The sequence below is a fragment of the Chenopodium album genome, chromosome 5 (genome assembly GCF_948465745.1).
Source record: "Chenopodium album chromosome 5, dcCheAlbu1.1, whole genome shotgun sequence".
NCBI classification, from domain to species: Eukaryota; Viridiplantae; Streptophyta; class Magnoliopsida; order Caryophyllales; family Amaranthaceae; genus Chenopodium; species Chenopodium album.
Window position 1 is genome coordinate 15684441 of NC_137838.1, and position 72089 is coordinate 15756529.

General features: G+C 35.5%; 2 protein-coding genes and 1 pseudogene across 3 annotated transcripts; 1 reads left to right on the forward strand and 2 right to left on the reverse strand.

Moving 5' to 3' along the window:
• Positions 1-30001: 30001 nt before the first annotated feature.
• Positions 30002-30382, reverse strand: LOC145632655 (uncharacterized). Its single transcript, XM_081685001.1, has one exon. The coding sequence runs from the start codon at positions 30380-30382 to the stop codon at positions 30002-30004; it is 381 nt and encodes a 126-aa protein (XP_081541127.1).
• A 4572-nt stretch (positions 30383-34954) lies between these two features.
• On the forward strand, positions 34955-43134 carry LOC145631974 (uncharacterized; annotated as a pseudogene). The gene is made up of 6 exons (XR_014112432.1): positions 34955-35383; positions 36044-37221; positions 39738-39867; positions 40574-40639; positions 41313-41562; positions 41675-43134. The product of XR_014112432.1 is annotated as an uncharacterized LOC145631974 (transcript).
• A 10208-nt stretch (positions 43135-53342) lies between these two features.
• Positions 53343-54998, reverse strand: LOC145630513 (albumin-2-like). Its single transcript, XM_081682773.1, has 2 exons — positions 54876-54998; positions 53343-54602 (listed from the first exon to the last, which is right to left on the reverse strand). The coding sequence occupies exon 2, from the start codon at positions 54599-54601 to the stop codon at positions 53588-53590; it is 1014 nt and encodes a 337-aa protein (XP_081538899.1). The 5' UTR covers position 54602; positions 54876-54998; the 3' UTR covers positions 53343-53587.
• Positions 54999-72089: the final 17091 nt, after the last annotated feature.

Sequence of the window (72089 nt, forward strand, 5' to 3'; positions counted from 1 at the left end):
CCATCTAAGAATCAGATAAAAACAGTGAGGAACGAAAATAATTTCTGACTATCTTTGAACGTGTTTCAATTCGAATCGAATTAGGACTTTCAAAAAGAAAAGTTTTATTCTATTTCAAACTCTTTAATCTTATCTTTTCAAAAAGGATAATTAAGATCTTTTAGAATCTTATAGAAGCTTCCAACTAATCATAATTGGTTTAGGAATGGGATTAAATCCTTTGGACCCTCCACATGATCATTGGGTCGTAGGTAAGGTGAGCTTAGGTTCGGTTTAGACTCAGTTTAGTATTTTAGCCATAACTTATTCGTTATAACTCGGATTTGGGCTTATAATATATCGTTGGAAAGCTCTTTTAAAGCCCCATCCAAATATTTAATCATTGGACCTAGATTATGGACCAAAATAAACTGTTCTAAACGTTTTATATAAAGGACACGAAATGAATGATTTTAATGGACACAAAATGAATTATTTTGGGTTTAAAGGCACGAAAAGAGAAAATTAAGTTATGGTTTGGAGAAATGGGCTAGGAATTGGATTTTTTTATGAAATGTATTGAATGGAACATGGATTTAAGCACTCTAAAGATTACATACTCAACCCGACCAATAATGGCGGTGAAAGGTTGTTCATCATTGGGTTTGGTTTTGGGGAGACATTTTTAGGTGTCTACAGAAGCCCCCACTTTGACTGAGTTTGTAGAAACGTCAGTTTCGAAAACGATAGTCAAAGTAGTCAATTGGGACGGAGAATGATTTAAGATGTTCTGCGATCCTAAATCACTCTGTATATGCCGATACCTGCAGAAGAATGTTAATTCCACAGATAAAAGAGTAAAGGGATAGAATGCATATCTGACACCAGTGTATCGGTCACAAATGAGTTTGGTAGCTTCCTATGCTTGAAGGAATCCACCGGATGATACTTTCCATGCTTGAGGAAAGTCGACAGATGATGTTGGCAGTTTTCTATGCTTGAAGAACCCACCGGTTGAGATACTTTCCATGCTTAAGGAAAGTCGATAGGTGACAATTTTCCATGCTTGAGGAAAAACTTGTCTGATGATTAAATTGCAAGTCTCTGTGTATCGAGAACCTTGCGCCGTGAATCGTCTTCGCTTGGGAGATGATCACTAAAATGATGATGGTTCAATTGTCCCCGAACGTGGGTTGTAGTTGGTTCGCTTGTCCCCGAACGTGGGCTGTAAAAGGTTCGCTTGTCCCTGAACGTGGGATGTAATTGGTTCGCTTGTCCCCGAACGTGGGATGTAATTGGTTCGCTTGTCCCCGAACGTGGGTTGTAGATGATCCGCTTGTCCCCGGACGTGGGCTGTAGATGGTCCGCTTGTCCCCGGACGTGGGCTGTAGATGGTCTGCTTGTCCCCGGACGTGGGCTGTAGATGGTCCGCTTGTCCCCGGACGTGGGCTGTAATTTAGACCTGCAAAATAAAATTTGCCAAGGGACTCGTGTAGACTATGATTGACTTGACCAACTGACTTGACCAAGTTTGACTTGACTTGACATGACATGTGTATGACTTGTGATTGTGCGTGCGTGTATATATGTATGTTTTAAATGTATGAGAAAACACAAGAAATCAACAATGCAAAAAGCAAAAATTTTCCGTCATTTTTGTCATGAGATGAGTGGAGGGTACCAACTTTCTCCCGAAAAAGAAAGACATGAAAAAGATTTTATTTTCGAACTTCCCTCGATGAGAAAATTTTGAATAAGTTTTTGAACTTCCCCAAAAGAAAATAATGAAAAAGGAAAAGAAGTTTAAAACTTCCTCGTTGAGTAAAGAGAAATGAATCGCATGAATTTTCTTCTTGTCAGATTGAACTGCTCGTCTTGAAGATAATGTATGCATGATACATGTTCTTAGGCCAGGAGGCTAAGGACAATTACATCATGTGACACGATAGATGAATTAACTTAGATCATGGAGCTAAGCATCATATATGGTGTACAGAAATGATCTCGAATGTCGCTTAGGTTTGGAAGCTAAGCACGTATATAGATGAAGTGATCGATGTGAATTGCATAATGAATGTTGCTTAGGTCAAGGAGCTAAGCACGATATTCTTTGCATGATTACAGATCTTTGATGTATAAATGTTGCTCAGCACATTATGTGATGCGTGAAACAATAAATATTGCTCAGGTCAGGAAGCTAGGCAAGTATACAATGTTTCTTCTAATGAATGTTGTCTTGAAAGATGATGACATGCACAGTGTTGAAACAAGATTTCATGATAAAGGGTTCTTAAAGGGAAGGATGATATGGCTATGTATGTGTGAGTGAAGTGTGTGAAAGTGATACTAAGGTTGGCTGCAAAAGTTGTGGTGATGGAAATAGATGTGAGAAGAGTCAAAGATGATGACTCTTGTTGGGCTGGGTAAGCTAAGAGATGTGGGTTCAAGCCCCCAAGTCTAGCTCTAAATGGGTAAGGGTAAGAATCGGATATTCTTTCACTCGATCATGCATGGATATGAATGTGAATGTGGCCGCACCTCAATGTGAGGTTGCCTACGTATCCGTTAGGAATCAGGCCGAACGTAGCTCTAACCGAGCTTTGCACAAGTATATGTACACCTCAAAGAGGTCTTTCAAGGGTTGTAATGCGGTTAGGCTCATGGTTTAAGGAAGAAAGGAGTAAAAGGTTCAAGACCCGAGAGAAGCCCCCAAGATATGCAATTGTGTATTTGAAAATTTTAAATTCGCAAGTTTTATTTTTCACATTTTTTTTTTTTGCTTTGATTTTTTTTTTTTTTGTTCTTTTGAATCAATGTAGGCAATCCCGGATCATGCGGTCCATCACTCACTTAGCATTCATGTTTCTCAGGCACGGTACCAAGCACTCGATGAGAGACGCAATTCGAGACGTGTTCATATCAAAGACATTGGAACACTTGCCTTTAGACATTGTTTTTTTTTTTTTTTATTTGAACTTGCTTTTTGAATGTTACACAAGTTGCACACCTTCCCATCCCAGGGTTATGTGAATGTGGGTTGAAGAAATAAAGGTCAAACGTTAGACGAGGCTCAAAGTGGTTGATGAAGAAATGGATATGTGATTGAAATGGTTTAAAGGCAATGACAGGGTTGCAAAGGTGCCTCAAATCATTGATGTACCTTGTGTTTAGTTCGGTAATTTTTTTTTTTTTTTTTTTTTTTTTGGTTGAATGACATGATCAAGCAAAGGAAAGAAATGCTCATTGATGGAAAAGGTAAGAAACATGACACATAGACAGTACACATGGATAAGAGGAACCTATGCAAGACTCATTAGGGGAAAGGGTTGAAACAAAAGAAGAAAAAAAAGTATGAAATCTTGTATGGGAAACTTGTCTTGTGCTTCGTCTTCATGGATGCTTATGAATTACTTGTTACCGCTAAGAGGGACAAGAAATTTGTTATTGCTGATGCTTTAATTAGAAGAAAAGAAGGAAGGAATGACGTTCCCCTTATTCTTCCAACTCTTGCCTAGTGATTCTTGAACTCGAGTACTATATATGGAACAAAATGAGCTCACTAAATGCATTGACTCAATACTCGGATTGGAAAGGAAGAGCGTATGAAAGAATTTTCAAAACCAATGTGAAATACTCCACTCATTCCTATTACGACGGAAAACAACGTATGCATGGTCCTAGTATACGATCATAAACAATATAGTGCATTACTCGAAGACAAAGTGTGTGCAACGAATTAACATGTATGATTAGGTGAGTTTATTAAGACTCATGGTATGATCGCATGGCTAGACATGAGGACGTTGTGAAAAACAAAGGACCTAGGGACCAAATAGCATGGAAGACTAAAAGACCAACTAACTTGATTAATTTTGTCCAATTTTAATGTTTATGCTATTTACTAGGTGAAAATGGTCCATTGGAAATCGTTAGTCATAAATAAAGATCAACCACAATCAAAGACAAAGAACACATGTTAAGATTAGCACAAAAAATCACAAGAAACTAGGAATTCGAGTGGAATTCTAGAAGAGTAAGGACTCATGGGTATAAATAAATAAAAATCTATAATCCTATGTTATACGAGTTGACATGGATTAAAGGACTTGGCTAAGACTAGCTTGACACGAAAAGAGAAAAAAAACAAATTAAAAAAAGAAAGTTGGATGCTAAAAAGACACCTAAACTGGACAGGCTATAGTATATCGGTTATAACTTTGTATCTGTGATTCTGATTGGAACGAAACCAACGCGAAATGAAAGAAAAAACTCGGGGCTACAGATCCACAGATGGCTCGACACGTAACTCTTTCTAGAACTCCGGCTATGACCAAAACAAGTTGACTCTTATGCAGGATAAGGGAATAAAAATCTAGGTTGACTCAAAATTAAAAAAAAAATACTATGACTCGACTCTAATAATAAAAAAAAGGTTTGATAAGAGAAGAAAAAAAAAAAGGAGAAAAAATAATAAAATAAAAATATGCACACATAAGCACATTGTCACGAATGATGCAATGAAGTTCGCAACCTAAAGTCAAGATCTATGTTCCACTATGGTCAAGCTTATTTGGGTGTCAAAGGGTACCATGGTTAAGAGTTTGGACGCGTTAGCAAGGCAGCCTCCCTTGAGGGTGTATGCCAACGGGCGACTCCGCGAGTTCGTGATGAAATCAAACTCGACTCCATGGTTTGGGTGGATTTAAAAACTCGGATGAACCCTTATTGCAATGAGCGTTTTTGGGTTGATAGAGCTTAAATCCCCCGGGCTAGCCACGTACGTAGAACACGTACTATTGTGGAAAAATAGGTAACCTAATATGCATATGCATATGTGACAATCCCAATTAAATCGCAAGAATACAATTCAAGAATCTTTCAAGTCTCATCCACTCATCTTAATTAAATATCGATCACTCAAATCGATAAATAACCAAGAATCCTCCCCAGTGGAGTCGCCAAATTGTAGGCGTCGTTCGAAGTGCGCCTACGTAAAAGCATAGTGGTGAATATGCTTGGCACTCATGGGAAGTGGAAATTGACACATACGATTAGGGACACGATTAGGGACAAGGAAAGTAGGGAGCCGCCAACAAGTTTTTAAGAAACTTGTAAACCGTTCACGGATCATAAAAGGCAACCACGATTAAGGGACAACGAACGGCAACAACGATTGACCCGTGAAGGTTACACCCCATTCATAATCCATGAGATTACTAACTCCATATGGTTCGGAACCACGAAAGGAGGATCGGGGATGATGGTACGAAGTGAGTCATGGAGTCACATTCGCCCGTATTGGCCTCTACTCGATTCTTATTATGAAAAGTATACCTGTGATCTCAAAGGCATACAAACAAAGATATTCAATTCGCTCCAAACTATTATTATGCTAAATTGGTTAAATATTAATGCATACATAATTCTAAAATATTGGTGATCACTTTGATTTAAATAACAAGATTAAAGGAACCTAAACCGATTGTCCAAATTATCTCATTAGTCGTGATTTTCAATTACATATTCCCTGTAAACATGCAATATGGTGATCATAATAACAATAGAATAAACATTAATATTGGAAGCAATTAACAATAATAGCGTTAGTCAAATCAAATAATAATAATAATAATCATGATACTAGCAATAAGAAAATAAAATAAGTAATTAAATTAATTAATTACTTACATTCCGCGCGTTCCTTTAAATTGCTACATCATCAATAAATTGTTAGTAACTTCAATAAAAAAATAAATCAAATTGAAATTAAATTAAATTAAAGTAGAGTTGATTTGGTCCAAACCCTCAGTTAATTCTACCTTTCACGCCCTGGTTTAAGTATAGAACTTCGGGTATTGTATGGACTCCTTAGAGTGCTTAAGGGATATAAAATGAGAGAATAGGGTGGCTAGAATTTAGGCTAGAGCAAAGCAAGAGAGAGAGGAGAGAATATTTTTTGGTGTAGGGAGAGAGGATGATTTTTGGTGTAGAAGAGAGGAAGAGAGAATGATTTGATGATCAAGATTGTTGATGATTGAAAAAGGGGAGATATGATCTCTATTTATAGGGAAACAAAAGGGGGTCGAATAAAGAAAAGATAAGAATTCGAATCGGATAAAACTCTTGCGATAGACAGCAGTTTTTGCGGTTTTTGTTTTTATCATATCTTTTGATCCAGAAATCGGAATAAGATGAATAAGATATCGTTGGAAAGCTCTTGAAGTCTACTTTCTAACCCAGTTATAATCAGATTAAAATATTTTGTAGAATAAAAGATATGGCCGAAATAGTGGCACGGTGTCAGTTTTGGATAGAGTTTCGTATTTCTTTTATATCTTTTTCGTTATAGCTCGGAATTAATATTATAATATATCATTGGAAAGATAATTTCAAGAGCTATCCAACCATCTAAGAATCAGATAAAAACAGTGAGGAACGAAAATAATTTCTGACTATCTTTGAACGTGTTTCAATTCGAATCGAATTAGGACTTTCAAAAAGAAAATTTTATTCTATTTCAAACTCTTTAATCTTATCTTTTCAAAAAGGATAATTAAGATCTTTTAGAATCTTATAGAAGCTTCCAATTAATCATAATTGGTTTAGGAATGGGATTAAATCCTTTGGACCCTCCACATGATCATTGGGTCGTAGGTAAGGTGGGCTTAGGTTCGGTTTAGACTCAGTTTAGTATTTTAGCCATAACTTATTCGTTATAACTCGGATTTGGGCTTATAATATATCGTTGGAAAGCTCTTTTAAAGCCCCATCCAAATATTTAATCATTGGACCCTGATTATGGACCAAAATAAACTGGTCTAAACGTTTTATATAAAGAACACGAAATGAATGATTTTAATGGACACAAAATGATTTATTTTGGGTTTAAAGGCACGAAAAGAGAAAATTAAGTTATGGTTTGGAGAAATGGACTAGGAATTGGATTGTTTTATGAAATGTATTGAATGGAACATGGATTTAAGCACTCTAAAGATTACATACTCAACCCGACCAATAATGGCGGTGAAAGGTTGTTCATCATTGGGTTTGGTTTTAGGGAGACATTTTTAGGTGTCTACAGCTATTGATGTCTGGTATCGGCCTTGGGCTGGGATGACTGACCTTCCTGAGGCCTTGCAGCTTTCGACGCGCCGTACCGTTTTTATCGGTACTGGTCGCTTTGTTTGGTATCTTGGAGAGCGTGTCGTTCGCCAGCACAGTGATGATTGCTTTGTGGTGCCTTTGCCTCCACCAGAGTCGATGTTGGACTCACGCTTGCTTAGGGAGTTGATAAACAGAGGAGAATGCTTCACTTTTCCTTGGCAGGGGCTCGTGCACATGGAGGGTGATTATTCATGGGACGTGCTTCCCCTTTTGATTCCTCCACCCCGTCTTCCCGAGGTATGGTTTCTTTTGAGAATTTTGTCACTAGTCTCTGTTTAAACCGTCGAATAACCTGATTATTCGATCGTATTTTCAGACGACTGTTCAACCTGTGGGGAGGATTGAGGTGCCACCTCAATCTGTCCGTTACCCGGGGCCTATCGGTATTACCGAGGACCACATTGCTGACGCGCTAGAGGGTTTCAGACAGGCGTAGCAGTCTTTGCCTGACGTGTTTGAGCCGGTAAGCTTTTGACATATTGTTCACCCTTTTTAATACCGCTTGTTACTGATTTTCCTTTGCTTTGTTCTCAGCCTACTCACTCGGAGATGATGGGATTCATGAAGCTGGTTGACGCTTTTAAGTATTGCATCATCAAGCTTCGGCGTGGCGCGAGTTTTCGAGGCGGTTCTAGCGATGTTCTTGAGGTATGTTCACCTTTTCATTTTTACCATTTGTTCTATCTTGCATCATTGACATCTTTGATTTTGTGTTTTTCAGGAGCGACGGAGGTCCCGATCGCGCTCGAGGCATAGAGACTCGGACGAGGGGGAGCCTAGTCGTGGCAGACGATCTCCAGAGGTTCGTCGGCATTCTCAGTCTCAGTGGGAGCCTCCGCTTTCTCGGCCGTCTTGTGAGGCTTAGTGGCAGCAGCCTCAGCCTTCCCAACCATTCCAGCACTTTCAGGGTCAATGGCAGCAGCATTCATTTTCACAGCCTTCACAGTCTGAGTTTAGTCCAATCATCACTCCTGTGGATCGGGAGTTCCATTGTCTGGGGCGATGCCTCCACCGATGCTTGGCTTGTTTTCAGTTCCAGTGTCTAGGACGATGCCTTCACCGACGCTTCCTACTACTTGGAGTCAGTCTATGCCGTTTACCAGCTGGATGGACCCTGCCTTGAGCATGTCTTCTACTGGAGCTACTGGGACTAGTAGGGACACTACTCCTCGTACCCGGATGATGGAGGGACTCTTTGGTTCTTAGCCCCTGTATACTCAGGATACTTAGGCTGGAGATGATACTGATCCTCAGTCTTCTAGTTCTAGAGATTTTTGACCGAGAGTTTTTATTATGTATCTTGACTGATGACACTTGACACTATCTATGTACTATGACTCACTTTGTATATTTTATTCACACTCTATGCTTTTGATTTTATTTATTTAATCAATGTGTATGTTAATGTGTGCTTGAGACTGATTGTGTGTGACTGTGTGTTTCTTAACAACGCGAAAAAAATACCGTTAGTGGAGGGTACCGACCTTCTCCCAAAAGAAAAAAACAAAAGAAAAAAGAGATAAAAAGAGGCTAATTTTACAACTTTCCCAGAATAAAAATGGAGCGAGTTTAATAATTTCCCCAAAAATAAAATAAAATAAAATGGAGCAAGTTTAACAACTTCCCCAAAAATAAAATAAAATGGAGCGAATAAAAACAAAAATAAAATAAAATAAAATGGAGCAAATAAAATAAAATGGAGCAAGTTTAAAAAAAAAACTTCCCCGAAAATAAAAATAATATATAAATAAAAATAAAGGGGAGAAATTTATTGGGAATAAAACTCGGGAAACAAAAAAAAAATCCGGAAGAAATAGGTCAAGGATAAAAAATAGAAAGCGTGTGAACACCGTGACACGTATTTTTGTGCCGCGTCACGGTAGGATTTCCCATGACACGGTATGTTTTCCCGTGTCACGGTGGAAGTTCCCGTGTCACGGTGATAAAATACTGTAGCCGCGTTTTGTACGCGTGTAACTAGATAAATTTTTCCACGTTCTGACCCTTTTCGCCTATAAAATACGACCCATAATTCATGATATGCATAATTACGAAACACAAAATAACTAGAATTTTATATTTCAATAATAATGTCACAGAATTTTGATAACATATTGCGTAATTGGTCATATTCTCTGACTAATGCTGACAAAAGAGAATTGGAGTTGTTTTATTTGAGAGGTTTATTAGCCCTGAGGCATGTCGCGATTGAACATGATTTTCTGAGAGCAGCCTTAGATTACTGGAGTCCAGAAACTCATTACTTTAACTTTGATTATGATGAACTCTGCCCTCTGCCGGAGGAATTCGATGCCATCTTTAGCTTTCCTTCTAGGAATCTTGTTGCCATGCCTACTCTGCGCGAATACTATTACCAGGATTTTGAACGTCATCTGAATCTGACAGATCTTGATTTGAATAGGATTGTGTGCGGTAATGAAGTAGATCTAGAAAAGCTTGTAAATTTTTAATTTAATCGCCCTATCTCTAAGTCATATCATTTATACCGTAGAAGGGCTTATATTTTTTGCATGTTTAGCAAGCTTTTATTTGCAAACGGTAGGGTAGGACATGCTTGTTTAGCGTCTGTGCTTGAACATGTTTAATCTGGAAGATCTCCTATGCCTACTTGCCTTGGAGAAACTTTGCGCGGCCTCGACGAAGCAAAATCTGACCGGAAAGCCATCAGGAAGGGCTCTCTAGTACTGCTGCAGGTAAAGACGGCCTCTGGTTAGCCCCCGTGACATCTGGCAGGCCCCGTGTCACGGTAAAGCTCTCCCGTGACACAGTGCAGTTTACCGTGTCACGGTGGAAATCTGTTTTTTTTTTTTTTTTTTTTTCAGATTTGGTTGATGGAGCGTTTAGAACTCTTTGAAGCCCCCGACGATATTGAAAAATATGGTCCCAATGATCTAGTCCGAAGGAAGAAAAATTACTCTGCAAACATGTCGTATGATGATTGGAAGGTGTTCTTCGCAAAGAGAGAATTTTCAATTCGATGGGTGATGCCTTGGTGGAGACTTACTAGGATGGTTGGGACGCATGATACACCGTATTGCCGTGTTCCTAGTATATCAAAGTTGACTTTTTATTGCCCTTTCCGAGTGATGCGACAATATGGACTTGAACAAGTAATTCCACGCTATATTGATAGTCCTCATGAAGTATCATTGCATGCATACAAGACATGGTTGAATCCTCGGGGTAGGAGGGAGAGGTTTGGATCACGTAAGTTTGATATGAAGGAACGACTTGGAAGTAAGAAGGCGCCCCCTAAAGATCGTCTTGGTCCGAGAACACAAGGAATTGAGTTTAAAACTCCTATAATGCCTAAGAAGAAGACTTATGTGAAGGGAAAGGGTAAAGAAAAGATGGTTTACAGGGAAAAGCAACCTAAGAACTATAAGAGGGATGAAAGGGGTGAGAGTTCGACAAGAGGTGTGACGGTTCAGGCTACAAGAGACACACTAATGGTGAAGGCTGACTTAGTGGAAAAGAAAGATGAGGCTTCGAAAGTTAAGAAGGATTAGACCAATATTGCTTTGCATTTATGATTTTAAGTTTAATTTTTAAATAAGGCATATGATGCCAATAATTGTAGTCACATTTATTTCAATAATAATAGCATATTTAATTTTGCCTTAATTAAAAATTACAATGACTTTTTTTTTTTTGTTTTTTTTTATCCGAGTCAAGAAGTCGGACGCAATGGAAGAATAATAATAATTGTCGAATAAAGCATTCTAAAAAGCAACAAAAATAACAAAATTTACAAAATGTGCATTGTCGTGTCACGGAAAAATCTGCCGTGTCACAGTGGACCATAGTGTGTCACGATAAAATTTGGTGTGTCGCGGTTGCAGTTTGAGTGTCGCAGTATCAAAAATCGAAGAACAAGGCTGTCGTGGCGCGGTAGCCTCTGCCGTGTCACAGTGGGTTCTGTCGTGTCATGGTGTATTTTCCCGCGGCACGGTAGCTTCTACCGTGTCACGGTGGGTTCTATCGTGGCGCGGTGAATGTTCCTTTGTAATTTTATTGCGTTTTTCTGCCTTGTGTGCCATATTTAGTCGACGAAGAAGGGATTTTTGTTTTTAAAGTGGTCGGGCCCCCTTGAGGGGTTGCCTACGTATCCTTGAAAAGGAATCAGGCCAACGTAGCTCTATTGGGTCATGAACCCACGCAACTAGGCATAAAAATTCTTGAGTTGATCCAAATTGGTTAAGTTGTGGAACCCGTTACCATCCATGTCTACTAATTGTGCTCCGCCAGACAAAATGGATTTGACAATATATGGACCTAACCAGTTTGGTCTAAATTTTCCTCTTGGGTCAAGCACGTTTTTGCGAAGTGCTTTAAGCACCAAATCTCCTTCCTTGATATTCCTAGTCTTGACTTTTTTATTGAAATGTCGTGCCATACGCTTTTGGTAGGTTTGGACATGATGCAAAGCTGCCAAGCGTTTTTCGTCAAGTAAGACTAGTTCATCATATCTTGCTCTAATCTAGTCGACTTCATCTAATTGGCTTTCCAATGCCATTCGTAGAGAGGGGATTTCGAGCTCTATTGGTTGTACGGCTTCAACTCCAAAGACCAAAGAGAAGGGGGTAGCGCCTGTTGATGTACGAACAGAGGTTCGATACCCCCAAAGGGCGAAATGTAGCTTGCTCGACCAATCCTTATAATTTTCCGTCATCTTTTCGATGATAGTTTTCACATTTTTGTTAGCCGATTCGATTGCACCGTTTGTTTGTGGTCTATAGGGTGATGATCTGTGATGCTTGATATGATATTTTTTTAATAATTCTGCGCACTCGGCTTAGAAGTGTGTCCCATTGTCACTGATCATTTCATGAGGTACCCCATAGCGGCATATGGTATTTTTCTCAATGAATTGAGCTACATGCTTCGCTGTTAATTTAGCATATGAGGCAGCTTCGACCCACTTAGTGAAATAGTCGATTGCTACGAGGATGAATTCATGTCCTCCTTGTCCTGGTGGCGTTATTTTGTCGATGATGTCAATACCCCAAGTAGAGAAAGGCCATGGGGAAGTGTATGTGTAGAGAAGCGGAGGTGGAACGTGCTGCAAATTTGCGTAGACTTGACACTTCATACATTTCTTGACGTATTCGTGACAATCTCTCTCCATAGTAGTCCAATAATATCCTTGTCGTTGAATCTTTTGGACTAACATCTTAGCATTCATATGCGTTCCACATATTCCGGCATGAAGGTTCTCCATGGTCTTATGTGCTTCTTTCCCAGCTATGCACAAGAGATTTCTCCCTAGCGCAGTCCTTTTGTGGAGTTCTCCCTAGATGAGCTTATACTGTGAGGCCAGGAGCCTCAAAGCACGGCGTGCCCTTATATTAGTGTTAGGAGGGTATTCACCCTTGGTAACGTAGTTAAGGATATCCATATACCATGGTTCTTCATCTTCTTCTTGTGATTCTTATTCATCATCAAGTGCATGAACATAGGCTGGCTCATATCTTCGCTCTATAGTTAGTGGCATCCTGATCGTGTCTGTCGGAATGTGCACCATTGATGCTAGCTTTGCTAGTGCGTCAGCAAATTGATTTTCTTCTCTAGGCAAGTATATGTATTCCACTTCATCTAGTTGCTCCGTGAGAGTTTCCACATGAGCTTGATACGTAGCGAGACTTTCACTTCTCACCTTCCATCTCTTGGAGATCTGATCAATGATTAGTGATGAGTCACCATAAATTCTAAGATTCTTAATTCCCAAGGCCACCGCTGTTTCTAATCCCAAAATGCATGCTTCATACTCTGCGGCATTGTTGGTGACATCAAAGTCGAGTTTCATGGAAATTGGGATGTGCTCTTCACTAGGTGATACGAGCAAGACCCCTACACCACACCCCCTTTGGTTTGAAGCTCCATCGAAATAGAGCGTCAATCTATCGTCTTCAGTCATAAGTAGATCTTTGTCAGGGAAATCATACTCATCTTCTTCTTTCTCAACTTCTTCAAGTGGAAAGTCCGCTAAGGAGTCAGAAACCACAGAACCTTTGATAGCCTTTTGTGGTACGAATTTCAAATCAAACTGAGCAAGGTTGACTTTCCATCTTGACAACCTACCATTGAGTGTTGCTTTTTCGAACAAGTATTTGAGAGGATACATCTTGGACACGACATGTATTGTATGAGTAAGCATGTAATGCCTTAATTTCTGTGCGGCCCACACAAGTGCGAGACACAACTTCTCAAGTACTGTGTATCGTGTCTCATATCCTTGAAGCTTCTTGCTCAAATAGTAGATTGCATTCTCCTTGTTTTCGATCTCTTGTGTTAGCATTGCCCCCATCGTTTCTCTTGTGACCGTAAGGTAGAGTCGAAGAGGAAAGTCAGGCATTGCTGGTGCTAGCACAAGCGGGTTTGACAGGTACTCTTTGATCTTGTCGAAAGCTTTTTGGCAATCGTCATCCCATGTTGTACTTGCGGAGTCTTTCAAAGAACTTGCGAAGTGCAATGATGTGGCCTGGGCGATCTTTTGATTTGACGATCATATCATCAGCATAGACTTCCACCTCTTTGTGCATCATATCATGTAACAATGCTGTGGATGCTCTTTGGTAGGTGGCACCCGCATTTTTCAACCCGAATGGCATTACCGTATAGCAATATGTTCCCTACTGTGTAATGAATGTGGTTTTCTCCATGTCTTCCTCGGCCATAAGTACTTGGTTATATCCAGCGTAACCGTCCATGAAGGAGAGAAGTGCATGGTTTGTTGTGTTGTCGACCAGAATGTCAATGTGAGGTAGAGGGAACCCATCTTTTGGACTTGCCTTGTTGAGATCCCTGTAATCAACACACATTCTGACCCTTCCATCTTTCTTTGGGACTGGAACCACATTAGCTATCCATTCTTGATACTTGGACACTTTGATGAAACCTACATCTAGTTGCTTTCTGATTTCTTCTTTGATCTTGAGAGCCACATCCGACTTCATACGTCGCAACTTCTACTTGACGGGCTTCGTACCTGGAATGAGTGGTATCGTATGTTGTGCAATATCCCTATCAATACCTGGCATGTCTTGGTAAGACCAAGAGAATATATACATAAACAAATTCACTAAGTAAGTTAATTAACTCTTTGCGTTCATCTTGACTTAGTGTTAATCCAATTTTTACTTCTTTGGTAATCGTATCATTGGAAATATTGATTGTTTCTGTATCTTCAATAATTGTCGTTTTATTATCATGTTCTTCCATTGCTTTTATTATTTCTTTGTCATTTTTATCATTAGCAAAGCAATATTGATCAGGGTTGGGGGAATGACACACATCGTAAGCAAATGTACTCATTTCATTAAAATCGTTGGTCATTACATCAAGGAGGGCAAGGTCAGCTGCGACCTTGCCAGAATTATTTGGAATAGAAAGGGAAGACTCAACAAGAGGCTCAACACTAGGGGGAACTACAGAAAAAGACTCGATAGCAGAAAGGGGGTCGGCCTTAGATCCTAAGGGTTCATTAACGGACTCAAACTCGAACTCGGACCCAGACGATTCAGGTTCATCAAACATGGGGCCTTCGCCAGTGGTTACTTCAAGTTTTTCTCCATTCGGCATGTTAACCTTCACCGTCTTGCTCCATCCTTTCGGAACACCATCAGCTGGGGAAATTAACTCCGAGGGATCAAAATCTTTTCTTGACACAACCGCTTGAATGAGCGCAGAGTCGTCATTATTGGTGTGCCTAGGTTCATTCTTTTCCAACCCGAAAAGAAGATTAATACTCATATCATCGGAACCTGGGCTAGTTGGTTCTTCGGCTGTTGAGGAGACATCAACTTCGTCAATGAAGTCACAATCCATGAACACCTCAAAACCTAGTTCGCGTTTCCCTTTGTAGATGAGAGGTTCATGAAATTCGTAGCACGGGAAGTCCTCTCCTTCCTTGACGAATTGACCATTGAGCGTGAGGGGATAAGGATTTATATCCATCTCCTTGTTCTCTTTTCGAGCTGCGTTCCGAGCAACCATCTTGATCACAACTTGTTTCATATCTTCTTTTGTTGGTATGAATCCTAGGCCAAAGGTGTCCTTCTTTAACGAACCTGGATGGCCCCAAAGTTCAGCTATCTTCTTTTTTATGCCAAGGGTCATCCCAAGGAAATGCCCTTACTTCTTCATGATCGCATTAATGTTGTCTTTTGAATAAGGGTCAAACTCGAGGTGACACTTCTCATCTTCCTCGATCATAAGAACATCTTCTAGAGAAAACCCCCAGAGATCCTCATCTTCCTCATTATGCTCGACATGAACAATGGGGGTACCAATGACTTGAATACGCATGGGAGAGGCATCAATGGTGATCAGAACTCCTCCAACTATAGCTTTAACTTTCTGGTGCAGTGATGATGGGATCGCCTTCAACTCATGAAGCCAAGGGCGACCTAACAATAGATTGAAAGAAGCCTTGATGTCCACCACCTGAAACTTGGTGCGACGTTCAATGGCTCCAGTAGTGATATTCAACATGATAGTACCCACGGCTTGACGGCGAGTATTATCATAAGCTCGGATCCCCTGAGTAGAGGGATTTAATTCTTCATCTTTTATGCCCAACTTCTTTGCAGTGCGCAACAGGCATACATTGATTGTTGAGCCATTATCAACTAGGCTCATGGGAACATTAATCTGCCTACACACCACAGTAAGGTGTAGGGCTTTGTTATGTTGATCCCCTTCCGGGGGTAAATCCTTATCAGAGAAGGAAATCAAGTTACTAGGACTTGGCAATTCAGTAGTGAGAAAGCTGACTAGTCCTTGAGGAGTCATATCACTATCAACTCCTATCTTCACAAGAGCAATCATCACAGCCTTCCGATGCTCATGAGACGTAGCCAACAGCTTCCAAACATTCATTTCCACCTTGGTCATTTGCAATTGTTTGATCACATCGTTGTTCATAGGGTCGATGGGATCAACTATTGGTTGTGCTTGTAGTGGAGGTGTAGGTGGAGTGGGTTGCTGTAACCTTCCACTTCTAGTGAGAACCTTGACTTCAAGGTCCCCCCAAACTTCTTCGCTATCTTTCAGGTTGATAGCGCCAAGAGATGAACAAACAATATCTTTACGATAGACGTCTTCATCGTCGCTATCCCAAATTTTGTTAACTTCTTCACAGCTTGAAATAAAAATAACCTCTGGTAAAGGTTCATCTACAGGTTGAATGAGTATTGACGGATTAAAGGAGACTTCATCTCCCGTGATAGCCAAAGCATCAGAAAGAGGACCTGTTTGAATATTAGGCTTCTTGCCCCCTGGAGGGACTGGAAGTTGATTAGCATCAATCAAGTCTTGGATCGCATCCTTCAACTTCCAACACTTCTTAGTAGTATGACCTTTGCCTTGATGAAACTTGCAATGAGCATTGGGGTCATAACTAGCGTTCTGTTCTCTGGTCGAGGTTCTGGAAAAGGTCCAACTGGCATATTCAGTCCTTAACTATGCAAGCGATCAAAAGCAGCATCATAAGTCATTCCCAAAGGCGTGTAAACCCTCCTTGGCCTTTAGAATCTCTAAGGGGTAGCATTAAGAGCCAGCACATCATTGATATTGACATTGTTGGTAACATTATTGGGCTTGGAAGACGAAGAAGAAGGATTGTCGTTCTTCTTGTTTTTCCAAGTGTTGTTGTTATTATTGTTGTTGCTACCAGCAGTCTTCATCAGTTCATCTTCGATATTGATCCCAATATCGTACACAGCTTCAAAAGTGTTCAGTGGCAGGAATTTCAAGTGTTGCTTATACTTATGAGTCAGATTTGCAATAAATAGGCGAACCATCTCTTTCTCGTTGGGAGGATCCACCAAGAGTGCAGCTGTTTCCCTCCACATGCCTAAATAAGTAGTGAAGCTTTCATTCTCTTTCTGTTTGAGAATGGAGAGTTCACGTTCAGAAGTTTTGGTTTGGATGTTACACTTGTAACGGTTCATGAAACTTTCAGTAACGTCCTCCCAAGTTGCGACGTGCTTGGATTCCAGAAAGTAGAACCATTGTTGACAGGCATGCTCCAGGGAAAGAGGGAAGATAGTAGGGAAGAGTTTCACATCTAACCCCTTAAGATCCATGGTTGCAGAAAAGGCTTTCAAATGAAACATAGGGTTATCAGTAGGCTTGAACTTGGGAATGTCAGCAGTGAAAAACTTCTCCCTGTCCCTTATGTTCAGAGAAGTGGCAGGTTGCTCTACATAGGTAAACTCTTCAGAGATCTTACTCATTTGTTCTCTGATTTTGTCTATTGCAGCTACAGTGGCATTACTTTGATTGTTTTGCTCTACCGTGTGAACCCTGGTAGTGAGTGCTTCCATCATAGTAGACAGCCTATCAATGGCATGGTTAATGTTTTCCATATCCTCCTTAGTGGCCATTGGCTGAAAGTAAATGGGAGATGGATTCTGTGGGGATGCTTGTGGTGGTTTTTTTGTAAGCCTCTTAGGTTGTTGAGGTAGTGACTCAAACCGTAACAGTCTACCCCTGCTTCTTGACCAAGTGATGTGACATTGAAATAAACGCACATTTAATGACTAGACTTATCCTTGACCCATCCGGAAAATAAGAAGGGGAAGAAGAAAAGAGAAAAAAAAAATTGAAAACAAAAAAGCATGTATGGGAGGATACCATCTAACTTACTCCTAAAAAAAACGGAAAAAACGCAAGACTTTCCTAATGTATTGTCACAAACAAAATAGTGCATGACTCGAGGAAAAGTGTGTGAACTCGACACAACTTGTGAGTGATTAAGTGAGGTTATGGACATGTGTTATGACCGTACAGCTATACATGACACCAAGCTGGACACACAAACCACATACGTACGCACAAAGAACTAAAAAATGGACTGACGGGACATTCTCCTGGGCACCGTGTCACGGTGCTGACTGTCGTGACACGATGCAGTCTACCGTCAGACGGTAGATTAATTAGTGGATTTTCTATTGTTTTGATTTTCATAGGTGAAGCATCGATCGTAATCGGTATTCCTCCAACTATGGCTTTTACTTGTTGATGAAGAGATGAAGGGACGGCCTTTCGGTCATGAAGCCAAGGGCGTCCAAATAGTAGATTAAAAGATGCTTTGATGTCTACTACTTGGAATGTAGTAGCATGCTCGATTGCTTCCGCCGTTATATTCATGGTAATTGTACCTAATGCTTGGCGACGCGAGTTATCGTAAGCTCTTATTCCTTGTGTTGATGGGGATAAATCCTCATCTCTTATTCCTAGCATCCTCTCAGTTCTGAGTGGGCAAACATTAATTGTCGATCCATTATCTACGAGAGTCATAGGGACGTTCATCCTCTTGCAGATTACTGTGAGGTTAAGAGCTTTGTTATGCTTATCACCATCCGGCAGTAGATCCTTGTCGGAAAAAGTGATCAAATTGGTGGGACTTGGGAGATCACTCGTGAGGAAGTTAGCCAACCCCTAAGGAGTGGTGTCCGAATCTATGCCTACTTTAGCTAAAGCATCCATAACCGCAACTCTATGCTATGTAGCTAAAAGTTTTCATACGTTCATTTTGACCTTAGTCTTCTTTAATTGTTTGACAACATTGTTGTCCTCTATAATAGGTATGGGAACTTGTTGAATAGTAGGCATAGGTTGTGTTGTGATGGGAGGTTGCATTCTCCGAGACCTTGTGAGGACATCTATAGGTGAATCCTCCTCGTCCCCAAATGTCACCTACTGGATATATCGTTGAAAGTGGAGTTTCTTCGTAATCCTTAAGGTAGACATCCTCATCATCACTGTCCCAAACTCCATTAATTGTAGCGTCTTGTGGGAGTTGGACTAGCTTCTTGTCATCAATTAGTCACTGGACCAATTCTTTGAACTTGAAACAATTTTCTATTGTATGTCCCCTTGATTGATGATATGAACAGTAATACCTATCTGTCCTTTTAAGTGACTCAAATGGTCTCAATTCAAGAGGTTGAATTTACCATTCTCGGAGAGCATTTTGAACATATCTGCATAAGATGTCCCAATTGGGGTGTATGGCTTATTGTTCCTTTTGGGAGTGTCAATCACTTGGAGGGAGAAGGGTTTCTTCTCTGTTGGTGGAGGCCTATTTTTAAGTAGTTCGTTGCGTTCTTTTAGAACCTCCATGGCTTGGTATATTAACCTGTTTGCTTCTGACATAACCTGTATAAGCATGTATACTTCCTGTTTAGTTGCAGGTTCCTGCCCATAAGGGAAAAAGTCATTAGCATCCTCGAAGATTTCCTCGTCTTCAATAGTCTCAACAGGTTTAATAAGACTTGATGGGTCCACTTAACTTTCTTTATCGAAAATGACCAAAGAATCCGATAGTGGAGCGGTGTTGATATTCGGCTTCTTGCTTGCAGGGGGCAATGGAAGTTTGTTACTATCAATTAGATCTTGGATGGCTTCCTTTAGCCTCCAACAATTTTCCGTGGGATGGCCCCTACCTTGATGATACTTACAGTGTGCATTTGGGTTCCAGCTTGCCGTTCTCCTTTCGACAGGTAGGTCCCCAAACGGTCCAATAGGAGTTATAAGACCTTTTGCGTGTAGGCGATCGAACGCGGTGTCATAACTCATACCGATAGGAGTATAGTTCTTCCTAAACGGTTTCTTTTGTCCTTGATTATTCATAGCTATGACTTCATTCAAATTAAAGGTGCCAAGTGCCAACGTTGTTTGAGTGGGTGGTTTTGGAAGAAGAAGGATTGTCGTTCTTCTTGCCTTTCCAGCCACTGTTGGAGTTATTGTTGTTAGCAGCTTTTTGTTTAGCTAGGTCGTCTTCAATATTGATACCAATGTCATAGACGGCCTTGAAAGTGTGTAGATTATTTTGGTACTTAAGGTGCTTTGAGTACTTTTCTTGGAGGTTCTTAATGAACATCCTTACAGATTCCTTTTCACTAGACACCTCAACCATTTTTGCGGAAGTTTCCCTCCATTTTTTAAAGAAGGAAGTAAAGCCTTCATTTTCTTTTTGTTTTAATATTTCAAGTTCCCTATGATCGGTTTCAACTTGAACATTGCATTTATATCTATCAATGAAAGCACTTACAATAGACTCCCAACTAGAGGTTTTCTCTTCGTCAAGAGAAAAGTACCATTGTTGACACATAGTTTCTAAAGATAAAGAAAACACAGAATGAAAAGCTTTCTTATCTATTCCCTTAATATTCATTACAGTTTCAAAAGCTCTTAAATGAAAATAAGGGTTGTCAATTGGCTTGAATTTCGGGATGTCGTTGGCATTGAACTTTTGCGGAAGAAGGTCCTTGTCCACCAAGACCCCTTGCGAGCTAATCCTCTTGAATCTATAGTCGTTAGACAGCTTGCTCAAACTTTCCTGAATGAGCTTTATTTGTTGTTGTCTTGCAGGGTCATTGACTTGAAGAGTTAGACCCTTCAACATTTCAGCCAGGTTAGCCACCTCTACTTGCCATTATCTTCTTAGCTTTTCTTTTCCTACCAATTGTCTTATCAAAAAGTGATACTTGAACGAATGTGTTGTCCTTGATTAGACGCTCTTCCTTTCTTGTCCACGCGCTGTAGATTAAACCATATTCGTTTTAATGACTCGACTCAAATTGACTTTGATTTTATGGTTTAAAAAAAACAAAAAAGAAAAAGAAAAAATAGGGTGCATATTTTTGGGAATGGGTTCAAACAAGTGGTTAATTGGAGGATTAATATCCGACTTACCCCCCAAAAAAAAATGACGGAAAACACGCATTCAAGACTCCCTATACATGGTCATGGTGTGACAAACATGTTAAGTGTGTGCTTTATAAGTGTGTGCAAGTGACATGCTTTGACTCTTGTGTGTGACCATGGGACTAAGTGCCTAGACTCAATTAAAGGCTTAAACATGGTTTAAATCATTAATAAACTGGTGAAAACTGATTAGTAGACTGTTTAATTAGACTCGTCGTGATAACCTGAGTAAGAAACTGGATTGTCGCTATAACAACAGAACTGTCGCCACTGTTTAAAACTTGTCGCCAAACGACAGAGCTGTCGCCAAGCGACAGACAGTAAACAGAGGCGCTACAGCCCAGATTTTTGCGGCATTGCTGGAACATTAATCTGGACTGTTTCCAGTAATTTTACTCTAAAGGGACATGCTTAAAGTCGTACTAAGTCAAGTTGATTAATTTATTAGCCTTTAATTAGTCAAATTAATTAATTAATTAATTTAGACAAAGTTCTTTTTAGTCATTAATTGGTTTATTTAGACTTACACACAAGTCAAACAAACGGTTAGCACATATATAGTATGCACAAGCAAAAATGCACAAGTAGTTCACATAGTCACAATATGATGCAATGAGTTTGCAACCTAACCATGGCTCTAGTTCTTTAAAGTTCAAGGATAAGGGTAAGTCAAAGAGGGTCCATGGTTATGAGTCCGGATGCATCGCGCAGAAGCCTTGCCTTTGGAAGGGTTGGCGCGTATGGATGGGACCCCGCAAGTTAAAAACTTGCTTCCACTGTTTGGTGGATTCACAAACTCGGATGTACCCGTCGTTGCCAGGAGCGTTCGATTGGGTAGATGGAGCGTGAACCCCCAGAGGGTTATGGCCATATGTAGACACATATGGGTTGCAGAAAAGTGAGAAAAACTCAATCAGGAAGTAGAATCGAGCTAACAGTACTAGAAATGGTCAAAACAAGAAGGCAGAGTTCTGGCTCGGTATTGGAAGAACTTGGCGCCAAACTATAGGGACTGTCGCCGCAAAAGAACCTCTTTCGCCAGGCGACAGAAGCTCTTTACGGGCGACAAGCCCAATTTTCTAGACGCTAGTTCCTACATGCCTTGGCAGGTATCTGTGTTCTTAGAATTTTCCAGATTTCGCAGTATTATTTCGATTCTAGTTGTGAAAGATATTTCTCAAATTTCCTACGTGTAAAAATCCTATGTGTTTGACTCATTTCGGATGGTCTATCCAATGAGGATCTTTTATATGCATATGACAATAATGCTAATCAAAATTACGCACATGAAAACTTAGAACATTTCGAGTCTGATCCGCTCATTCTAAGTAATTGCCAAAATAAATTTTAGGAATTAAAATAGAAATCTTCCCCAGTGGAGTCGCCAAAAAACTGTAGGGAATATTTCAAACATCACAACCCCAAGCTTGAACCCCACTGTGATCAAACACTAAATTATGGTGGCGTCCAAAGGGAAAGAAAAGAGAGCAAAAGGGTCGCCAACAAGTTTTAGGAACTTATAAACCAATCACGAGGTGAAGGTTACACCCCTTAACGATCCATGAGATCGTCAACTCCATAAGGTCTTGAACCAAATAGGGTTCGGGGATGAGGGTACGAATCCAATCAACAAAAGAAGGGACTCGCCCTATAAAATAGGTCTCTACTTTATTCTACTCATATTCATGTGCGCATTCTGACTAACATGCAAACATAGGTTGATCCTAAACCTGTTTAATCTATGTTGGTTGAATATTAATGCACAAATAAAACTATTATTGGTGATCACTTGTATTCAAATCATATTAGCCTAAACCAAATTATTAATTATCTTATTAAGCGTGATTTCAAGTACAAATTCCCTTTAACATGCATAAAAGGCGTGATCAAGCAATAACAATAATATAATCAAGCAACATAATAACTATCAATAATAATAAAGACCAAAATCATGTTAATAATAAAGCTTAAATATAATAGCAAGATCCTAGGCATGATACTAACAAGATTAATAACAAATCCTAGCATGTCACTAAGCAATAAAGATCAAAGCTTTAAACCTTACATGTACTAACATGATATTAGAAATAATAAAAGGCACCCTAAACATGATTCTAGAAAGCATTAGAAACATCCTAACATGATACTAGGAATTGATAAACATGCTTTCTACAAGAATAGAGCAATAAGATTACATACTTTGATGCCTCGTACCTCTTTCTAATGACAAAATACACGCGTTAGTAAACTTCAATGAAAATAATAAAGAATAATTAAATTAAAGAATTAAAGAATTACAGAATTAAAATCAAAGTTTAAACTAGATTTGGGACCAAACCCTCAAAAAATTATAAACCTTGCACGTCTAGGGCGAAGGCAACTTTGAACTTGGCTAGGTGTTTCTAAGTCTTGTGTATGCGTATCGTGTTTAGAAGGGTTGGTTTAGAAAGAGAGAGAGAATATCAAGTAAGCCTTGATGAGAGTTGATGATTAAAAAACGGAGGTCGAGGACCCTATTTATAAGAAAAATAGTCCGAAAAATCATAGAATTTAATAAGGAATAAAACTACACGTTGTCGCCAGAAATACACTCTGTCGCTAGGCGACGACAGACCTGTCGTTTGGCGACAGCCTGGCTTTCACGCGCTTTCCACGCGGAATCCGATCTTTAACCAAATTTGATCTACGGAGTCCGTACGGAAGCTAAAAGCGTATAATTAAAATAATAATATAATAATAAAATAATAATATTTTATTTATAAATAAAAATCCATCTTGAAATAATTATTAATCCTAACTCTATTAGAATTTAAAAGAACTTTCTAGAAACTTCTAGAAAATTATAATTTATCCTAATAATTTTATGAATAATAATTAACATTGGGCCCTCCTCTAGATCATTGGGCCGTATGTAAATAACAAACCGGGCCCATTTTAGTATTTTGGCCATAACTTCCTCATTATTCATCGGAATTGGGCTTATAATATATCGTTGGAAAGGTCTTTGCGAGCCTCATCCGACTACACTATTATTGGACCCTCATCATGGACCAAACTAAACTGGATTGACTATTTTTACTAAAATAAGGTTGTTTTTAAAAACAGAGAGAAGAGAATTTAATAAAACTAAACCGCAACACTTGACTTTTCACACTTTCACCTCATTCGATTATGGTTCGACGTGAAAGGTTATTCATCACTGGGTTTGGTTTTGGGGAGACACAAATGGGTGTCTATACCTACAAATTTGCTTGCATGCAAAAAAAACAATTAAACACTTAGTTTCCAAAATCTTTTTACTCGAAAATATGCTTATATAAAATAAAACCATCTGAAAACATCAAATCAAACAAACAAACAATATATGTAAGTTGAATCACTCACTAAAATTCAACAAAACTAAAAATGATGAAATAAAACTACAGCATGTCCAAATAAACCCAAAAACTGAAATTGTAAAAATAACTACAAAATAAAACCATCTTAAAACATCAAAATCAAACAAATAATCAATACATGCAAGTAGACTCACACTCTAAAATTAAACAAATAACATAATTAGAAAAAATTAAACCCATAAATATGCTTGCATGTAAAAAACAGTTAAATTAAACCATCTTAAAATAGCAAAATCAAACAAGCAAACAATATATGCAAGTAAACTCACACACTAAAATCAAACAACATAATTAGTAAATTACATAATTGATATCTCAAATGAAACAAAACCATAACATGTCCAAGTAAACCCACAAACTAAAATTGTAAAAATAACTATAAATTAAAACAAACTAAAAACATCAAAATCAAACAAACAAACAATATATGCAAGTAGACTCACACACTAAAATTAAACAAACAACATAACTAACAAAAAATACACCCATAAATATGATTGCATGCAAAAACAAACTTAGTATCACAAGAACTAAATTAAAACCATATCAAAATTTCAAATTCAAATAAACAAATAACATGTCCAAGTAAACCCACAAACTAAATTCGAAAAAACAACATAGTTACAAAAATTTTCACCCAAAAATTTTGCACACACGCTAAACAAAAACAAATAACATAATATATAAAAATTTCACCCATAAATATGGTTGCATGCAAAATCAAATTTAGTATATCAAGAACTAAAATAAAACCATATCAAAATTTCAAAATCAAACAAACAAATAACATGTACAAGTAATCCCACAAACTAAATTCGAAAAAAAGCATAATTAGAAGAAATTACACCCATTAATTTTGTATTAATCAACTTCATAAATTACTAAATGCTTGAAAATTACCTAAAAATTTTCCAACAGAAATCGTGGATTGGAAGTGCTACAATCACTTAAAATTTTGCATGCAACAAATAATTAGAAAATGGAGTTCTTTTATAGCCTTTTTCTTTTTAATTTTTTTTTTTAAAGAATACCTAACCCACCCAAAAAACACATGCTTTAAAACAACCTAAAAGCTATTTCTTTCATAATGTATTACACAATGCAATACATGTCCACTTCACCACTTTATTAATCACAACTTTATTAATGACATAAACCACAATTATATGAATGAAAATGAAGGAAGTCAACAAAAGTAAACAACTCTTGATGACATTTATTAACATTTAGATTAGTAAAAGTTACACCCATAAATTTTACACACACACTAAATATGAACAAATAACATAATATATAAAGGTTTCACTCATAATTATGCTTGCATGCAAAATCAAACTTAGTATATCAAGAATTGAATTAAAACAAACAAAATTAGATAAATTTCAAAATCAAACAAACAAATAACATGTCTAAGTAAGCCCACAAACTAAATTCGAAAAAATAACATAATTAGATAAATATACTTGCATGCAAAATCAAACGTAGTATATCAAGAATTAAATTAAAACCATAACAAAATTTCAAAATCAGAAAAACAAATAACATGTCCAAGTAAGACCACAAACTAAATTCGAAAAAATAACATAATTAGGAAAAAAAATAAACCCATTAATTTTGCATTGAATTAAAACCATATCAAAATTTCAATTCCAAACAAACAAATAACATGTCCAAGTAAGCCCACAAACTAAATTCGAAAAAATAACATAATAATAATTAAATAAATATGCTTGCATGCAAATTCAAACTTAGTATATCAAGATCAAGAACTGAATTAAACCATACCAAATTTTCAAAATTAAACAAACAAATAACATGTCCAAGTAAGACCACATACTAAATTCGAAAAAATAACATAATTAAAAAAAAAATACAACCATTAATCTTGCATTAATCAACTTCAAAAAATATTGGATACTTGAAAATTACCTGAATATTTTCCAAAAAAAATTTGTGGATCGGAAATGCTTCAATCACTTGAAATTTTGCATGCAACAAAAATTTAGAAAATGAAGTTCTTTTATAGCCTTTTTTTTCTCTTTTTTTAAAAAAAAAAATACCTAACCCACCCAAAAACACATGCCTTAAAACAAGCTTAAAGCTAATTCTTTCATAATCACATAAACCGTAATTATATGAATGAAAGTGAAGGAAGTCAAGAAAAGTCAACAATTCTTGATGGCATTTCCGAAATTACCAACAAAAAAGAAGAAAATTTGGTCAATGCACTATTCCTTTTGAAGTTACTATTCACTTTCACTAATTTTGTCAAAAACCCTTAATTTTTGTTAAAACCCTTAATCTCCCTCAACTTCCCACTTTTAAGGGGTTGGAGATAAATAGAGGTCATATCACTCCTTTTTCAATCATCAACAAGCTTGATAATCAACAATCATTGTCTCTCACCTTACACCAAAAATCATTCTCTTCTCCCTCTTTAACCTAATTTCTAGCCTCCTTATTGTTCCATAATAATTCCCCAAGCACTCCAAGGAGTCCATACTTAACCCGAGGTTCCGTCCTTATACCAAGGCGTGAAGGTACAAATAACTGAGGGTTTGGACCAAATCAACTCTACTTTTTATTTAATTTAATTTCCATTTGATTTATGTTTTTTGAAGTTACTAACAATTTATTCATGATGTAGCAATTTAAAGGAACGCGCGGAATGTGAGTAATTAATTAATTTAATTACTTATTTTATTTTTATATTGCTAGTATCATGATTAGGGTTATGATTTGATTTGACTAATGCTATTATTGTTGATTTGCTTCCAATATTAATGTTGATTTCTATTATTATTTATTGATCACCATATTGCATGTTTAAAGGGAATATGTGATTGAAAATCACGACTAATAAGATAATTTGGACAACCTGTTTAGGTTCCTTTAATATTGTTATTTAATCAAGTGGTCACAAATATTTTAGAATTATGTGTTGCATTAATATTCAAACAATTTAGCTTAATTAATAGTTTGGAGCAAATTGAATCTTTGTTTGTATCCCTTTGAGATCGCAGGAAATACTTTTTACTATAAGAATCGAGTAGAGGCCAATACTGGCGAATGTGACTCCATGACTCACTTCGTACCATCATCCCCGATCCTCCTTTCGTGGTTTCGAACCATATGGAGTTAGTAATCTAATGGATTATGAATGAGGTGTAACCTTCACGGGTCAATCGTTGTTGCCTATCGTGGTCCCTTTATTCGTGGTTGCCTTTTATGATCCGTAAACGGTTTACAAGTTCCTTAAAAACTTGTTGGCAACTCCCTACTTTCCTTGTCCCTAATCGTAATGTCAATTCCCACTTCCTATGAGTGCCAAACATATTCACCACATGCTTTAACGTAGGCGCACTTCGAGCGACGCCTACAATACCCAACCAATAGCCAGATTTAACCTTGTATTCGCCATCTTTAGTGTGCCACCAGAACATAGAGTCACTTGGGGAGGAAGTTGAGAGAGGGATTTTCAAAACTAATTTACCTTCTTCGGAGAAAATAAATTCTTAATCAGATCAACATTCCACTCCCGATTTTCTACATTAATCAGATCAGCCACTCGCAAGTCAGGGTCGAAATTAGGCCCATGAGAAGGAGCTGCATTATTCACAGCCCCCTGAAGCCACGGGTCCAGCCAGACTCTAATTGTATTTCCATTCCCAAACCTCCAACGCAGACCCTCCAACAGTAGTGACTTAGCTCCCCCTAAACTCCTCCAAGAATAACTTGGATTGTAGCCCAGATACGCTCCCAAGACTGTGGTATTCTTAAAATACCGAGCCTTGAGAATAGAGTGCAGAAATGAGTTTTGGTTACTATGAAGGCGTCATATTTGTTTTGTAAGTAGAGCTTGATTGAACACTTTTAGATCACGGAAACCAAGCCCACCCCTTGACTTTGGCAAACATAAGCTCTCCCATTTTTTCCAATGCATCTTTCTAGCCATACCCTTCGACCCCCACCTAAATCTTGTAAGAAGGGAATAATTTCATCCACAAGACCATCTGGAATTTTAAATATACTCATCATGTAGGTCGGAATGGCTTGAGCAACGGCTTTAATCAATACTTTCTTCCCCGCTCTCGATAGAAGTTTCTCTTCCCAACCTTGAATACGCATCCAAATTCTCTCCTTAATACAATCAAAAATGGCTTTTTTCGATTTCCCAATAACTATCGGCAGCCCTAAGTATTTCTCATGCTTCTCCACTTCTCTCACACCCAATAAATCCACAATTTCTTACTTACGATCTTGTTCCACACCTTTGCTAAACATAACATCTGTTTTATCAAGATTGACACTTTGCCCAGATGCTCTCTCATATTTGCTAATAATATAAGCTATCACATAACATTCTCTAACAGTGGATTTAGCAAAAAGTATGCTATCATCGGTAAAAAAACAAATGGGACACCCTTGGAGCCCCATTACAAATTTTAACACCATGTATCAAATTTTCTCTAGCAGCTTTAGACGACAAAGTAGAAAAAGCATCCGCCACAATGAGAAATAAATAGGGGGAAATAGGGTCACCTTGTTGGAGGCCCCTAGACGGGATGACCGAACCCAAAATTTTTCCATTTAACTTGAAAGCAAAAGAGACACTCGATAAGCAGTCCATGATTCGAGGAACCCAATTATCACGGAAAATCGAGCTTGTACATCATCCTTTCCAAAAACACTCATTCGACTCTATCATAGGCTTTGCTCATGTCCAATTTCAGCGCAATCGAACCATCTGTACCACCACTCTTATTCTTTATCGTATGGAAAATCTCAAAAACAACTAAGGCATTATCTGTTTTTAATCTCTTCGGAATAAAAGCACTCTGATTAATAGATATAATATCACCCAAGAAAGGTTTCAACTTATTAGCCATAGTCTTCAAGATTATTTTATATAACACATTACAACAACTAATTGGCCTTAATTCAGTCAAACGTTTTGGATTATCGCATTTCGGAATTAAAACCACACACGTTTTATTAATCTCAGAGAGAGTAGCAGTACCATTCCACCAACTATGGACAAAAGAAACAACATCTTTCCTAACAATATGCCAAAATTATTGAAAAAACAAAGCTTGCATACCATTAGGGCCCGGAGCTTTATTCGGGTGCATTTAAAAGAGATCGAGCCTCCTTGATTTCATCATCTGTCGGAGAAGAATTCAGAGCTATATTCATATCATCAGAGACCACTCTCTCAACACCCTCCATTGCCTCTACAAAACCACCCGAAGACTCAGACGAGAAAAGCTTGCTGAAATAGTTTGATACAACCCCCTCCACCTCCTCCTTTTGCTCACGCCAAACATCATCATCATCAAACAACCCTTTAATCCTATTAATGCAACTCCTAAAACTAGCTCTTTGATGGAAGTACGTCGTATTTTTGTCACCATCCTTCAATTTGTTTGCCCTTGCTCGAGCATGCCAATACGACTCTTCTAGTCTATGTAGATCATCAAGTTCTGACGACAGAGAAGCACACTCACTCAACATATTTGCATCAGGTACACGATTTTAGGCTTGCTTCAATTTTTCGCTTCTGTTTTTTTAATTCGCTTTTTCACATCCCCAAAACACTTTGCTGCCCACTTAGTAAGTATTCCAGCACAACTAGTAAGTTTAGCAACCACATTATTACTCGGCATCTCCACCCAAGCCTCTTTCACAACCTTTTCACACTCCTCGTTCGATAGCCAAAGAGCTTAAAATTTAAACAACTTTTCACTCCTCCCACGCTCATAATAGTTACTGGAAGAAAGCATAATTGGGGCATGGTCGGAGCGGTAAATAGGGAAATGCCAAACTTCAGAATACCGGAAGCAAGAGTGCCATTGAACATCACCAAGGAACCTATCCAATCGTTCACGGAGAAAAGTTGCAGGGTTATTGCCTTTCTTCCATGTAAATATACTCCCTTTATACCCTAAATCCCTTAAGCCGCAGTCGTCAATTGCACATCGAAATGCATCCATGTCATTTTCACTTCGTAAGGCACCACCTTCCTTATCCCCCGCACAAGTGATCTCATTGAAATCGCCAAACATAAGGCATGGCAACGAACTACCCCCTTTAAGACGTGACATTAGAGACCAAGTGAGGTGTTTATTTTAATGTTTCGGCCATCCATATACCCCAATTGCTCTCCACACCGGCTCATTATTATGATCACAAATGTGCGCCTCTATATGATGAACCGAGTATGATTGAACCGCCACATTAATATCCTTCCACCATAGCCCCATTCCACCCAAATTCCCAGCACTACTAAGACATATGCCATTCACAAAACCACAAATATTACAAAATCTCTCCAAACTAGCCGCATCAATCATCGTCTCCATTAAAAAGACGAGATTTGGCCTTTCTCTCCAGCACCAATCCCGGAGAGCTTTAACTGTCAATAGGTTGCCAATCCCATGATAGTTCCAACTTATAATTTTCATTGCTTTTTGAGGGCTTGGGCATCCCCAAGACCCTCTACTTGATTTAACCCGTCTCCAGAAATGATGCTATCACCAAGCTTCACTTGTTTCCGCGAATTTTCCACACCTTCCATTTCCTCATCACTGCTCCTTTCCATCATTGATCTTTTTTATGTATCCCTGCCCTCTCTACCCATTAAGCCCTCCCCATCAATTAAAGATTGACACCCTCATCCATTCTCATCACCCTCTTCCATTTTTTCCCATTTTTAATTACATTCTTCTCACCCAACTCACTACTACGCACTTCCTTCAACCCCTTTGCCACACTCATAATTTTATTTTCTGAATAGCCCACCCCCTCCCCACTCCTTCCACTACTAATTGTTTCATACGACCCCACTGACTTTCCAATATGTATATTTTTTGGTAAACTCACATTCTCCCCCTCCCTCAATTTAGTAGCCCGATCATCCACCAACTTCCCAGATTCTCCACTCCTTACCCCCTCCTCCACCCTTCTTGGTCTAAGAACCAGTTTATTAGTCTGCTCATCAGCAACTAAAGCAAGCCGAACGTCCCTGGACTTTGGTGACACGTCTCTTTCACTCGAGGGTGGAGATAGAAAGCTAAGTTTACGTGCAACACTCACCGGTTCAAGTTTAATAGCACTTGGGTTATTATACGAGATAGTACCGCCACCTTTCTTCGAGCCAAATTTCTCAACCAGCTTCCTTTCCTTCTCTCTATCAGATTGCATAGACCGTGAGATTTTTAGCGAAGATGCTCTAAGCCATGGCCCATATTGGTATACCACTTCTAAACTGCTATCATCCTCCTCCTCCTTCTTAGTACACTCCTTATCAGTATGGTCAAGAACACCACAATAGAAGCAAAAATCCGACAGTCGTCTCTCGTATTTGATATCCACCCACTTGGTCTTTCCATTCCGAGTAGCGAGGAATATGCCTCTGCGAAGTGGTTTATGCACCTCAACCAGCACCTTTATTCTTATGAACTCCCCCCACCCAAGCGGATCAGCATCATCAATCTCCACAAAACCTCCCAAAGAGTCCCCTATCTCCCGCATAACAGATAAACTTCTTTTATTGAATGGAACATCCATAATTCGAACCCACATTGGAGCGCGATCGAACACTATCTCAGTAGGTTGTTCATCATCGAACACTCAGCTTTTGTACTTTGTTGTTTGTGTTTGGTTTTTCTTTGGATTGACTTTACTATGACCCATTTTATATGGCGATTAGTGAGGTTGAACTAAAGTGAAGTACAGGTAGAAGGAGCATGTTGGGATTGAGCGAAGAGGGTTATATGCTATTTGTTTATTACTTATTGTATTGAATTGTTTATTTTTATCATTGACACTAACTTCAATTATTGTTTTAAAATTTTAGTTAGGTTTAAAAGGGCCTTTAATGGTTCCAACTTACTTGTTTAATGTAAGTTTATTTTAAAGTTAAGTTTGGTTTTATCAAGCTTTATTTTATTTGAGTTTTTGAAAGTCGGTCTTCCACAGTGTGACTTTGAAAATAGCCTTAGTCGTTATCACGGTGGCGGTAATATTGTGGATATTTCCAAAAAATGAGTTTTATTTTGAGTAAAAGAGTTTTTTAAAAGAAGCGAATTTCCAAGGTATTACAGTTGTCTCGTGACAATTCCTACACTTTGCAGCATCTTTTTTGTGTTCTCAAAATTTTCTGATTTTTAGTTGTCTTTTTTTTCGATTCTAGTTGTGAAAGATATTTCTCAATTTTCATAAGTGTAAAATTCCTATGCTTTTGACACATTATGGATGGTCTTTCCAATGCGGACTTTTTTATGCTTATGCCACAATGTTAATCAAATAATTACGCACATGAATATCTAGAACGTTTCAAGTCTCCTCCACTCATTCTAAATCAATTAGCAAAATAAATTTTAGGAACTAAAATTGAAATCCTCCCAAGTGGAGTCGCCAAAAACTTTAATGAATATTTCAAATATCAACTTTGAGCTCCAATGTGATCATGCATTTAAGCAAAGTGGCGTCCAAAAGAAAAGAAGATAAAGCAAAAGAGTCACCAACAAGTTTTAGGAACTTGTAAACCGCCCAAGGGTGTGAAGGTTACACCACATTCACAATCACAAAGATCGCTAACTCATTAGTGGTCTGGAACCACCGACAGGAAATTCGGGAATGATAGTACGAATACAACCTAAAAGAGATAAAACCCGCCCTAAATATGCCTCTACTTAATTCTTATGATATCCATGTGCGTTATCCGATCAAAATACATTCAATAGATTAATCCTAAACATATTTAATGTATATTGGTTGATTATTAATGCACAAATAAATCTATTATTGGATGATCACTTGAATAAAAATCATATTAGCTTAAATCAAATTTAATCAATTATCTTATTAGGCATGATTTCAAATACAAATTTCCTTAAAACCTGTAGAAAATGGCTTGATCAAGCAATAACAATAAATCATGAATAATCAAGCAATGTATAATTATTGACACAACAATCATCATCATCATCATCATCATCATCATAATAATAATAATAATAATAATAATAATAATAATAATAATAATAATAATAATAATAATAATAATAATATCATCAGTATATAATTAACAAGATCATAGACATGATATTAAACAGATAAATAACAAACCTTAGCATGTCACTAATAATAAAGACCAAAACGTTAACCAAAACATGATACTAGGAATCACAATCAACATTCTAACATGACACTATCCTAATTAACATGATACTAGAAATTAAAATAACAATCTAAGCATGATATCTACATCAAAAGAATAATTAAGTAATTGAATTACTCACTTTGAAGCCTCATACATCTTTCTATTAAAACAATACATACGTTAGTAAACTTCAAGAAAGATTAAATCAAACAATAAATCAATAATTGAAATATATATTTGGGACCAAACCCTCAAAACTATCAACCTTTCACGTCGAGCTCTAAGGCAACTTTGAAATTGGCTAGGAGTATGAGGAATCGTGACTAATCAAAGAAATATTAAGGATATGTGTATTTGATGTATTTATGCTAGACTTAGAAAGTCAAGAAAGAGAGAAAGATAATGCCACAAATGTTCACATCAGATAACATTTACTTCAACAAATTCCAATTATGTAAGGGAGCAAGACACTAAGCATTGAGAGTTCAAACATTTCATGGAGCCGAAATCTAGAATCCAAAATCAAGAGGGGGGGGGGGGAGAATTATATACTTCATCCGTTTTTTAATATTTGCAGCAATTCCCGAAAATGAAAATGTCATAATACTTGCAACACAATATAAATGGAAAGTTATTTTAGGGAATAACTACACTATTTCGCTTATTTAAAGCACATGACCCACTAAATTACACTACTAACAAGGGGCGAACATGGTTTGGTTTGGTGCGGTTTGAGTCCAAACCAAACCAAACCGCAAAATACGGTTTGGTAATTTTTTCAAACCAAACCAAACCATATTAGTATTGAAACCAAACCGTAATAATACGGTTTGGTGCGGTTTGGTTTGCGGTTTATGATGAGATGATATTTTTTTCTCAAAAATTGTCTTCACTAATTTATAATAAAGTTTAAATAAGTAGCCCAAACGGATTAAATTGTACTACAAAGTTACAATAAAAATAACAATCAACTAATCAAGTGCTATAAAAATAATACATAACACATTATAATAGTTTCCGTGTTTTTTTAAGTGATACACTTTCCATTTCCGACCGTGTTTTCTTTAAGTGATACAATTTCTTTTTTGGCAAAAAAATACATTAAAATATTATATCTTTCTCCTTTCATGGTCCCCACCCAAACCCACTACTACTTCTTTATTATATCTTTCCTCTCACATTCATTACTTTTCAATAAACTATTAACCCCACTATCTTTCTTTAACAATTTTTTAATACTCCACTACCCCACTTACCTCTTATTTTGCTTAAGTCAATTAAATTGCCTAAAACTATGTGCCGGTCAAAGTGTATCCTTATCCTATAAAAGCACCAACACACAAAAATTTAGGGTTCCTAATGAACATTGTACTGACCAAATTACCCCTGTATTTGTGCTTGCAATTCCTTATCTACAGTGTTGTGACTGATTTGCCCTCAAAAAATTCCATGTGCATCATTAACATATCACTGACTGAGCACATGGGCGGTCTCTCTCCTTCCTCAACTATCCTCTGCTTGCCGTAACTGGGGTGCTTTCCATTTCCTCAATCATGGCGTCCCCAATACCCTCCTTAATAAATTGCGCACAGTTGGGTCATTCTTCTTTGAAGATCTAGATGTTTTTGAGAAGCTTAAGTATGGTTGTGATCAGGGTTCTGCTGCTTCTGAAGGGTCTGGAAGTCGGATGCTTGTTATGCGATCTAGATGCGCACAGGTGGTTTCCTTAATTTTCTCGAGAAAATGTCAGTTTTCTCACCATATCTTGTTCGATTCCATTGAAGCATACTCCGTCTTCTCATCAAGAAAATGGTAGATGAGAGAAATAAGTAATTTTTCGGTTTGGCAATATTTTCATGGTGTTGAAATGGTGGCGGATCTGAGCAGCCGCTTCTCTATTTCCTTCATTTATCCTCGAATAAATCATCAACGAATCAAGGTAATTCCACTTTTCTTCATTTCAGCTGTAAAATTTGCTACCCTTTTAGGAATAGATCTAATACTCAATTTCGCAAATTATTGGGTCTGTTAAGAATTTTTTCGCAAATTTGCTACCCTTTTAGGGACGAAAGTTTGCTGGTTGAGAAGCAGAAAGGTTAAGAATTTTTTGATTTAGCAAATTATGGCTATGTGGTTCATAAATTTTGCAAGTTTACCCCATTAGGAAATGCAAGCACAATTCCTCTTCTTGAATGATTTAGCAAATGTTTTCATTGCACTGGGGTAATGATTTAGCAAATATAGTCAGCGAATTTGTTTGCAAATGTACCCCATTTCAATCCCTAATTTCGTCCCCATTAAAATCAAAATTTCGTATTAATTTTCAATTTAATTTTACAGTATACTCAATGGATTTGGGAGGACTAAATTGTTTGTTCCATTTTTATGGTGAGCCGCTTAGTTATCCGTAGGTCTATGGTTTTGCATGCTGTGTAAGAGTATTTCTCTTTTACAGCTTCTGCTCAAGTTTTGGGAAGTGGGATTAAGGTTTTAAAAAAAAGATTAATCTACTGTTTGGTTTGCTCAAGTGTTGGGAAGTACGGTTAAGGTTTTAATTTTAAAAAGATTAATCTGTTGTTTGGTTTCAAATCAAAACAAGCACATTGGCCTGGAATGTACCACAAAGTCTCTTTGTTGGAACTGTCGAGAACCTGGCCACACAGCCAGCAGCTGCCCTAATGAGGGCATTTGCCACAGGTGTGGCAAGGGTGGTCACCAGGCCAAGGGACTGTCATGTCCCACCACCACCACCCGGTGATGTGAGGTTGTGCAACAACTGTTACAAACAAGGCCACCTTGCACCAGATTGTACCAACGAGAAGGCCTGCAACAACTGTAGGAGGACAGGTCACCTTGCTCGAGACTGTACTAATGAACCTGTCTGCAACCTGTGCAACTTGTCAGGACACGTAGCAAGAGGTTGCCCTAAGGCAGATGATCTTGCTGGGAGAGGAAGTGTGGTTCGAGGTGGTGGTGGTGGTTACAGTGGTGGTGGTGGTGGTGGTGGTGGTTACAGGGATGTTGTATGCAGGAACTGCCAGCAGTTAGGGCACATGAGTAGGGACTGTGTTACACCAGTGATCAGCAATATGTGTGGAGGGCGTGGTCATCTGGCATACGAATGTCCTTCAGGGAGGTACTTGGATCGCTACCCCATGAGGTACTAATTGTTGAAGCTTACCGTGTGATGGCTATCCATGAGAATTAGGTGTATCGGCATATTTTTTGCCAGTTAGTTATGTTACTAGAATCTTGAAGTAGACTTTATATAGTTTCAGCTGAAGTTTTAAGTTGACAAGTTTCAAATTGTTCTTTGAGTGCTGTACTATTGAATGGAATGGAACTTTTAGCATTATTTGAAGTTTGTTGAAGTTGAGATTTGAAGAATTTGGATATTTCAATCTATTTTCATTTTATTTATTGCACAAAATTTATCAAGATTAATAAAAGTTATCTTGTTGCTTTGATCTCAGTTGTGATTTCTTTTAAAAGTTTGTTGTTTATTTGTTAGCTTCATTACAGATTTGACCCCTTTTGGTAGTAGGATACAGGTGAGTTTTATTGGCTTTGAAGAGGAAATTATATTTTGAGAAATACTCAATAAACTTCAAGGTTCAATCTTGAGCTCTTCCTTATGGACCAGCCTTTGCTTGAAGATCATGCTTGGATGTAAACTATGGCTTGAATACGCTTGATAAATACATTAGCTGGTGATTTTAATATGCCTGTTTGGAGCAGCTTACACATACCTGGATCTGTGCTACCTACCTTGTCAAGGTACTATTACTAACCCTTGGAAACTGTCACATTTCAAAACTTATGTGTGTATAATTCTTACTCCAATGCAATTATATTATGGTATCTCAGTAAGTTATGTAATTTGTATGCATTAGTCATAGGTAGCTAAAACATAAGTTCTTGCGATTTAGTGATGAGAGTGAGTGCAATATTGTCGTTGGAAAAATGGCCTGCTAGAGCGTTACCCCCAAACTTCTTATAGATTGAATCTGATTGTCAATAGGCAATTTGGCACGTTAACAATCTAACTACAATTTTCTTGGGTTTTTAGGACATTTGTCTCCTATCAGTTGCCTAACTAATCGACAAATAGATGTCAGAAAAGCTTTAAACACTGAGAAGAGTAAAACAATATCTCACTCATCTAATCATCTTTCACTAAACACAGGGAAAAATCCGAAAAGTAAAATCGAAAGCAAAAGAAGCTTAACTAAGGTTTCAGAAGTTAACTCATAGGTCCCTCTGTATTCTCTTACTTGAAACATCCGCAAAGGTTTCTTATCAAGAAGCTTGCAGACTTAACAACCCTTAAAAAGCCAATAAAGAGTCATTTTGCTTACTGCAGACTGAAGATTTCTGCTGTACAACTCTGCTTCTGCTTCTGTTTCTGTTTCTGTTTCTGTTTCAATTGATTAAGTAATTATTAACAAGAAAGTGAAAAGATGAATCTATAAAAACATGTAGAGGTCACTCACATGCAGTTTGATTACCTAAAAAAGCAAAAAGTAAGGCTTACAAGTTATAATATAAACAAGATTTGGAAGAATGTTGTTGGTAGGATGACAAAAGTGTGATCCAAGTTTTCTCAGTTGATTCTTCTGATTCAGTGAAATACTGACAAACAGCTGATTGTATGGCCACAACTTTTTTTAATGCTTCGTTTGCTTCCACTTATACTTTTGCACTCTACTCTCACATTATACAGTAACAGTACAGTTAGTTGAGGAGAATAGCTTATTTTATGTTGTAAAGTTTTTGTTAGGTAACATGAATAATACAATGTCTAGAGCCGAGTAGTTTGTGAACGGATTATCTCATTTACACCCCTATGTAACATACTACGAATATTGTTAGCTTGGCTGCTTGGAGTACATGCAGTGTTTGTGATTCATACTAATACGATGGTCATTAGAGGCGATTGTTTCAATTGTTGTTATGTTTTCGATTGTTGATCCTTATAGAATATGAGTTACCAACTCTGATTATTAACTGTTAACTATCATTGAATCGTCAAGGATGATGTTTGGGATGAACTACTTGAATGAACTGACAAACATGGTTTGCGCATTTGTTTTATAATACTTCCCTATTAGACATCTAAGCCATTAATTGAAGTGCTGCTGGTTGTTTCAGTCTATTATTCAGATTGAAGCTTGGCGAAAAACTAACAAATATGAGTACATATTATCATATTGCGTATTCTTTAGTGATAAAATATGACACTTTTGCATACCATTTTTTATATCGCTGTTTGATACAATACATATTTCTCATGAATTCTATCGATCGGTTGTAGCTATGAGTAGACTTTGATCTAATTATTGATTGTAGCCGTCAAGAGTCAATAAGACATGACAATTATAGCAATAACAACACATAAATCCACATATAATTGATTAGAATATGTATTTATGTGCTTTAGTCTTTTTCTCTGTATTTTTGGTTGTTAGTGGTAAAGCAATTATCTCATAGATTAGGAATCTCCAAGTCTGAAGCAAATACAAAGGTCTGATGCAAACTGGGTTTCACGTGCAGCCGCTATTTACTCACAAGAACTACCATTAGTCATGTTCTCTTGTAAATTCTTTCCATAGTAAATAATAAAAAATGATTTTGATTTCATTAATAAAAATAAACAAGAATAACTAATCACTTTTTATAGTAGTAAGTAATACGCCATATTAAATACATTATTATATGTCCCACACTTGTATTACTTGAGAATCTGCTAACCAATCAATATGAAAGTACTCCCTCCATCCCAAATTACTCGCAACGTTTAGACTTTTTGCACTATTCACACATCTCACTTTGACCATCTTTTTTAGCTTTTATATAAAAGCCAATGTAATCATGTAATATGTTGTTGTAATCATGTAATCATCTGATGTATCGATTAGGATTTGAGTTTGTCATAGCATAAATAGACTTACGTGAGAGAAAATCAAGCTAAAAGATTTTCTGTTTAAATAGAGATATTCAGAGGGAATGGAGATATATTGATGATTGAATTTTCTTTTGTATTTGGGAATTAATGAATTTGATAGCCATATTAAATTGCTTTTGTCTTGTGAGAAATTGATGGGTTGATTAGAATTTTTTATTTTAACGGCACAATAAATAATGTATATGAGAATATTTAAAGAATAATGAGATTGATTGTATTGAGGGAATGGGATGTAATGATAATTTGATTCTCTCCAATTTGTGAGAACTGATTCATTGAAGGGGGTATTATGTTGCTGAATTTTCTTTTTTCCTTCAATTATAATCAGTTACAAGAAGGTTAACCATGCTCAAGGCGGACAATCAAGAGGAAATTCAGGACCTGTGACTCCTGATTTAATGCTGCTACCAGTTCACGTTATGTAGAAAATGGTGGCCATGTACAGTATACCGTACAAGGTGGATTTATTTTCTTAATTTTTTTTTCAGCAATTTGTTTGGTTTTAATAATTGTTATCTTTTTTCCCTCAAAAAAAAAAAAAAAAAAAAAAACAATAATAATAATTGTTATCCTTTTGTTCTGGGTAATATGGCTGTTTGTAAGATTAGTCCCTTGCTGTTTTCCTTGCTCCTTACCGTTGTTAGATAATATAGAGCATTTAACATATCTGACATTAGTAAGCTTAGATCATTGCAGGAACGTAACCGCTACATATTTTGCAGTTTAATTATGTACTTTCAGCCTACTTTGCAACTTGAATCTTAATTAAGTTGTCCCACTAGATTCAAAGATTTTGGACTGAATTATTCAAGTATAGAATATATGGTAGGATATTTCATGAATATGGACTTTTTCCTTTGATTAAATTCACAAACTTAGAATGAGGAACATAGCGGTTGGTGAAATGACTGAAATCATTAGTAGCATCAAATGGGTATCAGTCATTGTTTTTTTCCAAAACTTAAGGAACTTTGTCTACTATTCATTTTTTGGCTTCTTGATTTGATAGTATTAGTTTGACAAATAGCATGGTTTATACTATCATTTTCAATTAATGTTGCTTCATTTCAGTATCCAACATTGTGACTTTTGTTGGTCTAAATGGATGAACAAAATTCCTTTATCTTTATTGCTCATTTGGTTTTCCTTTTTTTTTTTTGGCAGCATTGAGGCAGCTTCTGCTGAACATCCCACCACTGATGTCTTTATCCAATTTGTGTCTTATATAAGGTTAATTTCAGTCATTCTCCGTCTATTACTTTTTTGTTACTAAATTGATATGTGCTGTGCACCTGTCAAATTTAGTTTGAAATTCTGAATTTGATCCCTGGATGATAAGGATAGGAAAGAGGAATAAAATCAGGAGATAGCTGTATTTCCCAACTCTGATTGTATAAAGGCAAAAGCTAAACTATACAAATAATATTTATGGGTGATTGTTTCATAATTTGGTGATTATATGACCGTTGTGGGTGCTAAAATTATGATTCTTGATATGATTTGTGGGATTAGATTTTGGTTTATGTGCTTATTTGTCTATGTTTCTGTAATGCTTTATTCACTTGGTTTTGTTTGATTTTTACTGGTTATTACTCTGAAATATTTCAGCTTTCATTATTTATGTTATAGCCCTCTCACATATTAACTTAATTATGTATTTGTGTTTTCTTTTCTCATACGGATAGTCGGATATTACTTAATAGAGCTTGATCATGAACTCATTGATTAATTCTTAATTAGCATAACTTGTGTCCAGATCTTGACAATTAGATATGATCAGGATATAAAGAGAGAAAGATCTAAAGGAAACGAGAAAAAGAGTGAGCTAAAAGTGAATTAAGAGTTATTTCCTTCTCTCGGTTTTCTGTTATTTCTGATCTTGCTTAATTTTTGGCAAAACCAGAATCTGAAACCCAGGGATTCCCTGAAAGATCAGCAATTAACTCATCTTATGCTCTCCGGACCACGGTCACAAGAACTCGTTGTAGTAAAAGGACTAGAGCGGTGGAAGGAACTGATGCAAGGAAGACTCCGGCAACGCGAACCACTCAAAATAGAACATCTTAGGAAGCCTCAATCCAAAAATAATATGGAAGCTGAATTTGAGGCTGAAAATGACCAATCTGATGTTACTGACAACAGTGTGCTTCCTGGTAATGGTTTTTTAGAATTTTAATTTGGATGTTATTTCCTGTTTTTGATTTCTGAATTTTGTTTCTACTTGTGTTGGAGGTGAGATTAAGGAAATTTCAAAAGTGGTTTCAGGACTAAGTGTCGAATTTAAAGGACAAAGTGAACCCCAGAAGAAGGTAGAGTAGCAAGTCAATGATGGGCAAGAAGTCATTGATTTCGATGCACAAGAAGAGGTTACCGAGATGTCGAATGACAGTAAGAAGGTCGACTTCCACAGCTTCAGTCGAAGGGATCTCCAAAATCCATGTAAGAAAAACAAGAGACTTGCCAACAGTACCAATGCTGCAATGGCTGCTTTGCTTGAATCTCTCAAAATTGTAAATGGCTGCTTTGCTTGAATCTCTCAAAATTGTAAGTTTCTTTTTCTACCATATCTTAATTTGGCTGCTAATACCTAAACCATACGTCTTAATTTTTGTATAGTTGACTTTGGAAGCCAATGACTACATTTATGTATATTAGGTGTGATCACTTGATAAAATTGGGGTGAATATGCCATTAAGATGTTAATTTGTAGATAGAGGGAGTATAACTTGATTCTATCGGGTGGGTGACAGGTTTGAGAAGGTGGGTATATGGGTCAGGGTGGGTGTGTATAGGGTGAATGGCTCTTAATTTATGCTTGGTCCATGGCCAATGGCTGGGTATAGATTTCATGTCCTTTATTTACATCACTAACTTATGAACTCCTGCCCTTAGTGGTCTGCTGTCTCTCCTTCTGTTTCCCTGGTAATATGTGACATTGCAATCTTGCATGAAGTGTGATGGGAGTGTAGAATCAAAGTTTTTCTTTATTTGTGATTTTTGTCATTGAGACAGGGACAAACAAAAGAGTGTTCGAACTGTCAGAGCCAGATGATGAAGCATCGAATAGGTGAACTTTATAGATTGGCATTAGAGGTAACCTTGCACACAAATCGTAAGATGCACCTAATAAAACAGAAGTAGAGAGATCTCCGGCATTAAAATCAGATGAACCTAACATATTAGCAGTAGAATTTACTTGACTTACTTCTGTACCTGAATCTTCTATTGAGAGGCCTTAAAGTGCATCATATTATGGTATGGGTTCTATGAATCAAAAAATTCTCTCTTGTTTAACATTTATATTCACATTTACTGAAGTGCCTTGTTCTACCTTTGAATAATTATTTAGGTTGGACAGTTGAAGAGTTTTGTGTACAGAAGGATTTAGATCGAGCTAACTGCAATTGTGTGCTTGATAGGTTTTGGATGTTGAGCACGATATATTTTGGTGTCCTCATTTGGAGAATTTGCGGGTTGCACCCCTTGGATCCAAGCATAGTTTCTCAAATAGAACATAGGAAGTTGTATAAATCCTTTTTTGCTACAAACTTGAACTACTACTATTTCTGAGGCAATGTATATAATTAACTTCCTCCTTAAGCTCACTATTTAATTTTTTTTTTTCTATTGATCCTAATTATAGATCTTCTCCCTTAAAATTAATGTAATGATCTATGTGTCATACTTAAATTATTGGGCTATTAGATGACCATTTTGCCCTTGAATTATCCATTCATCTCCAAAAGTAAATTTAATTCATTGCCTCTAATAAGAATACTGTCATATATGCAGAAATATATTAATGGAACCTGCTGTATAAATTAAGCGTGTATGTATATGATTGTTGTCATACTCTAATTAGAGCGATCGATACAAGAATTGATTCTCTATTTGCTAAGAACATGGATTCACACACAAATAAATGACCCAAAACTTAAAGCGTTAAAGAATAGTACTAAAAAATTAAGATCATATAATTTATAATTGAAGATTGAAGAATTAATACTCATATTATATTATCATAATAGCCCTAATCAATATGGGCACAAATCAAGAGATCACTTCAGAATAATAGGGTGATTAGGGAAATTAGCTTAAGAAAGAAAATTAAGGCAATTATCTCAAGATGTCACAAAAAAAAAAAAGGATAGTGATAGAGAAACCACTTATACCAAGATGTTCAAGTACTAATTAAATGATTGCTTACTTAATATAGCTTGATCATGAACTCATTGATTAATTCTTAATTTACATAAACTCGCCTCCTGAACTTGCAATTAGATATGATTAGGATATAAAGAGAGAAAGATCTAAAAGAAACGAGAAAAAGAGTGAGGAAGAAGTGAAAAGTTCAATTTAACAATTAGCTTTTGATAAGCTTAGCTTCTTTCACAATATTTATTGATTAATTAATCAGAATTGACAAGTATGAGAAAGTCAAACTAAGGATTGTGCTCGAGAGTGATCAATAAAGAAAAGAAAGATAAATTAGAAAATCAGGGCAATTAGCTTAGGGGGTGGAAAGAAAGAAACCATTTTAGTGAGAGAGACCACTTAAGAAAGATCCATCACCTAAGAAAGTTAGGGCGATTAGCTTATGAAAACGAAATTAGCTTAGGAAAAAGGCTTCATAAAATTTGAGAGAAAAAGGGACCACACAAAAAAGATCACTTAAGAAAATCAAGACAATTATCTTAATTTAAGAGAGAAAAAAAAAACAACCACTTCAGAAAAATCATTTATGAAAATAATGTCAATTGGCTTTGAAGGGATGAGAGACCGATTACGAAAGATCACATAAAAAAATTGAGGCAATTAGCTTAGAAGTGAAAGAGAGAAAGATGAGTCACTTAAGAAAGATCACTTAAAAATTGTGGCAATTAGCTTAGAAAAACACAATTAGCTTAGGAAAAAGCTTTCTAAAACTCAACTGCTATTAGTCGCTCCCAAATTACCAGGTAACGCTCCCTTTTTGACTTGAATGGACCACTATGCCCTTTATGCAATTTGGGTTATAAAAAGGACCTTGTTCCCCATTTGGACACAATACATGAAACGGTCCCCTCACTTCACGACATTGCTGTCCCGAGCTTCCCAAAATCGGTCCCCACGACCTTGCAACCAAATCGGTCCCCACGACCACCTAAATTTTATATTTTCAAAAATCGTTAAATTTTCCGACGGGTCTTGGGTCATGGACGGCGAGTGGAACATACGTACGCCGGAGAATGCGTCGGATCATTTTGTAAGTTTTTTTTTTTTCGGTAATTAGGACATCCGCCTAAAATTTCCGGATGTCCTAGGTACATCCGCCTAAAATTTCCGGATGTACCATGGAACATCCGAAAATTTCAAGCGGAAGATGGGATCCGCCTAAAAAATCCGGATGTTCCATGGTACATCCGGAAATTTCAGGCGGATGTACCTAGGGACATCCGGAAATTTTAGGCGGATGTTCCTATTCAATTTTTTTTTTTTTTTAACTGTTAAGTACGTTTATTCAATTTTTTTTATGTTTATTAAGTTTTTTTTTTTATGTATTTTTTTTTCGTGGTCTTGTGATTATTGTTGTGATTTAGTATTTGATAATTAATGTAATTTTGTTGTATTAATATGATTATTAGTAATATGTTTATTTTTTGTTTCATTATTATTATTATTATTATTATTATTATTATTATTTATATTATTATTATTATTATTGAAAATATTATTATTATTATTATTATTATTATTATTATTATTATTATTTTTATTATTATTATTATTATTATTATTATTATTATCAATATTATTGTTATTATTATTATTATTATTATTATTATTATTATTATTATTATTATTATTATTATTATTATTATTATTATTATTATTATTATTATTATTATTATTATCGTAGTTGTTGTTGATATTATTGTTGTTGTTGTTGTAGTTGATATTATTATTGTTGTTGTTGCTGTTATTTTTATTGTTGTTGTTGTTGATATTGTTATTATTAATTAGTAGAAATATAATATTAATATTAATATTATTATTATTATTATTATTATTATTATTATTATTATTATTATTATTATTATTATTATTAATTAATTAATTAATTAATGTTATGGTCTTATAAATTGTTTTGTAGTTATTGTTATAATTTTTTATTATCATTAATATTGTTATTGTTTTGTATTTGTTGTTATTATTATTAGTATTGTTATTGTTATTATTATTATTATTAGTATTGTTTTTATTATTTTAATTATAATTAATATTATTATTATTGTTTTTATTATTATTATTTTGACATAAAGCATGTTTTGTTTAATTTGTATAGGATATGGAATCTGAGGAAGGCGGTGACGGTGTGAATTATAGTGGGAATTTTGTCACCGATACGTTTTTTCCTACATTTGACGATGTTGTTACATGGGCTGATGGTGTTTCCATAAAATTGGGATTTATATTGGTGAAATCGTCTTATAACAAAACCAGAGATGGTCGGCCGTATCGGTATTTGCGATGTGATCGGTCACGAAGGAGCAAGCCGAGAGATTTGGAGAACGCGATACGGAAGGACACCAAAACCAAAGCTAATGGTTGTCCATTCTACATCAAGATATATTATGATGTCAGCACCGAAAGTTGGAAGATCATTGCGAAAAATGATCACACCGGGACACATAACCACCCAATGATTGTGTACCCAGAGGGTCACCGTAAAGTGAGCGGATTGAGTCCGGGGGCAAAACAGGTTGTGCGGGACATGACAAAGTCCAAGGTTGCTCCCCGTAACATCATGTCCACTATTGCCGAGCAATTTCCTGATGATCATCCAAACATCCGACACATTTACAATTGCCGAAATGACTTCAGGATGGAGATGTCCGAAGGAAGAGGAGTTGTTCAGCAATTTCTTCATCTGGCGAGAGAGAGTAAATACATTTACTGGTTCACGAACGATGATGACAACGTTTTGCAACATGCATTTATGGTGCACCCGATCATGGTCAACATACTCCGCACATACCCACATGTCATAGGTATGGATTCTACTTACAAGACCAATCGATATAACATGCCTTTCTTTGAGATAGTAGGCGTGACACCGACAAACCAGAATTTTCTAGTTGGATATGTTTTCATGCGCGACGAGTGCACGGCTAGCTATCGGTGGGTGTTGCAAAGATTAAGGGAGTTGATTGGGTTTGATAAAGAGCCATCTGTATTTATTTCAGACCGTGATCTTGGGCTATGTGCGGCTTTGAGAGAAGTCTTTCCAGGGACATCACATTTACTCTGTCTATGGCACATCAACAGAGATGTGGAGGCTAAGGTGACAAAGATGTTTGGAAACAAGACGGTTGGTGTCAGTTTTAGAGCTGGGAGATGGTTTAAAATCGTGAATGCAACAACACAGGCGGAGTATGATCGTGCTCTAACTGCCATGCAAGTGAGGTGGGGAAAATATCCGGAAGTGATTCAGTATGTTCAGAGAACTTGGCTTTGTCATAAGGAGAAATTTGTGAAATTTTGGACGAACCAAGTTCTTCATTTTGGTAACACCACCAACTGCAGAGTTGAGAGCCAACATTCAGCAGTGAAAACTTGGTTAGAATCATCCACAGGTTAGTTGTATTATTTTATTAGTTGTTCTCATTGTTACGTAATTGTAATTGTATTTGAATTTACTAATTAGAATCATTGGCAGGTGCTTTGGATACCGTATGGGCCCGAGTCCATTGTCATATCGGTAATCGCATCATACAAATTCGTAATGACTTGGAGGCATCAAGGTCTAAAATTGGTCAGCTGTACAGACAGTTGCCACTGTCACGTATAAATGGCAAAGTGTCTCAACATTGCTTGAAAGTTCTGGATAACGAGACGAAAAGGATGCGGGATTTGAGTTACCAGGTCCATGAACGGTGTGGATGTGCTATGCGTGTGACCCATGGTCTTCCATGTGCTTGCCAGATACATGATTCGATAGTTACACAGACAGGATTGTATAGCAGCCAAATTCATTCTTTCTGGAAGATATTGGTTATTGGTGATGGTGTTAACATTCCTGAAGTGGTAAATGATTCGATCGAGGAGGCTGCACATTTTCGGTCCCTAATCGACGAAGTCATGGAAAGTGACCCGGCCGTACGTCGAAATGTAACGCGAATCATTGAAGAGGAGCTACATCCAGATCATTCACACCTTGAAGAACCACATATCAACCTTAACACTCGTGGTCGACCAAGGAGAAATAACACCAGGCGTGATCGTAGCTATTTCGAGCATGTGAACCGTCAACACACTCAACGTGGTGGTGACCCAGAACCAGGTAATACTAAAATTCTATATTTAATATAAAAATATGTAAACTTAATACTTGTAGCTTTACTAATAATTTATCTTTTAATTTTGTGTTGTAGATCCAAGTGACATTGGTCAATGCAGGTATTTGAACTTGCTTCCAGCCCCAATGTTGCCGTACATTTCGTCTTGGAAGGATGTCATTGGTGATGGGAACTGTGGCTTTCGTTGTGTCGCCAACTTCTTCTTTGGCGATCAAAATAAGTGGTTTGACGCTCGGGAAACAATAGCAAACGAGGTCGCTGGTCATCCTAATTTGTACGAACGGATTTACGGGCTTGGGCGACTTTGGATGAACGTGGAGCGTATTCGATGGGATGGTGGGGCTGTCGGGGAGCGACATTGGATGGTTACTATTCAAGATTTATTTCCTATTGCTACGTGGTTCAACGCAAGGGTGATTTGTCTCGGAGTAGGCCTAGTACCAACTTGCTACTACCCATGCATCACAGTCTTACCGCTTAGGGCACGCAACGGGGTTCGGTCACCGACTCGAGAGTTTGTGATTGCTATAGTTGGTGGATCACATTTTATCCGTCTTGACCTTGTACCTGATTCACCACTCCCGCCGATCGCCGGTTGGTGGACGGAACACCACGAGGATAGTGTCAATGGATGGGATCAAGCATATCAATTGAGAAGGGACATGTGGGTCCTGTTCTTCATCCCGGTCACCAGCATGACTAGCCGAACATTCGTCTTCCTCGTCAGATATGGGTGCTCCACTTGCAGAGTACAAGGGCCGACTACTACCAGATTGTTGGTCTCTCGACCAACCACTAGTAGACCCGTATTGCTGCTGCTCGGGCTAAACCGGTGAAGATCGAGATGTCTGTCTCCTAACAGACGCATTCAGACGTCGTGATATTGCATGTCGAGCACCATAACCCTCGATCTACATAAAATTAAAAAATAATCCGATTTTAGTAATAACAATAACAATAACCATAATAACCATAATAACAATAACAACAATAATAATAACAACAACAACAACAACAACAACAAATACAAATTAACAACAACAAATATAACCTTAACAACAACAATAACTAACAACAACAACAACAACAAATACAAATTAACAACAACAACAATAACCATAATAACAATAATAATAACACTAATATCAACAACTATAATACTAATCATAATTAAAAATATTAATAATAGTACTACTAATAACACTAATAATAATATTATTATAACAACAACAAAAAAAAAAAAAAAAATTAAACAACAACAATAACCATAAAAACCCTAATATCAAATTAGTTTAATAATAATACTAATCATATTTTTAAAAATAATAACACAAATAATAATAATAATAATAATAATAATAATAATAATAATAATAATAATAATAATAATAATAATAATAACAATAATAATAATAATAATAATAATAATAATAATAATAATAATAATAATAATAATAATAATAATAATAATAATAATAATAATATCAACAATAATAATAACAATAATAATAATAATACTAACCATAACACTTCAAAATAACAACAAAAAAAAAAAACAAATTAACAACAACAATAACCTTAACATTAATAATAAAAACCTAATATCAACAAAATAATAAAAATTATCATATTTTTTAAAATAATTACATTACAAAATATAATAAGCACAATAATAATAATATCAACAATAATAATAATATCAACAATAATCACCATAACACTTCAAAATAACAAAAAAAAAAACAAACAAAATCCAAAAAAATAAAATAAAATTAACAATTTTATTAACGGGCCAAAAAAAAAAAAAAAAAAAAAATAAAAAATAAAAAAATTGGAACTTCCGCCCAAAATTTCCGGAAGTTCCATGGAGGATCCGCCTGGAATTTCCGGATCCTCCATGGAACATCCGGAAATTCTGGGCGGATGTCACTTCCGCCCAAAATTTCCGGATGTTCCATGGAGGATCCGGAAATTCCAGGCGGATCCTCCATGGAACTTCCGGAAATTTTGGGCGGAAGTTCCTGGGATCCGAAATTAAAAAAAAAAAATACCTCGTCTCCACCATCGCCGCCGCCGCTGCCACCAGCGCCGCCGAAGGTCCTCCCTCCGAATCTCAGCCTAATCCGCCTCGAATCACCCATTTTCTTTTGTATTTATGATGATTGTTGTTTTTTTAAAAAATGAAGAACAATTTTTGAATTTTTTTTTTTTAAAAAAAAAAAGTTGTTTTAGAGAGTTAGAGAGTAAGAGAGTTGAGAGTAAGAGAGTTAGAGAGAGAAGTAAAGAAGTGAGAAATGTTGGTCGGGAAGGAAAAAACCGTATTTATATATTAGGGGTAAAATTGGAATTTCAAGAAAAAAAGGGAGCGTTACCCGGTAAAATGAGAGCGACAAATAACAACACCCTTCTAAAATGGTAGATAAATAGATAGATAGAGAGAGACAGAGACCACTAAGGAAAACCATTTAAGTAAATCAGGAAATAATAGCTTAGGAAGCGACCTATTAATAGACTTGAGAGATAAAAGCCACTTACAAAAGATCATTGAGATAGACCACTTTTAACATAAAAAAAAAAGGAGAGACAACTTAAGAAAGCCACTTTAAAAAGAAATTAATTTAGGAAAAAGAGTTACTAAATGCTAGAGCGACATTGAGAGAGATACCACTTTAGAAAATTTTCAATAAAGAAGAAAGAACACTCAAAAGAAATATCACTTAAGAAAAGAAAGATCAAATAAGAAAATCAAGATACCACTTAAGAAATCACTTTAGATAGTCGGGCAACTAGCTTAGGAGAGGGGCATGATAATCGGGAAAATAAATAGAACACACTCCATTTTTTTCCCTTACCAAAAACATTATTATCAATTTTTTTTTAAAACAATAACTATGCTCAATACTACTTTAGACACATATGTAACAAGCCCCCTAACATAAATTTCTTTTCAAACTCATTACATATTTGAAAAAAAGAAAAGAACAACCCCACATTGCCGCACCTCAAGACAACAATTACACGCTAAAATTCCAACTGGCAACGCGCTCGAAGCGCGCGCAAAACACCCTAGTCACTTAAAAAAATACGGAGGGAGTAGTTAAGTAGGTGTACCATTGATAAACGCTCGAACCTTGGGTGTACCATTGATAAGTTCCCTATTATTTATATCATAATAATTTTGATGAAAATCTAAATTTTTTTTTTTTTTTGACAAGAAGAGAAAGGATTTCATTAATGAAAGATAGTCAAACGGCACTTACAAACAATTCCGAGGAAATCTAAAATTCCAATACAAATACAATTCACCTTAGAACTAGTTACATCGCATATTTGATCAACGATCGCCTTTATAAAAATCTTCATCTGAAGCAATACAATCTGTGAGTTAGCACTAATTCGGCTTGAGATCCACATATGAATAGTTGTTTGGGTGAAAAAACTCATATGGCCTTCTAGACACTTTTGGAGATTGTGAAACCCTAAATCTTCAAACTTTGACAGACGAACAAACAAATAAATTAAACCTAATAGTAGATCAAACTCCATTATAAAGATGTGATCTTTTATTGAAAGCAATTAAAAAGTTTTTTTGGGGCTTACCACCGGTAAAAATACCGATGGAAGCCCCCTACAAAAATTTACAATTGAGATCAGAAGAAAAGAGATGGAAGAGAAAGAGAGAGAAGGAGAAGATTGAAGGAAAACCAAAAAAAAAAAAAAAAGAAAAATCTAGCAATGGAGGCTAGAAAAACCCTCCCACTCCCAAGGGAGAAACCCTAGAGAGAACAAAAAAACCCTCCCAAGGAGAAAACCTAGAGGGAACTTGTGTAAGATTATAATCTTGAAATATAAGGAAAATCTAAATTGTAAAAGTACAAATATATTTTTACAAGGTGCATAATTTAATTTTTTTTTTTTATTATTATTTTTTTTTTTTGAAAAAAGATAGCTCGGGCATATTATTAAGTTAATCAATTTCCGCCAAAAAACGTTATGCCTTGGGGAAAAAGACCCATTCAAAAGTACTCCACACACCCACCCTTGTCCTATCTAGCAACCAAATAAGCTACGGTGAAGCCCTCCTTACATGAGAAATCATAAATAGATTACACAAAGAGCTATCTAAGATAATGTCATCATACATTAGATAAGTAGATATATAGGAGAAAAACCCTGGGATCGATTTTTTATGGCGTTGACCACATTCATAGCATCACATTCAAGATTTACATTTGCATATCCAAACATGTTCGCAACATGAAAGCCAAACCTGACAAGTAGGGGTGTCAATTCGGTTAAACAGTTCGGGTTTGGGTTGGGTTTATCAGTTTCGGGTTATAACGGGTCGGTTTATAACGGATTGAAATAATAAACGGGTCGGTTTGGGTCGGTTTTGAAAATTATCGGGTCAGTTCAGTTTGGTTTTTTAAATTGCAGTTTCTATTCGGATTGGGTCCTTATCGGGTCGGGTTCTAGTCGGTTCGGGTCATAATCAATTTGGGTTGAACTGGGTCGGTTTGAAAACGGGTTTAGCCCATTTAATGTGGGTTTCGGTTAAAAACAGTTCGGGTCTTAATCAGGACGGGTCGTAATTGGTTCGGGTCATAATCAGTTTGGGTTTAACTGGGTCGGTTCGAAAATGGGTTTCGGTTCAAAATAGATCGGGTGAAATCGGGTCCAACCATTATCGTTTCGGTTATAACCGGTTTAGATTGAACTTGGTTGGTTTGAAAACGAGTTTACCCAATTTGAAACGGGTTTCTAATCAAATCATATCGGGTTAAAATTGAGTCGGATGATTATCGAGTCGAATTAGTCATATAATGGGTAGGAACGAGTCATGTTATAATCAAGTCAAGTCATAAATAAGTTGGGTTTATCGAGTAGTGGGTTGAAACAGATTAGATCATAAACATATTGGGTAACAGGTTGTAAATGACTCAGTCATAACGGGTTACGGGTTTTAAACGGTTTGGTCATAACGGGCTACGGGTCGTAAACGGTTCAGTCACAACGGGTTACGAATTATAACCGGTTCGGTCACAACGGGTTACGGGTTGGAACGATTTAGGTTTATCGGATTTTTATCGGGTTTTAACGGTTTTCGGTTTAAAACGGGTCGGGTTACTATCGGGTTTAAACGTAATCGGTTTGGGTTGCTTTCAGTTTCGGGTTGTAACGGTTTGGCTTGATAACGGGTCGGGTTAGTAACGGTTTGATTCGGTTTAGTTCAGTTTCGGTTTGGAAAAAATTGGGTCGGGTCAGTTTTCGGTTTCTAAAAAACGGGTTTTAAACAGTTCAGTTCCTTTTCGGATCGGTTCGAAACAGTCGGATTTAACGGTTCGGGTCAGAAACTGACAGCTCTACTGACAAGTAATATTTGACGAGGGACATAATTATTATATATATTTATCAATTTTTTAATTGTACAAATTATAAAACTAGATTTTATATAAACCGTGTATCGTACGGGTTGTAACCTAGTGAACGAATAAGACAAGGATAATTATTATTTTAGACTAGGATGAGAAAAACCCTTAATTATGGAAGGAATAACTAAACATGGATTTTAATGTTATTTAAATATAACACAATCAAAATTAAACTTAAATAATCCTCAAGGTTACATCAAAGATCACTAGTAGTAGCAGCTAACAACCCATTCATGAAGCACTATTGCTACAAGAAGAGAAGCACCTACACTAAATAGAAAGCTAAACAAAAGTATAAAGAACATAGCAAAAGGAACACACTGAAACATATCTGAGCAAAAGAACCCAGAATAGTAACCCTGTAATCACAACGAACCCTCCAAACTCCGATACAACTATACAAGCATTCAATCAACATTAATTGCAAAAGGACCATACTTTTCGTGTATTTCCTCAGAGACATCACCCCCAAGCGGGGCTTTGATGTAACCGTTTGACCACCAAAGTGGGGTCCACGTTCTGGGCTCTGCAGAGTTAAATCCTATATTTTTGTAAGGCACAAAGTCACTTAAAGAAGGCCAGTTGGTGGGAACAACTTCTTCAGGGCCGAAAATTATCTTACTGTCGTCAGCATTGGCAGGGTTGTACTGAATGAGCACATAAGAATTACCTTTGAAAAGGTAAACTTGATTACGCTCATGCGAGGCAAAGGCAGCTTCAAATTCACTTGTGAAGAAGATTTTATGCAAACAAGGAAACAGTTCTGTTATGAGACCAGTGGCAATGAGTTTCTTCTCGGAATAGTTGAATAGGACATACTTTGAGCCGTATAATATGTAAGCTTCATTGGTGACAGCGGATTCAAAAGCAGCAGTGTAAAGAGGATTCCCAAACTTTATCTCTTGTAGACAGGGAAACATCTCTTTGTAGCTTATACTTTCTATAATCACTTCACCAGTAAAGATTATTGGTGAATACTTTATCTTCGTGCACTCAAGACTTGAAAATAAAAATGCTTCATCAACATCATGACAACCAAAAGCAAAGTCTACACCACTTTCACTAAATTGAGTATTGTAAATCTCCGGGAAGCCGTCGCAAATCATGAGAGGACCACAGACAAGCTGATCCTTTGAAGGTGATTCAGGATCATAACTGATTACAACGTACTCATTTTGAATGAACATAAAGACACGGTTGCTGCACGATGAGCGGAATGCTGAAAATCTATAACAATCCACATTAATTTCCTCATTGAACCGTTCCATAAACTTGTTTGCTGCCATTTGTTCTGTCGGTGAATCTGGATTTTTCATAAATGGAATAACTTCCAACAATTCATAATCATCAGCATGTCTAATATGTTTATTATCATCAACTGGTGCCTGACTCTTCCTCTTCAGCTTAACGTTGTACGGCATCCTACAAGATTAGATATATAAAATAAGAATATAGAGGAACATCAAATTACAAACACAAACAATACAGAGGTGATCCCTGGCATCTCTAGCCTCGGAACTGTTTGGGGTTTTGGCCTTCGTTAAGGTCTTCTGTCTAATTTGTAACCTTGTTTCTCTTTGTTAATAACAAGGACCCTAAATTGACTATGCTGAGAATTGAAATAACAATTACCGTAGAATATGTAGCTGATATCCGATAATTACAAAAAACAAAAAAAAAAAGGCAGCATCTTACCTAACAAGCTGCTTCAATGGAAGATAGAAATTTCAATGGAGATCGTGAAGTGCGCTTCCGCGGAATTGAGAGAGAGAGAGAGAAATAGGGCAAATCTATGTTTTTGGGAGGCGTAGCTTTATTATAAAGGTTAACAAAGATACATTATAGCCCACTACCTGATATAGGAGGCCCATGTCGAATAAAATAATATAATAACTAGTTAGTGACCCGGGCGATGCCCCGGTTTATAGATATGGTGATTATAAATATAGTGATATTTCAAACGTTTGGATTTTTTAAAATTATTACTCCGTACTACAAAAATTAAGAGAATCAATTCTTGTATATAACTATAAAATTTCATTCCATGATGTTGTGTTGCTAGAATTTTCTACCTAGAACTTGAAATATTTTCTTAAAATTTTAAATAGCATATATATTGAATAGCAAAGAGCAACAATTAAATCTCGTAAATGTAAAAAGAGTCCTGTCTATATGTCTCATTTTTTTCATCTTGTGATGCATCTTTGTTATCTACTAGGAGTTGTTGTTCTTCATCTGCATCTTCTCCTTACATAAGCTTTTCAATTTCCCTGTACAAATTTATATTACGATATCAGTGCTTTTGGGGTTTTTTTGTTCATAATAAACAGACACCCAAATGGAAATATATTCATTATATTTTTAAAATTTGATTTGCGTAATATAAGAAGAGAAAATGAAGTGTCATATGTCAATCATAAAATTTTGTTCCCGTAAAAATCTCAAGATTCTATCAATTCCATATCAATCAAAATATGAGGCACACAGAAAACTTAAACTTATGTTGAAATTTACTATCATTGTATTATAGGCAATTAGGCATACAAATCTAATCACATGATGTAAGATGACAATATAACAATGTAAGATGACAATATAACAACGATCAACTTGTATCTTTTAAAAAAAGTGTAGGTAGGCAACAGCCAATACAGAAATTACCTTTCTTTATTCTGGTTTTCTGAATGTGATCAATGACGTTTAGGGTTTTTGGACAATAGTTACGGCCACAAATCAATAAAATATGGATACTTTCATAGTAAAGCACATTTGTTTTTTCACACTTTTGCTGCATAATTTGGCTAGTTTTATACTGAAAGGTTAAGTGTTAGTAGTTAGTACTAATGTAACGTATATTAATTCAGCCATCAATGCCACAAATTTAGCCCAATTTAACTGTTATAAGATGAGGCAATTCAATGGTTTTGACAATATTTTTTTTTTTTTTTGAAAGAATGGTTTTGACAATTCTAATTTCTCTTTTAATGATTTTAATACTTTATTGAGTCAAAAATAATATTATAGTCACAAACTTCATAACGATTACTTACTAAATTAATTTATAATCATCTCAATTTTTTCTATTCAATGGTTTAATTACACAATCAAGACAATGAAATGATTTTAATTATTACACAATAAAGACAATTAGAAACCCAATTTCACCTAGGATACTCCTCAAAATTATTGATCAGTTACCTTTTTTAGGGGTTGCAACCCATTGTCATGTACCAGCAACTGAAACTCCTAGACTACGTCGGCAACCGACGACTGAACCTCCACCACGACGGACATGGCTGGCCTTCTCGTCCTCTATTACGCCGACCACCAAGTCCAAACTCTGTGAATCTAATTATTGTTGGAGCGTTTTTTTTTTTTTTTTTGGAAAAACCATGAAAATTCCATATACTCCTTTGTGTGAGTTTCTCATGTTTCGTTGAGAAACAATGAATTCACACTTTTACAATGAGAACCTTTTTTTAGTTTACTCCGTATTTCATTTTTGTATTTTTTTTTTTTGAGGAATGTATATTTTTTTATTGGAAAGAAAGCAATCTTGTAGTACTAAATAAAAAAAAAAAAATGTATATTATAAAAAAAAAGTAATGTAACTGCCTAACCGGGTATATGAGTAATGGTTGTAATTTTTTTTTTATATTGACATTGTTACTTTAATATGGCACTGTGTAGCTTGGCGCCAGACGACAGAGTTGTCGCCAGGCGCCACACTCTACAGAGTGGCGCTACAATCCAGACTTTGGCGCCAATGCTGGAACTTCAATCTGGGACTGTTTTCGGTGTTATTAATCAACAGGGGTATGCATAAAGTCGTACTAGGTCAATTCTGATTAAAATATTAGACTTTATTTACTCAAATTAATCAATTAATTAATTAATTAAGCAAAGTTCTTTAAGTCATTAATTTATTTAATCTCAACACAAGTCAAACAAACGGTTAAGAGAAACATAGAATATATGCACAACAAATAATGCACAATTAGTCAAGTAGGTACAATATGATGCAATGAGTTTGCAACCTAACCATGGCTCTAGTTCTCTAAAGTTTGGGATATGGTTTAGTCAATAGAGGGTCCATGGTTAATTGTCCGGATGCACCGCGCGGAAGCCTAACCTTGAAGGGTTTGCGCGAGTGGATGGGACACCGCAAGCTTTAGAAAAAACTCGCTTCCATGGTTTGGTGAATTCAACATTCTCGGATGTACCCTTTGTTGCACAGAGCGTTCAATCAGGTAGATGGAGCATGAATTCCCAGAGGGTTATGTCCATATGTAGAACACATATGGGTTTCAGAAAAGTGAGAAAAAATTCAATCAGGAAGTAGGATCGAGCAAACAATACGAAAAACTGGTTGAAATTAGAACGCATATTTCTGGCTCGGTATTGGGGGAGGTTGGCGCCAGCAAACAGAGACTGGCGCCAGTTTTTAGTTGTAGCGCCTGGCGCCAATACTGGCGTCTGGCGCTACGGTTAAAATACTAGCGCCAATGCTCTGGCCCCTGGCGCTACTTCCCACATGCCTCAGCAGCTATCTGTGCTCGATAAAATTTTCCAGTTTCGTGCGGTGTTATTTTGGTCCTAGTTGTGAAAGATATTTCTCAAATTTCCTATGTGTAAAATCCTATGTTTTTAACTCATTACGGATGGTCTTTCCAATGAGATTTTTTTTTATGCATATGACAATAATGTTAATCAAAATTACGCACATGAAATACTTAGAACGTTTCGAGTCTCATCCACTCATTCTAAATCATTGCCGAAACAAATTCAAGAATTAAAATAGAAATCCTCCCCAGTGGAGTCGCCAAAAACTATAGGGAATAAATTTTAAGCGTTAACCCCTAGCTCGAACCCTACTGTGATCATACATTAAAGTACGGTGGGGTCCAAAAGGGAAGAAGATAGAGCAAAAGAGTCGCCAACAAGTTTTAGGAACTTGTAAACCGTTCATAGGGTGAAGGTTTCGCCCCTTAACGATCCAAGAGATCGTCAACTTCATAAGGTCTTGAACCAAATAAGGGTTCAGGAATGAAGGTACAAATCCAACCTAAAAGAGATTGAACCTGCCCTAATAATATGCCTGTACTTTATTCTGATCATATTCATGTGCGCTTTCTGACTAACATACAATCAATAGGTTTAACCTAAACTTGTTTATCTATGTTGGTTGAATTTAATGCACGAATAAAACTATTATTGGCGATCACTTGAATTATAATCATAATTAACCCTAAACAAGATTATTAATTATCTTATTAAGCGTGATTACAAGTATAAATTCCCTTTAAACATATGTAAAAAGCGTGATCAAGCTATAACAATAAATATAATCAAGCAACATAATAATCATAATAATTATCATAAAAATAATCATAATATTATAATCATAACAATCATAATTAAAAATAATCATCATAACAATAATTAAAACAATTATAATCATAAATCATATATAAATCATAAAAATAATCATAATAATGTTAAAGCATAATAATAGCAAGATCTTAGGCATGATACTAACAAGATTAATAACAAACTCTAGCATGTCACTAAGCAATAAAAATCAAATCTTTAACCCTAACATGATACTAACAATCATAAATATTAGGAAGAAAATAAAAGGCATCATAGCAATCATATTTGACATTAAAATTACCCTAGACAGTACATGATAATAGGAATATCATAATAACAATCTGAACATGACTTCTATATCATGACATCAATTAAAACCATTAAAGTACTTACTTTGATGCCTCGTACCTCTTTCTAATAACAAAATACACATGTTAGTAACTTCAAGGAAAATAATAAAATCAAAACAACAATTAAATTAAATAATTGAAATAGAGATTTGGGACCAAACCCTCAGAAATTAAACCTTTCACGTGTAGGGCGAAGACAACTTCGAATATGGCTAGGTGTGTCTAGTGCTAATGAATGCGAAATTTTGTATATAAAAGACTAGTTTAGAAAAGAGAAAAAAAGAGAGAGATGGTGAATGATTAAGGAAATCTTGATGAAAATTAGCGAATGATTAAAGAGAATGAAAGAGAATTGAAAACTGGTTGTAGGAGAATATAGATGAATGTTGATGAGAATTGGTGAATGAAAATGGAGTTTTTAATACGTTATTTATAGAGAAAATCAGCCAAAAAGATAAAATTAACAAAACAGAGTCTGGCGCACCTGAAATAGAGCTGGCGCCAACGCTGTCTTATTGGCGCCAGGTGCCAACATTAGCGCCAGGCGCCAATGCCAGCGCCAGGCGCCAGGATTAGCGCCAAGCGCCTTTGCCTTGCGTTAGGCGCTAATCCTGTTTTTGACGCGTTTTCTAAAATCAGATAAATTTGCCGTATAGGAGGATAAAATCGTATCTTTTCCTCAAAAATGTTCTTTGATTTTAATTAAAACTCTGAAAAGTCAGCAAAAGTCAATTTATCAATGCTAATTGAATTAGGAATGAAAAGAACCTTCTAGAAGAATCTAGAAGACTAAAACCATTCCTAATTTCATTAGGAATGATAAATCATATTAGGCCCTTCTCTAGATCATTGGGCCGCACATAAGGCTCAAACTGGGCCCAGTTCATTAAATTGGCCATAACTTCCTCGATATTCATCGGAATTGGGCTTATAATATATCGTTGGGAAGCTCTTGTCAAGCCCCATCCAACTACACTACTATTGGACCCATATCACGGACCAACCAAATTGGATTGGCTGTTTTCTTAAAATAAGTTTTAAAAAACTGAGAGAAGAGAAAAGAAATTAAAACTATCCGCAACACTAAACTTTCCACACTTTCGCTTCATTCGATTATGGTTCGACAAAAAATGTAATCATCACTGGGTTTGGTTTTGGGAAGACACATTTGGGTGTCTACAGTTCTTAATAAAGGAATTGGTTTTATTAACTGTTATTTTGAATATTGAATCATTGGAATCGGTTTTAGAATAATGAGTTTTGAATTTATTGGATTAATTATTGGAATTGGTTTTAAAAGCATGTTTGCAAATAAATTGAGTTTACACTATCTTGCACTTATCGTACTTAGCATATTTTGCTAATCCGTATTTCTTATTTGTTTTGATTCGCCCTGTTTACCGAAATGGTAAGCAGTGTTGACTATTTTCTGGTGGATTCATGAATGAGCATATGGGAGTCTAGGGATTTGTTTCACCTAGTTTAGGAATGTACTGTTGGTCTTGTCTTTATTTTTATGCACTCATAACAATGTTATTATTTTTATAAGTATTAATAAAAGAAAATTGAGTTTCCGCTGCAAGTTTTGTAGTTGAGTTCAGTACTTTGAGTAGCCTTGCGTAATCACGCGGTGGTAATACGCCCAAGTCTATCTCTACGGTATAATTATACGTATTATACTAGCACTTTCGTAGAGGGAGATTTGGGGGTGTTACATAACTCAAGTAACCCTGACTGAAAAACTCAAGTAACCCCTGATTGAAAAACTCAAGTAACCCCTGATTGAAAAACTCAGGTAATCTCTAAAAAAAATCGGGTAACCCCAGCCTAATGGTGTGGCATGATGCACCAAAAAGTTGCTGCTAATAAATAGTGTGAGTACAGTTATATCCTCAAAATGTTAGTTTACCTATAATCCCCTCTTTATACGATATTAATTGTATCTAAACTTTTCCTTGTGTTAATTATTTAACTATTATGAATAGAGTATAACCTCTAATATGTTTATTTACTTAGTTGTATTAATTGACTAAAAATATATGTTTAGATATTTTCCCTCATTAATTTCTACTATTGGAAGGGTCTCTGAACATGGCTAGATATGGCACGCGAATCGTGAGCGTTAGCCACCCTAGTTAATAATAAAAATTTATAACTAATTACTTGCTTCAAAAGAATATATATTGTATATATATATATATATATATATATATATATATATATATATATATATATATATAAGTATCTACCAATTTCCACTAATAGTATTTGTTATTTCAAACATTATCAGTATCTTTATTTTGTTAAAATAATCTCATTATTAAATATAAAATAGAATTATCCAATTTTTTAACTTTATTTTTAGATAAGAATTTTATGTTTATTGCCTAAAATAAAATGTAAAATATAAATATTATTTTTCAAGAAAAATTATATATAAATAATCTTTATAGTAACTTGGCCCCAAAGAATAATCCGTATAACCTAAATGTTATAAATGTGATAAAACTATTACAATGATCATTTGATTTCGTTCTCTATTCTTACTTTTCCTTACTCCATTATTTCCCTCCACCTAATTTTTTTCCTCCGACTTGTAAAAGCTTTCTAGATACAATGAAATCCATGAAGCTAGCCAAAGTTACCATTGTTTATCCATCATTTGATGAGCCCGGAAATATTATACGAGCTACAAAATTTGTGAATTTACCTACATCTTTCTTTACAAATTCCAAACACATAACCAAACCCTTGATTTCTTCTACACAAAATCCAAATACCCTAAAAACTCCTACTTCAAAAATTCTAACACAAACTCAAAAGAGTATTACCAAACCCTTGGTTTCTAATCATAAATCAAACATACTTAAAAGACTAAAATCTTTAAAGAAGTGCTCGAAAAAAGCAGTACGATCGACGCAGTTGATCACCAAGGCCTCCGGTACTTCATCGCTACTGTGTTAAAGGAACTATCGCTGCTGTCGTTCTCTAAGCCGGTTGCTGAGCGTAGTGTTCTAATTGACAAGAGATTACAAGGTCATCAAGAATACAAATGTATTTCGTTTGGAATTTTGCTTACAATAGATACATACTGTTAATTTTCATTAATCAAACTTGTTCATTATATTAGTTTATGTGCACATATGAATTTTATTAATGTATCATATTTGTCATATTTTTTTTCCTATAATTATTTTAATTCAGGGTTATGCGTTCGGCTTAAATTTTTTTTTTTTTTTTGAACAAGTGCTGTCTAAAATTATGATTTCTATGGCTAAGTCTCGGAGTATCAAAAGTGGTGTCTAAAATCATGGTTTTAAGTAGATTAATGTTTTTTGGTAGGAATTACTATTGTTTTTTTTTAAATAGATTAATGTTAAGTACTCCGTATTAGTCAATTAATCATGTTTTTATGTAAGAAATTGATAAAAGGAAATTTTGATTTTTACCATCTCCAAAAACGACTTATTTAATTCACTGATAGTTATTATCTCCTCAGTATTTTTTTTTTAATTATTATTCAGTAATAATTCTCCTATATATATGTATATTTTTAGCCTATTTAATATTCAAAGTGAGTATAAATAATGTATATGTATATCTTTATTACTAGTGATTATTCCTAGCTTTATTTTTTTTATTAAAAAAAAAACCTCATTTTATAAAACTTTTTTTTTAAGAAATCATTACATAATAATAATTGCCTTAATTAACCATATAAAATAAGTAATCATCTTTTACATTTTGTAGATGGATATGCCTATCTTTGAGAATTTTGGCCCCATATAATTACTTAATCTTTGAGAATTTTCTTTTAAAAATATTTTTATATACTTCATAAAATTCACGCATAAAAATATTATTCACTTTTTTTTTTTCAAGGAAACTTCTTCTACTATATAATTACTACTCCCTCCGTCCTTTTACTAGAGTCTCATTTTCCTTTTTTTAATCAAGTGTCATAAAATTATTTGCTTTTAGTATAGGTTAATAGATTTTCTTTTCATAATTAATATTTTTATTATTATCCAGTATGTATATATCTTTGAAAAGTAGTCCAAGGGAAAAAAAATGTAAAATCACTAGATAATGAAAGCTGGTCAGACTATCATAACACGCAAAAACAAAACCAAAAAGTATTATTCACACGTTTTATAAAATCACTAGTAATAAAGAAGTTAAAATCAATAGTAATAAGATATTAATATTGTATTATTATATCATAATATATACTGGTATGTATATAGTCTAACATTGTGTTTTAAAGTTTGGCGATGAAAGACTTAGAGTATTTTTGAAAAGAATGTATGTCATAATCGGCCAAAATTGTAGAAAGTCGAGTTTAATTGTAATTTATTTTATTTTATTTTGTAATTAACATGTATTGTGCACACCTAAATTAGTAAATTAATGCAAATTTTATTTTAAATTATGGTATTTGATTTCCTATATTTGTTTGGAGAGTCCAAACCCATAACGAGCAATTCCTAGAATCGTCACCGGTCTAGGTCACAATAAAATGTGTGACAATTAAATTAAGAAGTTAGGATATAAGTTAACCGTGTGATGATCTTCTCCTTTATTTTATTGCTCAATTAATATTTATTGTTATCATGTATGTATATATCTTTGAAAAGAAGTCCAAAGGAAAAAAAATATATAAAAAAAATTACTTATAACTAGATAATGAAAACTGGTTAGAAGTGCTCTAAGAGCAACTCCAATGGTTGAAAAAAGGGACTAGCTTGCAAATATTAAAACTCTTAAACTAATAGCTATACCATTGTTGCACATCTTGCTAATTAGCTTTGGCAAGCAAATTAGCTTTGGCAAGCAAATTAGCTTTGTAGAGCTAATTAGCTTGGTAGATATTTATTAGATAAAAAATATTTTAAATTTAAAAATAAATTAATTTATAACTAGCTTAACCATTGGAGCAACAAATAGCTAGAATTGTTGTAGCTTAAAAAGATGATTTGGCATAACAAGCTATTATATGAATTAGCCAACCATTGTAGTTGCTCTAACACCCCCAACATAACCATGCTAAACAAATAATAAAAAAATAAAAATAAATTAAAAAAAAACATGCAAATAAATAAAAAAAAATATTATTCACACATTTTATAAAAACACACGTTTTATTAAATCGCTAGTAATAAAGAATTTAAAATCACTGGTAATAAGATAATAAGCAGTTAATATCGTATTAGATCTTTCTAGATTTATTTATTTGTTATCCAATAAATTTTACACTGGCCCCAACCCCAAGTAACCTTACAAAATCTTCTTATTTACATTTGATCATTTTATTTTCTCCATTATCATAATTACTTGTCCTTTCTTTCTTGATCGTTTTTAATTTTCCAAGCTAGTATTTTCTAGCTACAACCATGAGTTCAATGAAGTTGGCAAAGTTTACCATCGTTTATCCCTCAATGAATGAACCCGGAAAATATATTCGATCTACAAAAGTAGTCAAATTGCCTAAATCTTTCTTTACCAATTCCAAACCCATTGTAAAACCCTTGAAATGTTCGACACAAATTCCAAATACTCAAAAAAATCCTAGTTCAAAAACTCTAACAAAAATTCAAAAGAGTATTACCAAGCCCTTGATTTCAAGTCACAAATCAAACATACTTAAGAAACTAAAATCCTTAAAGAAGTGCCCGCAAAGAGCAGTATGTATGATGAGTCGAGCCGCCACGTAAAGATGCATCTCTAAGATAGCCGCCGAGCCTAGTGTTCGGATACTTTCTCCAAGTGTTATTAGTAATTTGTTTGGTAATTTAGCTTACACTAGATACATACTGTTATTTTTCATTCATCAAATTTGTTCATTAGTTTAAATATGTCCTTGTAAGAATTTTATTCATGTATTATATATACTATTTTATTTATTTCTCATATTTCGATCTATGAGATGAGATACTTATTGGTCCGAAAAATTGATATTTAGGAGTTTAGATACTAGTCAATTACGGGTTTCTTTGATTTCTTTAATTTCTTGAATGCGTCGAGCTTTTAGTTTTTTTTTTTTTTTTTTTTTTTTTTTTTTTTTTTTTTTATTTTTTTAAAATGACTGTTAGAAATACAAGGCTTTTGTAACGATGATTTGAACCGTGTGAAATAAAAAATTGCTACTCCGTATCCAATAGTGCAATTTGGCAATATTTGCGTTGATATTTATTTTTCTTTTATTTTTTTTAAAATTAATATTTTTAGTCTAAATATTTCTTAAATATTGTGTACAAATTCTTAAATAAACCTGGTCCACGATAAAGTTATTGTGGACCAAATTTATCACGTGATTACTTCCTCCTTACTACCAGTTTCTTACAAACAAATTAATACAACCATTTATTTCCTTTTCTTTCTCTCGTCAAAAGCGCACCTCACCCTTTCTCTCTCTTCTAAGCCCTCACACTTTCTCTCTCTTCCAAGCTTCATTTCTTCCATTTTCTCACTCTTCAAAATTGCTTCAATTCTTCTTGTATGGCTAGAACTCGAGGTGGTGGCATGTTTAACCGGAGAAGAGGCTTCGTTCTTCGGCTATAAAAGTAGATCAACCACTACTTTCAGGTATAATCGATTTTTGATTTTGCTCTTCGTTCTTCATTCTTCGTTTTTTGATTTCTGCAATTTTGAGCGATTAATTGTTGTTTTTGAGCGATTACTTGTTGTTTTTGAGCGATTATTTGAGCGATTAATTGTTATTTTTGAGCGATTAATAGTTGTTGTTTTTGAGCGATTAATTTTGAGCAATTTTGAGCAATCACCGGTATTCTACTCTATTCTTTAATTTCAACTTTGATTATTCTATAAATTATCATCAATTTTGATTAATTATTTGATTTTGTGGAATTGTTAGTATATTGTAATCTGTTGAACTATATATGAGGATGAAATTGTACTGATCGGTTGATTTTTGGTATTGGATTTTAGAGAGTTGGAGTTTTGGGAATTTTAGCAAAATGTGCTTGTTATAAGGGATGATGAAATGATGTGAACTTGATTAATATGCATTTTAAGATTCTTCTATGCTAATTGCATATTTTCAATCATGCTCTTTAATTACATTTTCTATTATATTACATTATTACTCTCTGTCTTCGTTGCGCTTTAAGAATCGAGTTTTTGTTGGCTGGCTTTGGGAGCTATTGTTAAGTGATGAATTGTCACTTGCCTCCTCACCAAATTGTCTCTTGAGTACCATCACTACAACCAGATTAACTAGAGAAAAATCAATAGCAAGGTACTAATTAAAATCTGCTAATAGTTGCATGTTTTATAGAGTACGAGGCAATAATCAACCCCTATGAAAGCCCGTAGAAGCTTCACTCAAATACAAAAGTTTCATGTATACTAAAAGTAGAGCAAAATTATTATCATTTATATAAAACTAATATATATGCCTCTGTAAAGTCTTTACTAAAGATACACATGCTTGATACTACAATAAAGAAAACGGGAAGCCCAAGATCGACAATCCATCATGGAAATTTTAGCTTACATTGTTCTCATTCATAGGCATAATAATTTCATGACTGAATTATAAGCCAATTATGCATATAGGTGATGAATTCTTCATATAAAATCTTGTGATGTAGCAACTCTTTTTAATCAAAGTGTTTATTTACTCCTTAGTTATAATAGAGCAACTATGATTCCAAAAAGAATTACTATGTATATGAATAAGGTTGTTTAGTTTATTTAAGGGTCACGATGCATATTAGATGACCATTATGCAAATAATAAGGTGAGGTCTATATGCTCCCTTTGTTTTAAGAACTTGAACTTCTATAGGGTTTAGGTTTGAAAATTGTCAAGCAGAGTTATCTAGTTAATACTTTCAATTTAAAGAATATGGTCATTCACCCTAAACAGTTTGACAATAATTAATGTTGTCTATGACTAAGATACTTTGTTTTAAGGGTGTCACAGACTCATGGTCATTCTTATGTTATTGTCGACAAGATGTTCTTTTATTTCAATATTTTGTTAAGCTACCAAGGGACAGATAGAAGGATTGTCCATGTATATATAAATATAGGCTATTAGCTCAAAGGGTAGAGCAATGTACAATAATGTACATGGTGTGGGTTCAAGTCCCACATAGCCTATGCTACAACAATACTTGTGTGTTGCTATCATTGATGAGTGTGTTTTGGTCATTGTATGTAGTAGCTTGTTAGCATCAAAGTGCATAAATAACTATTTAACTTGCATTGTTATCCTATATTGTAGTATAATGAAGATAACATATGATGATAAGATACTCAAATTCTATTAATAAAGCTGCCTTTTCACATAATACAACCAATAGCCTATGTAGGACTTGAACCTACATCTACTGTGAAATTACACAGTACTCGACCATTTGAGCTAATAGGCGTAACAACACATTAGTTATAATAAAAAGGGTAGAACCAAACATTTAAGCATTGACAATCCATTCTATCAATTGTTATCTCCACGCTGAGCCAATATATGCTTTGAAGAGTCTGAACAAAGGGAATAGATGAAGATTGAAACTTTAAAAGTAATCTAAGAGCATAATATTATCATAAATATTGAATTATATGCTAAAAAGGTATTTATATGACAAAAAAAAGGAAAAATTGAAAAGAATAATCCCACCTTTCACGCATCGGCTCAAAATAATCCCACCTATTCGAATTCCAGAAATAATCCCACCTTGTAACCCCATCTTCCCAAAATGAACCTTTTTACCTACAACCGTTTCTATAGGTAAATATATATATATATATATATATATATATATATATATATATATATATATATATATATATATATATATATATATATATATATATATATATATATATATATATATATATATATATATATGTATTTTTAATTTTTCCTTTGTTTTATTATTTGAAAAAAAGAAGATAAAAAGATAAAAAAAAATCCCATACACCCTAACCCAGCCCCACTCCACCATTGGCAACGCCTGTCCCCCACCGGCGACAGCTTAACCCTAGCTGTCGGCACCCCTGCCCCACCAATACCGACGGAACCCTCCTTCCCTACTTCTCCCTCCCAGAAAATCACTAACCTAGGCTCTCATCTCCAACATCGCACCCCAGCCACGATCTTCAAACCACCGCAAATACCAACTGAACCACCGCAAGTACCAACCAAACCACCTAAAACCCCACCTAATTGGGCGATGTCTGGATCAGCAGCGACATCACCAATAATTTAAGCTCAATCATGGTTGTTCAAATCATCAATCAAATCACAGTCGCATTATTTCATTATTCCGTCTTATTATTTGGCCATTTGGGGTTGAATTGCTTGTGGCTGCGATTTGCGAGGGTGTTATGGGCTAAAATGGTGTTGACGGTGGTTGGAGATGGTGGTAGCAATGTTGCTGGCTGCGGTTTTGAACGCAATGGGAGGTTGTTGTGGAGTATGTTTGGCGAATTTGAAGGTGGTGCGGTGGTTGAATTATGCGGCCACAGCTGATTGGTGTGGGGTTGTTGTTGTGGCTGGGCGTAGCAGGGGAGTTAAGAGGGGTTGTGATTGGTGAGTGCGACTTGGTGGTGTTGAATTGTGCTGGTGGTTAATTCGGTGTGGGAGGTGAAGATTGTTGCTTGATGAAGGTGGAGCGGCGTTGCTGCCTGATTGTTGTGGCGAATCTAGGAAGACGGTGGCTGGGTATGGTTGTTCCGGCGAGTGGTTGGAGTAGGAAGAAGAAGGGATTTTTTTTTTATTCTTTAATTTTTAAAAAAATTATATATAAAACCAATCAAAAAGTGACAAGTGCCAAATTACCTTTTAAAACAGGTTACCAATTCAATCAACCGGTCATTAAAGGAAAAAGGTTCATTTTGGGAAGATGGGGTTACAAGGTGGGATTATTTCTGGAATTCGAATAGGTGGGATTATTTTGAGCAGATGCGTAAAAGGTGGGATTATTCTTTTCAATTTTTCCCAAAAAAAAAGGTCACTATGTATTAAAAAGGGTAACTCTGATATGGTAATTTAATGCAGCTAAGGGTGATTATGCTTTTTAAAACGGTAAGTATAACAAATAAAAGAGTTACTATATTTTAAGAAGGGTGACTTTATGAGATGAAAGGGTCACTATATAGTGTTACACAAAGACAACTATATCATTAATAGGGCTACTATTCCAAATATAAAGGTTACTATATCAAAATAAAGGACTATATGTTAATTAATGGTGAAAAACTGACAATATAGGGCTACTCAAATAAACATTACTATTTAGAAATAAAGATCACTATATTATAAAAAAAAAAAGGTTACTATTCCAAAATTTATATATCTCAAAATTAAAGTTATCATGTCAATCATAAAAGACACTATATCATAATAATTAGTATTTAAAAGATTTAAGCGTTTCATTTTCTTGATTTTTTATCTGTTGATCACAGGAAACCTTGATACAAGCAAAGGTGAACAAGAAAGCTTTAACAACAAAAAGTCGCCTTTGGTGTAGTAGAGCAAGCTACCAATTATATTTCACACGGCAACAAGCTTCGAGAAGGAGGCTTTGGGTCTTTGTTTATAAGGTATTAGAATAATATACTAATCTGCCTGCTTTGTCACTTGTTTTTTTTTTTTTTTGAAAAGGAACTATACTATCACTAAAGGTAACTATATTACTTAAAACTGGATTTGCATGTCATCTCCGACTACAGTAACCCTATATAATTTTCAATTGACATAAATTACATACAATTGGTTACAAATAATACGAAATAATACCTAAATGCCTAATTTAATTTTCCGAACAAACAATTGCAATTGCATAATCGCTTAATTTGCACAATTTGATCAAAATCAAATACAAATAGATGATCATATTTTTATAATTCTTACCTTCATAGTTGCTTACAATTTGAGCTTCATCGTTCAGATCAAAATTGATGACATTAATATCGAAGTTTTCTACAGTGTCCTACATATTTCGATTTAGATCAATTTCGATTGATTGTATAGAAGAATTTGTCATGAATTTTGCAGAAATCGATTGATGATGGAGAAATTATAAACCCTAGAATTGATTAGAGGGAGAGAGAAAAAAAATTCGAGCTCTGAGATGAAGTTGTTAATGGCGTTGATGATGAAGTAGCAGGAAAGAGATTTCAACGCTTTCTTTTGTTTGGGGTTTTACGGGATTAAGGGTTAGTGGGCTGGGAGTGTGTTTTGCTGCTTGGTGGGTTTGGCACGTGACATTTCTGGTCCACAATAATTTTATTGTGGACCAGGTCCACCCAAGAACTTTTGTTTGAGTGATTATAGCCAGAAAAAATAAGTGTTAGAATTACAAGGGTTTTGTATTGATGGTTTAAACCGTGTAAAAAAAATATTTGGTACTTGATTATTGAAGATTTCACCTTTTTTTTGACATAATTATTCAATAAAGAAATACTTCATATTTGTTAATGCCTTACAAAAATAATAGAACTATCTTAATAATAAAATAGTCAATACTTTCCCACAAAAAAATAATCAATATTATATACTAAAGTAATCACAAGGATTCTAGAAATATGCGTGTAACGTCCTCAATTAAAAGTTTCCCGTCAAAATTTATTTAATTTTTTTTTGATACGTCTTATAAAATAATTTCACAATAGCAACTTTTTATAATTTTTATTCTTACACAATTAGAGATATTTAACATATAAATGTGCTTTAGAATGTGTAATATCATCCTTGTTGCAATATTACTCGAACGGGGGAAGTAATAAGATAATTGATTAAAAAAAGAGAGAGAGAATATACAGGCTAAATAATAGATCAACAACAACCACTCTAAATAGATAAAATATTTTTTCGAGGGGAAAATAAAATATTAAATGTATACATAATGTATAAACAGATTCTAATATTTGATCTTGAAACACGTGTAGACTACCTGGCCTTCGTTTCTTATTATTATTACAACAAAAGTATTAGTTGTGAGACATAAAAATAATTTTATTACAAATAATAATTAATAGAGGTATATTTGTTGTAATAGGAATAGAGTGTACTATTAAAAAGGTATATTTGATCAAATGGTGCATCACACGAGACAAGACTAATCCAGTGCCCTAATATATACATGCTCATCTTGATACACTAAAGCTTATCTAATCAAAACTGACCATCTCAGTAAACCAATGTCACCGAATCTAATCGCTTGGGAGATACTTTTCTTATCTGATGATTAATCTTTCCACTTTATATTATTTGAATAACTAATTAACTAACTACAATCTCTATCCATTACACTTTAGGAATTGAGTTCACGCGTAGCATTGTTGGTCAAGTTCAATAAGTTAATGATTGAACTACTTTATTGTTTAATTTTGATCCGTTTCTTCATAGCCAAACTGATATTTTATTTCCTAAATTAAACTAATATAATTATCTAATTCTAGTTCTATCCTTATAAATCCAATTCTATTAACTTTAAATTAACGTAATTAGGCCCAAAGTCCAATGAAACTTTAGCTACAAGTAATGTATTAACTCTTCTATAAATTAACTTACCCTCTGTCAATTTATTTCTCCAATTTCACCTACCTTCATTTTCTTTTTCATACACATTTGATTTCCTTTTCCTTTGGTTTTCCTATTCCTACATATTTGATTTCCTTTTCCTTTGGTTTTCCGATTCAAAATTCTTCGAGCCACAATGAAGTCCATCATGAAATTGAAATTAGTAAAATTCACCATTGTTTATCCATCATTGAATGAACCAGGAAAGACAATCCGAGCTTCAAAATTTGTAAACTTACCGGAATCTCTCTTTAATGATTCCAAACACATAACCAAACCCTTGAATAATTCTTCTACACAAAATCCAAAAACCCTAAAAACTCAAAAGAGTATTACCAAACCCTTAATTTCTAGTCACAAATCAAATTTACTTAAAAAACTTAAATCAAAATCCTTCAAAGAAGTGACTGCAAAGAGGAGTACATCGATGCCGCACTTGATTTCTAGTCACAAATCATTGCTGCTGCGTCGTAATGGGATCGTCACAAAGGCTGTCGGAGGTAAAGCTGTCGTCTCTAAGGCCGTTCCAACACTCCCTCCAAGTGTTCTTGAGAAGAGAAGATATAGTAGAGATTACTCTTTCTTAATTGAAGCGAATTGAAGAAAGTCATCAAGAATTCAGATGATATGTTGT

Coding starts and splice junctions, on each gene's coding strand:
- LOC145632655 (XM_081685001.1), bottom strand. CDS start 30,382: ATGTCACGTCTTAAAGGGGGTAGTTCGTTGCCATGCCTTATGTTTGGC.
- LOC145630513 (XM_081682773.1), bottom strand. CDS start 54,601: ATGCCGTACAACGTTAAGCTGAAGAGGAAGAGTCAGGCACCAGTTGAT.